General features: G+C 39.9%; 4 protein-coding genes across 4 annotated transcripts in view; all 4 read right to left on the minus strand.

The window, feature by feature from the left end:
* Positions 1–23565: 23565 nt before the first annotated feature.
* lin7b (lin-7 homolog B (C. elegans)) lies at positions 23566–31460 on the minus strand. Its single transcript, XM_083780149.1, has 6 exons — positions 31103–31460; positions 28984–29102; positions 25986–26057; positions 25276–25485; positions 24626–24789; positions 23566–24429 (listed from the first exon to the last, which is right to left on the minus strand). The coding sequence occupies exons 1-6, from the start codon at positions 31176–31178 to the stop codon at positions 24408–24410; spliced, it is 663 nt and encodes a 220-aa protein (XP_083636275.1). The 5' UTR covers positions 31179–31460; the 3' UTR covers positions 23566–24407.
* Positions 31461–31747: 287 nt separating this feature from the next.
* snrnp70 (small nuclear ribonucleoprotein 70 (U1)) lies at positions 31748–42568 on the minus strand. Its single transcript, XM_083780002.1, has 10 exons — positions 42384–42568; positions 40783–40936; positions 40562–40624; positions 39704–39758; positions 39554–39618; positions 39353–39415; positions 39182–39263; positions 34323–34424; positions 34126–34225; positions 31748–33546 (listed from the first exon to the last, which is right to left on the minus strand). The coding sequence occupies exons 2-10, from the start codon at positions 40927–40929 to the stop codon at positions 32559–32561; spliced, it is 1665 nt and encodes a 554-aa protein (XP_083636128.1). The 5' UTR covers positions 40930–40936; positions 42384–42568; the 3' UTR covers positions 31748–32558.
* Positions 42569–58065: 15497 nt separating this feature from the next.
* LOC310868561 (eukaryotic translation initiation factor 3 subunit A-like) lies at positions 58066–63690 on the minus strand (the record flags this gene model as incomplete). The annotated part of the gene is made up of 3 exons (XM_083779019.1): positions 58066–58086; positions 58561–58645; positions 60602–63690. The coding sequence occupies 3 exons, from the start codon at positions 63688–63690 to the stop codon at positions 58066–58068; spliced, it is 3195 nt and encodes a 1064-aa protein (XP_083635145.1).
* A 1043-nt stretch (positions 63691–64733) lies between these two features.
* The window catches only part of ftcd (formimidoyltransferase cyclodeaminase), a 13818-nt gene continuing 6462 nt past the window's right edge, over positions 64734–72089 (minus strand). Inside the window, exons 6-15 of the mRNA XM_083779668.1 lie at positions 71971–72089; positions 70627–70764; positions 69893–70024; positions 69666–69727; positions 69413–69542; positions 68962–69123; positions 67777–67820; positions 67109–67247; positions 66787–66882; positions 64734–65021 (exon numbers count right to left, since the gene is read on the minus strand). The exon at positions 71971–72089 is cut by the window's right edge and continues 61 nt beyond it. Coding sequence (XP_083635794.1) covers positions 64938–65021; positions 66787–66882; positions 67109–67247; positions 67777–67820; positions 68962–69123; positions 69413–69542; positions 69666–69727; positions 69893–70024; positions 70627–70764; positions 71971–72089 — 1106 coding nt within the window. The 3' untranslated portion in view covers positions 64734–64937. The remainder of the gene's footprint in view (positions 65022–66786; positions 66883–67108; positions 67248–67776; positions 67821–68961; positions 69124–69412; positions 69543–69665; positions 69728–69892; positions 70025–70626; positions 70765–71970) is intronic.

The raw sequence follows: 72089 nt of genomic DNA on the forward strand, positions 1-72089 counted from the left end.
ATCCTCAAAAATGATGAAAAACGGCGTGCTATAGTATGCCGAACGGTAGGGGCTATAGCCCATGTTCAAAAATGATGAAAAACGAGGTTAATTTTTTTTTTTTAATTTTCAAAAAACGATGGGCTATAACCCATGTTTTTTGAATTTTTGAATTTTTTTCAAATCCTCAAAAATGATGAAAAACGGCGTGCTATAGTATGCCGAACGGTAGGGGCTATAGCCCATGTTCAAAAATGATGAAAAACGAGGTTAATTTCTTTTTCAAAATTTCAAAAAACGATGGGCTATAACCCATGTTTTTTGAAATTTTGAATTTTTTTCAAATCCTCAAAAATGATGAAAAACGGCGTGCTATAGTATGCCGAACGGTAGGGGCTATAGCCCATGTTCAAAAATGATGAAAAACTAGTTTAAATTTTTTTTTCAAATTTTCAAAAAACGATGGGCTATAACCCATGTTTTTGAAATTTTTATTTTTTTTCAAATCCTCAAAAATGATGGAAAAACGGCGTGCTATAGTATGCTGAACGGTAGGGGCTATAGCCCATGTTCAAAAATGATGAAAAACGAGGTTAATCTTTTTTTTCAAATTTTCAAAAAACGATGGGCTATAACCCATGTTTTTTGAATTTTTGAATTTTTTTCAAATCCTCAAAAATGATGAAAAACGGCGTGCTATAGTATGCCGAACGGTAGGGGCTATAGCCCATGTTAAAAAATGATGAAAAACGAGGTTAATTCTTTTTTTCAAATTTTCAAAAAGCGATGGGCTATAACCCATGTTTTTTAAATTTTGGATTTTTTTTCAAATCCTCAAAAATGATGAAAAACGGCGTGCTATAGTATGCCGAACGGTAGGGGCTATAGCCCATGTTCAAAAATGATGAAAAACGAGGTAAATTTTTTTTTTCAAATTTTCAAAAAACGATGGGCTATAACCCATGTTTTTTTCATTTTTGAATTTTTTTCAAATCCTCAAAAATGATGAAAAACGGCGTGCTTTAGTATGCCGAACGGTAGGGGCTATAGCCCATGTTCAAAAATGATGAAAAACGAGGTTAAAAAAAAATCAAATTTTCAAAAAACGATGGGCTATAACCCATGTTTTTTGAAAATTTGAAATTTTTTCAAATCCTCAAAAATGATGAAAAACGGCGTGCTATAGTATGCCGAACGGTAGGGGCTATAGCCCATGTTCAAAAATGATGAAAAACGAGGTTAATTTTTTTTTCCGAAATTTCAAAAAACGATGGGCTATAACCCATGTTTTTTGAAATTTTGAATTTTTTTCAAATCCTCAAAAATGATGAAAAACGGCGTGCTATAGTATGCCGAACGGTAGGGGCTATAGCCCATGTTCAAAAATGATGAAAAACGAGGTTAATTTTTTTTTTCAAAATTTCAAAAAACGATGGGCTATGTTTTTTTAAATTTTGAATTTTTTTCAAATCCTCAAAAATGATGAAAAACGGCGTGCTATGGTATGCCGAACGGTAGGGGCTATAGCCCATGTTCAAAAATGATGAAAAACAAGGTTATTCTTTTTTTTCAAATTTTCAAAAAATGATGGGCTATAACCCATGTTTTTTGAATTTTTGAATTTTTTTCAAATCCTCAAAAATGATGAAAAACGGCGTGCTATAGTATGCCGAACGGTAGGGGCTATAGCCCATGTTCAAAAATGATGAAAAACGAGGTTACATTTTTTTTTCAAAATTTCAAAAAACGATGGGCTATAACCCATGTTTTTTTAAATTTTGAATTTTTTTCAAATCCTCAAAAATGATGAAAAACGGCGTGCTATAGTATGCCGAACGGTAGGGGCTATAGCCCATGTTCAAAAATGATGAAAAACGAGGTTAATTTTTTTTTCAAAATTTCAAAAAACGATGGGCTATAACCCATGTTTTTTGAAATTTTGAATTTTTTTCAAATCCTCAAAAATGATGAAAAACGGCGTGCTATAGTATGCCGAACGGTAGGGGCTATAGCCCATGTTCAAAAATGATGAAAAACGAGGTTATTTTTTTTTTACAAAATTTCAAAAAAAACGATGGGCTATAACCCATGTTTTTGAAATTTTTAATTTTTTTCAAATCCTCAAAAATGATGAAAAACGGCGTGCTATAGTATGCCGAACGGTAGGGGCTATAGCCCATGTTCAAAAATGATGAAAAACGAGGTTAATTTTTTTTTTTTAATTTTCAAAAAACGATGGGCTATAACCCATGTTTTTTGAATTTTTGAATTTTTTTCAAATCCTCAAAAATGATGAAAAACGGCGTGCTATAGTATGCCGAACGGTAGGGGCTATAGCCCATGTTCAAAAATGATGAAAAACGAGGTTAATTTCTTTTTCAAAATTTCAAAAAACGATGGGCTATAACCCATGTTTTTTGAAAATTTGAAATTTTTTCAAATCCTCAAAAATGATGAAAAACGGCGTGCTATAGTATGCCGAACGGTAGGGGCTATAGCCCATGTTCAAAAATGATGAAAAACTAGTTTAATTTTTTTTTTCAAATTTTCAAAAAACGATGGGCTATAACCCATGTTTTTGAAATTTTTAATTTTTTTCAAATCCTCAAAAATGATGAAAAACGGCGTGCTATAGTATGCTGAACGGTAGGGGCTATAGCCCATGTTCAAAAATGATGAAAAACGAGGTTAATCTTTTTTTTCAAATTTTCAAAAAACGATGGGCTATAACCCATGTTTTTTGAATTTTTGAATTTTTTTCAAATCCTCAAAAATGATGAAAAACGGCGTGCTATAGTATGCCGAACGGTAGGGGCTATAGCCCATGTTCAAAAATGATGAAAAACGAGGTTAATTCTTTTTTTCAAATTTTCAAAAAGCGATGGGCTATAACCCATGTTTTTTAAATTTTGGATTTTTTTTCAAATCCTCAAAAATGATGAAAAACGGCGTGCTATAGTATGCCGAACGGTAGGGGCTATAGCCCATGTTCAAAAATGATGAAAAACGAGGTAATTTTTTTTTTTCAAATTTTCAAAAAACGATGGGCTATAACCCATGTTTTTTTCATTTTTGAATTTTTTTCAAATCCTCAAAAATGATGAAAAACGGCGTGCTTTAGTATGCCGAACGGTAGGGGCTATAGCCCATGTTCAAAAATGATGAAAAACGAGGTTAAAAAAAAAATCAAATTTTCAAAAAACGATGGGCTATAACCCATGTTTTTTGAAAATTTGAAATTTTTTCAAATCCTCAAAAATGATGAAAAACGGCGTGCTATAGTATGCCGAACGGTAGGGGCTATAGCCCATGTTCAAAAATGATGAAAAACGAGGTTAATTTTTTTTTCCGAAATTTCAAAAAACGATGGGCTATAACCCATGTTTTTTGAAATTTTGAATTTTTTTCAAATCCTCAAAAATGATGAAAAACGGCGTGCTATAGTATGCCGAACGGTAGGGGCTATAGCCCATGTTCAAAAATGATGAAAAACGAGGTTAATTTTTTTTTTCAAAATTTCAAAAAACGATGGGCTATGTTTTTTTAAATTTTGAATTTTTTTCAAATCCTCAAAAATGATGAAAAACGGCGTGCTATGGTATGCCGAACGGTAGGGGCTATAGCCCATGTTCAAAAATGATGAAAAACGAGGTTATTTTTTTTTTTCAAATTTCAAAAAACGATGGGCTATAACCCATGTTTTTTTTAATTTTGATTTTTTTTCAAATCCTCAAAAATGATGAAAAACGGCGTGCTATAGTATGCCGAACGGTATGGGCTATAGCCCATGTTCAAAAATGATGAAAAACGAGGTTACATCTTTTTTTTCAAAATTTCAAAAAACGATGGGCTATAACCCATGTTTTTGAAATTTTGAATTTCTTTCAAATCCTCAAAAATGATGAAAAACGGCGTGCTATAGTATGCCGAACGGTAGGGGCTATAGCCCATGTTCAAAAATGATGAAAAACGAGGTTAATTTTTTTTTTTCAAAATTTCAAAAGACGATGGGCTATAACCCATGTTTTTGAAATTTTGAATTTTTTTCAAATCCTCAAAAATGATGAAAAACGGCGTGCTATAGTATGCCGAACGGTAGGGGCTATAGCCCATGTTCAAAAATGATGAAAAACGAGGTTAATTTTTTTTTTCAAAATTTCAAAAAACGATGGGCTATGTTTTTTTAAATTTTGAATTTTTTTCAAATCCTCAAAAATGATGAAAAACGGCGTGCTATAGTATGCCGAACGGTAGGGGCTATAGCCCATGTTCAAAAATGATGAAAAACGAGGTTAATTGTTTTTTTCAAATTTTCAAAAAATGATGGGCTATAACCCATGTTTTTTGAATTTTTGAATTTTTTTCAAATCCTCAAAAATGATGAAAAACGGCGTGCTATAGTATGCCGAACGGTAGGGGCTATAGCCCATGTTCAAAAATGATGAAAAACGAGGTTACATTTTTTTTTCAAAATTTCAAAAAACGATGGGCTATAACCCATGTTTTTTTAAATTTTGAATTTTTTTCAAATCCTCAAAAATGATGAAAAACGGCGTGCTATAGTATGCCGAACGGTAGGGGCTATAGCCCATGTTCAAAAATGATGAAAAACGAGGTTAATTTTTTTTTCAAAATTTCAAAAAACGATGGGCTATAACCCATGTTTTTTGAAATTTTGAATTTTTTTCAAATCCTCAAAAATGATGAAAAACGGCGTGCTATAGTATGCCGAACGGTAGGGGCTATAGCCCATGTTCAAAAATGATGAAAAACGAGGTTAATTTTTTTTTTCAAAATTTCAAAAAAACGATGGGCTATAACCCATGTTTTTGAAATTTTTAATTATTTTCAAATCCTCAAAAATGATGAAAAACGGCGTGCTATAGTATGCCGAACGGTAGGGGCTATAGCCCATGTTCAAAAATGATGAAAAACGAGGTTAATTTTTTTTTTTTAATTTTCAAAAAACGATGGGCTATAACCCATGTTTTTTGAATTTTTGAATTTTTTTCAAATCCTCAAAAATGATGAAAAACGGCGTGCTATAGTATGCCGAACGGTAGGGGCTATAGCCCATGTTCAAAAATGATGAAAAACGAGGTTAATTTCTTTTTCAAAATTTCAAAAAACGATGGGCTATAACCCATGTTTTTTGAAATTTTGAATTTTTTTCAAATCCTCAAAAATGATGAAAAACGGCGTGCTATAGTATGCCGAACGGTAGGGGCTATAGCCCATGTTCAAAAATGATGAAAAACTAGTTTAAATTTTTTTTTCAAATTTTCAAAAAACGATGGGCTATAACCCATGTTTTTGAAATTTTTAATTTTTTTCAAATCCTCAAAAATGATGAAAAACGGCGTGCTATAGTATGCTGAACGGTAGGGGCTATAGCCCATGTTCAAAAATGATGAAAAACGAGGTTAATCTTTTTTTTCAAATTTTCAAAAAACGATGGGCTATAACCCATGTTTTTTGAATTTTTGAATTTTTTTCAAATCCTCAAAAATGATGAAAAACGGCGTGCTATAGTATGCCGAACGGTAGGGGCTATAGCCCATGTTCAAAAATGATGAAAAACGAGGTTAATTCTTTTTTTCAAATTTTCAAAAAGCGATGGGCTATAACCCATGTTTTTTAAATTTTGGATTTTTTTTCAAATCCTCAAAAATGATGAAAAACGGCGTGCTATAGTATGCCGAACGGTAGGGGCTATAGCCCATGTTCAAAAATGATGAAAAACGAGGTAAATTTTTTTTTTCAAATTTTCAAAAAACGATGGGCTATAACCCATGTTTTTTTCATTTTGAATTTTTTTCAAATCCTCAAAAATGATGAAAAACGGCGTGCTTTAGTATGCCGAACGGTAGGGGCTATAGCCCATGTTCAAAAATGATGAAAAACGAGGTTAAAAAAAAAATCAAATTTTCAAAAAACGATGGGCTATAACCCATGTTTTTTGAAAATTTGAAATTTTTTCAAATCCTCAAAAATGATGAAAAACGGCGTGCTATAGTATGCCGAACGGTAGGGGCTATAGCCCATGTTCAAAAATGATGAAAAACGAGGTTAATTTTTTTTTCCGAAATTTCAAAAAACGATGGGCTATAACCCATGTTTTTTGAAATTTTGAATTTTTTTCAAATCCTCAAAAATGATGAAAAACGGCGTGCTATAGTATGCCGAACGGTAGGGGCTATAGCCCATGTTCAAAAATGATGAAAAACGAGGTTAAATTTTTTTTTCAAAATTTCAAAAAACGATGGGCTATGTTTTTTTAAATTTTGAATTTTTTTCAAATCCTCAAAAATGATGAAAAACGGCGTGCTATGGTATGCCGAACGGTAGGGGCTATAGCCCATGTTCAAAAATGATGAAAAACGAGGTTAATTTTTTTTTTCAAATTTTCAAAAAATGATGGGCTATAACCCATGTTTTTTGAATTTTTGAATTTTTTTCAAATCCTCAAAAATGATGAAAAACGGCGTGCTATAGTATGCCGAACGGTAGGGGCTATAGCCCATGTTCAAAAATGATGAAAAACGAGGTTACATTTTTTTTTCAAAATTTCAAAAAACGATGGGCTATAACCCATGTTTTTTTAAATTTTGAATTTTTTTCAAATCCTCAAAAATGATGAAAAACGGCGTGCTATAGTATGCCGAACGGTAGGGGCTATAGCCCATGTTCAAAAATGATGAAAAACGAGGTTAATTTTTTTTTCAAAATTTCAAAAAACGATGGGCTATAACCCATGTTTTTTTTAATTTTGATTTTTTTTCAAATCCTCAAAAATGATGAAAAACGGCGTGCTATAGTATGCCGAACGGTATGGGCTATAGCCCATGTTCAAAAATGATGAAAAACGAGGTTACATCTTTTTTTTCAAAATTTCAAAAAACGATGGGCTATAACCCATGTTTTTTGAAATTTTGAATTTTTTTCAAATCCTCAAAAATGATGAAAAACGGCGTGCTTTAGTATGCCGAACGGTAGGGGCTATAGCCCATGTTCAAAAATGATGAAAAACGAGGTTAAAAAAAAAATCAAATTTTCAAAAAACGATGGGCTATAACCCATGTTTTTTGAAATTTAGAATTTTTTTCAAATCCTCAAAAATGATGAAAAACGGCGTGCTATAGTATGCCGAACGGTAGGGGCTATAGCCCATGTTCAAAAATGATGAAAAACGAGGTTAATTTTTTTTTTCGAAATTTCAAAAAACGATGGGCTATAACCCATGTTTTTTGAAAATTTGAAATTTTTTCAAATCCTCAAAAATGATGAAAAACGGCGTGCTATAGTATGCCGAACGGTAGGGGCTATAGCCCATGTTCAAAAATGATGAAAAACGAGGTTACATTTTTTTTTCAAAATTTCAAAAAACGATGGGCTATGTTTTTTAAAATTTTGAATTTTTTTCAAATCCTCAAAAATGATGAAAAACGGCGTGCTATAGTATGCCGAACGGTAGGGGCTATAGCCCATGTTCAAAAATGATGAAAAACGAGGTTAATTTTTTTTTTCAAATTTTCAAAAAACGATGGGCTATAACCCATGTTTTTTGAAATTTTAAATTTTTTTCAAATCCTCAAAAATGATGAAAAACGGCGTGCTATAGTATGCCGAACGGTAGGGGCTATAGCCCATGTTCAAAAATGATGAAAAACGAGGTTACATTTTTTTTTCAAAATTTCAAAAAACAATGGGCTATAACCCATGTTTTTTTAAATTTTGAATTTTTTTCAAATCCTCAAAAATGATGAAAAACGGCGTGCTTTAGTATGCCGAACGGTAGGGGCTATAGCCCATGTTCAAAAATGATGAAAAACGAGGTTAAAAAAAAAATTCAAATTTTCAAAAAACGATGGGCTATAACCCCAGTTTTTAGAAATTTTGAATTTATTTCAAATCCTCAAAAATGATGAAAAACGGCGTGCTATAGTATGCCGAACGGTAGGGGCTATAGCCCATGTTCAAAAATGATGAAAAACGAGGTTAATTCTTTTTTTCAAAATTTCAAAAAACGATGGGCTATAACCCATGTTTTTTTAAATTTTGATTTTTTTTCAAATCCTCAAAAATGATGAAAAACGGCGTGCTATAGTATGCCGAACGGTAGGGGCTATAGCCCATGTTCAAAAATGATGAAAAACGAGGTTAATTTTTTTTTTCAAATTTTCAAAAAACGATGGGCTATAACCCATGTTTTTTTCATTTTGAATTTTTTTCAAATCCTCAAAAATGATGAAAAACGGCGTGCTATAGTATGCCGAACGGTAGGGGCTATAGCCCATGTTAAAAAATGATGAAAAACTAGGTTAATTTTTTTTTCCAAAATTTCAAAAAACGATGGGCTATAACCCATGTTTTTTGAAATTTTAAATTTTTTTCAAATCCTCAAAAATGATGAAAAACGGCGTGCTATAGTATGCCGAACGGTAGGGGCTATAGCCCATGTTCAAAAATGATGAAAAACGAGGTTACATTTTTTTTTCAAAATTTCAAAAAACGATGGGCTATAACCCATGTTTTTTTAAATTTTGAATTTTTTTCAAATCCTCAAAAATGATGAAAAACGGCGTGCTTTAGTATGCCGAACGGTAGGGGCTATAGCCCATGTTCAAAAATGATGAAAAACGAGGTTAAAAAAAAAATTCAAATTTTCAAAAAACGATGGGCTATAACCCCAGTTTTTAGAAATTTTGAATTTATTTCAAATCCTCAAAAATGATGAAAAACGGCGTGCTATAGTATGCCGAACGGTAGGGGCTATAGCCCATGTTCAAAAATGATGAAAAACGAGGTTACATTTTTTTTTCAAAATTTCAAAAAACGATGGGCTATAACCCATGTTTTTTTAAATTTTGAATTTTTTTCAAATCCTCAAAAATGATGAAAAACGGCGTGCTTTAGTATGCCGAACGGTAGGGGCTATAGCCCATGTTCAAAAATGATGAAAAACGAGGTTAAAAAAAAAATTCAAATTTTCAAAAAACGATGGGCTATAACCCCAGTTTTTAGAAATTTTGAATTTATTTCAAATCCTCAAAAATGATGAAAAACGGCGTGCTATAGTATGCCGAACGGTAGGGGCTATAGCCCATGTTAAAAAATGATGAAAAACGAGGTTACATTTTTTTTTCAAAATTTCAAAAAACGATGGGCTATAACCCATGTTTTTTTAAATTTTGATTTTTTTTCAAATCCTCAAAAATGATGAAAAACGGCGTGCTTTAGTATGCCGAACGGTAGGGGCTATAGCCCATGTTCAAAAATGATGAAAAACGAGGTTAAAAAAAAAATTCAAATTTTCAAAAAACGATGGGCTATAACCCCAGTTTTTAGAAATTTTGAATTTATTTCAAATCCTCAAAAATGATGAAAAACGGCGTGCTATAGTATGCCGAACGGTAGGGGCTATAGCCCATGTTCAAAAATGATGAAAAACGAGGTTAATTTTTTTTTCCGAAATTTCAAAAAACGATGGGCTATAACCCATGTTTTTTGAAATTTTGAATTTTTTTCAAATCCTCAAAAATGATGAAAAACGGCGTGCTATAGTATGCCGAACGGTAGGGGCTATAGCCCATGTTCAAAAATGATGAAAAACGAGGTTAAATTTTTTTTTCAAAATTTCAAAAAACGATGGGCTATGTTTTTTTAAATTTTGAATTTTTTTCAAATCCTCAAAAATGATGAAAAACGGCGTGCTATGGTATGCCGAACGGTAGGGGCTATAGCCCATGTTCAAAAATGATGAAAAACGAGGTTATTTTTTTTTTTCAAATTTTCAAAAAATGATGGGCTATAACCCATGTTTTTTGAATTTTTTAATTTTTTTCAAATCCTCAAAAATGATGAAAAACGGCGTGCTATAGTATGCCGAACGGTAGGGGCTATAGCCCATGTTCAAAAATGATGAAAAACGAGGTTACATTTTTTTTTCAAAATTTCAAAAAACGATGGGCTATAACCCATGTTTTTTTAATTTTGAATTTTTTTCAAATCCTCAAAAATGATGAAAAACGGCGTGCTATAGTATGCCGAACGGTAGGGGCTATAGCCCATGTTCAAAAATGATGAAAAACGAGGTTAATTTTTTTTTCAAAATTTCAAAAAACGATGGGCTATAACCCATGTTTTTTTTAATTTTGATTTTTTTTCAAATCCTCAAAAATGATGAAAAACGGCGTGCTATAGTATGCCGAACGGTATGGGCTATAGCCCATGTTCAAAAATGATGAAAAACGAGGTTACATCTTTTTTTTCAAAATTTCAAAAAACGATGGGCTATAACCCATGTTTTTGAAATTTTGAATTTCTTTCAAATCCTCAAAAATGATGAAAAACGGCGTGCTATAGTATGCCGAACGGTAGGGGCTATAGCCCATGTTCAAAAATGATGAAAAACGAGGTTAATTTTTTTTTTTCAAAATTTCAAAAGACGATGGGCTATAACCCATGTTTTTGAAATTTTGAAATTTTTTCAAATCCTCAAAAATGATGAAAAACGGCGTGCTATAGTATGCCGAACGGTAGGGGCTATAGCCCATGTTCAAAAATGATGAAAAACGAGGTTAATTTTCTTTTTCAAAATTTCAAAAAACGATGGGCTATGTTTTTTTAAATTTTGAATTTTTTTCAAATCCTCAAAAATGATGAAAAACGGCGTGCTATAGTATGCCGAACGGTAGGGGCTATAGCCCATGTTCAAAAATGATGAAAAACGAGGTTAATTGTTTTTTTCAAATTTTCAAAAAATGATGGGCTATAACCCATGTTTTTTGAATTTTTGAATTTTTTTCAAATCCTCAAAAATGATGAAAAACGGCGTGCTATAGTATGCCGAACGGTAGGGGCTATAGCCCATGTTCAAAAATGATGAAAAACGAGGTTACATTTTTTTTTCAAAATTTCAAAAAACGATGGGCTATAACCCATGTTTTTTTAAATTTTGAATTTTTTTCAAATCCTCAAAAATGATGAAAAACGGCGTGCTATAGTATGCCGAACGGTAGGGGCTATAGCCCATGTTCAAAAATGATGAAAAACGAGGTTAATTTTTTTTTCAAAATTTCAAAAAACGATGGGCTATAACCCATGTTTTTTGAAATTTTGAATTTTTTTCAAATCCTCAAAAATGATGAAAAACGGCGTGCTATAGTATGCCGAACGGTAGGGGCTATAGCCCATGTTCAAAAATGATGAAAAACGAGGTTAATTTTTTTTTTCAAAATTTCAAAAAAACGATGGGCTATAACCCATGTTTTTGAAATTTTTAATTATTTTCAAATCCTCAAAAATGATGAAAAACGGCGTGCTATAGTATGCCGAACGGTAGGGGCTATAGCCCATGTTCAAAAATGATGAAAAACGAGGTTAATTTTTTTTTTTTAATTTTCAAAAAACGATGGGCTATAACCCATGTTTTTTGAATTTTTGAATTTTTTTCAAATCCTCAAAAATGATGAAAAACGGCGTGCTATAGTATGCCGAACGGTAGGGGCTATAGCCCATGTTCAAAAATGATGAAAAACGAGGTTAATTTCTTTTTCAAAATTTCAAAAAACGATGGGCTATAACCCATGTTTTTTGAAATTTTGAATTTTTTTCAAATCCTCAAAAATGATGAAAAACGGCGTGCTATAGTATGCCGAACGGTAGGGGCTATAGCCCATGTTCAAAAATGATGAAAAACTAGTTTAAATTTTTTTTTCAAATTTTCAAAAAACGATGGGCTATAACCCATGTTTTTGAAATTTTTAATTTTTTTCAAATCCTCAAAAATGATGAAAAACGGCGTGCTATAGTATGCTGAACGGTAGGGGCTATAGCCCATGTTCAAAAATGATGAAAAACGAGGTTAATCTTTTTTTTCAAATTTTCAAAAAACGATGGGCTATAACCCATGTTTTTTGAATTTTTGAATTTTTTTCAAATCCTCAAAAATGATGAAAAACGGCGTGCTATAGTATGCCGAACGGTAGGGGCTATAGCCCATGTTCAAAAATGATGAAAAACGAGGTTAATTCTTTTTTTCAAATTTTCAAAAAGCGATGGGCTATAACCCATGTTTTTTTAATTTTGGATTTTTTTTCAAATCCTCAAAAATGATGAAAAACGGCGTGCTATAGTATGCCGAACGGTAGGGGCTATAGCCCATGTTCAAAAATGATGAAAAACGAGGTAAATTTTTTTTTTCAAATTTTCAAAAAACGATGGGCTATAACCCATGTTTTTTTCATTTTTGAATTTTTTTCAAATCCTCAAAAATGATGAAAAACGGCGTGCTTTAGTATGCCGAACGGTAGGGGCTATAGCCCATGTTCAAAAATGATGAAAAACGAGGTTAAAAAAAAAATCAAATTTTCAAAAAACGATGGGCTATAACCCATGTTTTTTGAAAATTTGAAATTTTTTCAAATCCTCAAAAATGATGAAAAACGGCGTGCTATAGTATGCCGAACGGTAGGGGCTATAGCCCATGTTCAAAAATGATGAAAAACGAGGTTAATTTTTTTTTCCGAAATTTCAAAAAACGATGGGCTATAACCCATGTTTTTTGAAATTTTGAATTTTTTTCAAATCCTCAAAAATGATGAAAAACGGCGTGCTATAGTATGCCGAACGGTAGGGGCTATAGCCCATGTTCAAAAATGATGAAAAACGAGGTTAAATTTTTTTTTCAAAATTTCAAAAAACGATGGGCTATGTTTTTTTAAATTTTGAATTTTTTTCAAATCCTCAAAAATGATGAAAAACGGCGTGCTATGGTATGCCGAACGGTAGGGGCTATAGCCCATGTTCAAAAATGATGAAAAACGAGGTTAATTTTTTTTTTCAAATTTTCAAAAAATGATGGGCTATAACCCATGTTTTTTGAATTTTTGAATTTTTTTCAAATCCTCAAAAATGATGAAAAACGGCGTGCTATAGTATGCCGAACGGTAGGGGCTATAGCCCATGTTCAAAAATGATGAAAAACGAGGTTACATTTTTTTTTCAAAATTTCAAAAAACGATGGGCTATAACCCATGTTTTTTTAAATTTTGAATTTTTTTCAAATCCTCAAAAATGATGAAAAACGGCGTGCTATAGTATGCCGAACGGTAGGGGCTATAGCCCATGTTCAAAAATGATGAAAAACGAGGTTAATTTTTTTTTCAAAATTTCAAAAAACGATGGGCTATAACCCATGTTTTTTTTAATTTTGATTTTTTTTCAAATCCTCAAAAATGATGAAAAACGGCGTGCTATAGTATGCCGAACGGTATGGGCTATAGCCCATGTTCAAAAATGATGAAAAACGAGGTTACATCTTTTTTTTCAAAATTTCAAAAAACGATGGGCTATAACCCATGTTTTTTGAAATTTTGAATTTTTTTCAAATCCTCAAAAATGATGAAAAACGGCGTGCTTTAGTATGCCGAACGGTAGGGGCTATAGCCCATGTTCAAAAATGATGAAAAACGAGGTTAAAAAAAAAATCAAATTTTCAAAAAACGATGGGCTATAACCCATGTTTTTTGAAATTTAGAATTTTTTTCAAATCCTCAAAAATGATGAAAAACGGCGTGCTATAGTATGCCGAACGGTAGGGGCTATAGCCCATGTTCAAAAATGATGAAAAACGAGGTTAATTTTTTTTTTCGAAATTTCAAAAAACGATGGGCTATAACCCATGTTTTTTGAAAATTTGAAATTTTTTCAAATCCTCAAAAATGATGAAAAACGGCGTGCTATAGTATGCCGAACGGTAGGGGCTATAGCCCATGTTCAAAAATGATGAAAAACGAGGTTACATTTTTTTTTCAAAATTTCAAAAAACGATGGGCTATGTTTTTTTAAATTTTGAATTTTTTTCAAATCCTCAAAAATGATGAAAAACGGCGTGCTATAGTATGCCGAACGGTAGGGGCTATAGCCCATGTTCAAAAATGATGAAAAACGAGGTTAATTTTTTTTTTCAAATTTTCAAAAAACGATGGGCTATAACCCATGTTTTTTGAAATTTTAAATTTTTTTCAAATCCTCAAAAATGATGAAAAACGGCGTGCTATAGTATGCCGAACGGTAGGGGCTATAGCCCATGTTCAAAAATGATGAAAAACGAGGTTACATTTTTTTTTCAAAATTTCAAAAAACGATGGGCTATAACCCATGTTTTTTTAAATTTTGAATTTTTTTCAAATCCTCAAAAATGATGAAAAACGGCGTGCTTTAGTATGCCGAACGGTAGGGGCTATAGCCCATGTTCAAAAATGATGAAAAACGAGGTTAAAAAAAAAATTCAAATTTTCAAAAAACGATGGGCTATAACCCCAGTTTTTAGAAATTTTGAATTTATTTCAAATCCTCAAAAATGATGAAAAACGGCGTGCTATAGTATGCCGAACGGTAGGGGCTATAGCCCATGTTCAAAAATGATGAAAAACGAGGTTAATTCTTTTTTTCAAAATTTCAAAAAACGATGGGCTATAACCCATGTTTTTTTAAATTTTGATTTTTTTTCAAATCCTCAAAAATGATGAAAAACGGCGTGGTATAGTATGCCGAACGGTAGGGGCTATAGCCCATGTTCAAAAATGATGAAAAACGAGGTTAATTTTTTTTTTCAAATTTTCAAAAAACGATGGGCTATAACCCATGTTTTTTTCATTTTGAATTTTTTTCAAATCCTCAAAAATGATGAAAAACGGCGTGCTATAGTATGCCGAACGGTAGGGGCTATAGCCCATGTTAAAAAATGATGAAAAACTAGGTTAATTTTTTTTTCCAAAATTTCAAAAAACGATGGGCTATAACCCATGTTTTTTGAAATTTTAAATTTTTTTCAAATCCTCAAAAATGATGAAAAACGGCGTGCTATAGTATGCCGAACGGTAGGGGCTATAGCCCATGTTCAAAAATGATGAAAAACGAGGTTACATTTTTTTTTCAAAATTTCAAAAAACGATGGGCTATAACCCATGTTTTTTTAAATTTTGAATTTTTTTCAAATCCTCAAAAATGATGAAAAACGGCGTGCTTTAGTATGCCGAACGGTAGGGGCTATAGCCCATGTTCAAAAATGATGAAAAACGAGGTTAAAAAAAAAATTCAAATTTTCAAAAAACGATGGGCTATAACCCCAGTTTTTAGAAATTTTGAATTTATTTCAAATCCTCAAAAATGATGAAAAACGGCGTGCTATAGTATGCCGAACGGTAGGGGCTATAGCCCATGTTCAAAAATGATGAAAAACGAGGTTACATTTTTTTTTCAAAATTTCAAAAAACGATGGGCTATAACCCATGTTTTTTTAAATTTTGAATTTTTTTCAAATCCTCAAAAATGATGAAAAACGGCGTGCTTTAGTATGCCGAACGGTAGGGGCTATAGCCCATGTTCAAAAATGATGAAAAACGAGGTTAAAAAAAAAATTCAAATTTTCAAAAAACGATGGGCTATAACCCCAGTTTTTAGAAATTTTGAATTTATTTCAAATCCTCAAAAATGATGAAAAACGGCGTGCTATAGTATGCCGAACGGTAGGGGCTATAGCCCATGTTCAAAAATGATGAAAAACGAGGTTACATTTTTTTTTCAAAATTTCAAAAAACGATGGGCTATAACCCATGTTTTTTTAAATTTTGATTTTTTTTCAAATCCTCAAAAATGATGAAAAACGGCGTGCTTTAGTATGCCGAACGGTAGGGGCTATAGCCCATGTTCAAAAATGATGAAAAACGAGGTTAAAAAAAAAATTCAAATTTTCAAAAAACGATGGGCTATAACCCCAGTTTTTAGAAATTTTGAATTTATTTCAAATCCTCAAAAATGATGAAAAACGGCGTGCTATAGTATGCCGAACGGTAGGGGCTATAGCCCATGTTCAAAAATGATGAAAAACGAGGTTAATTCTTTTTTTCAAAATTTCAAAAAACGATGGGCTATAACCCATGTTTTTTTAAATTTTGATTTTTTTTCAAATCCTCAAAAATGATGAAAAACGGCGTGCTATAGTATGCCGAACGGTAGGGGCTATAGCCCATGTTCAAAAATGATGAAAAACGAGGTTAATTTTTTTTTTCAAATTTTCAAAAAACGATGGGCTATAACCCATGTTTTTTTCATTTTGAATTTTTTTCAAATCCTCAAAAATGATGAAAAACGGCGTGCTATAGTATGCCGAACGGTAGGGGCTATAGCCCATGTTAAAAAATGATGAAAAACTAGGTTAATTTTTTTTTCCAAAATTTCAAAAACGATGGGCTATAACCCATGTTTTTTTTTATTTTGATTTTTTTTCAAATCCTCAAAAATGATGAAAAACAGCGTGCTATAGTATGCCGAACGGTAGGGGCTATAGCCCATGTTCAAAAATGATGAAAAACGAGGTTAAAAAAAAATCAAAATTTCAAAAAACGATGGGCTATGTTTTTTGAAATTTTGATTTTTTTTTAAATCCTCAAAAATGATGAAAAACGGCGTGCTATAGTATGCCGAACGGTAGGGGCTATAGCCCATGTTCAAAAATGATGAAAAACGAGGTTAATTTTTTTTTTCAAATTTTCAAAAAACGATGGGCTATAACCCATGTTTTTTGAATTTTTAATTTTTTTTCAAATCCTCAAAAATGATGAAAAACGGCGTGCTATAGTATGCCGAACGGTAGGGGCTATAGCCCATGTTCAAAAATGATGAAAAACGAGGTTACATTTTTTTTTCAAAATTTCAAAAAACGATGGGCTATAACCCATGTTTTTTAAAATTTTGAATTTTTTTCAAATCCTCAAAAATGATGAAAAACGGCGTGCTTTAGTATGCCGAACGGTAGGGGCTATAGCCCATGTTCAAAAATGATGAAAAACGAGGTTAAAAAAAAAATTCAAATTTTCAAAAAACGATGGGCTATAACCCCAGTTTTTAGAAAATTTGAATTTATTTCAAATCCTCAAAAATTATGAAAAACGGCGTGCTATAGTATGCCGAACGGTAGGGGCTATAGCCCATGTTCAAAAATGATGAAAAACGAGGTTAATTCTTTTTTTCAAAATTTCAAAAAACGATGGGCTATAACCCATGTTTTTTTAAATTTTGATTTTTTTTCAAATCCTCAAAAATGATGAAAAACGGCGTGCTATAGTATGCCGAACGGTAGGGGCTATAGCCCATGTTCAAAAATGATGAAAAACGAGGTTAATTTTTTTTTTCAAATTTTCAAAAAACGATGGGCTATAACCCATGTTTTTTTCATTTTGAATTTTTTTCAAATCCTCAAAAATGATGAAAAACGGCGTGCTATAGTATGCCGAACGGTAGGGGCTATAGCCCATGTTCAAAAATGATGAAAAACTAGGTTAATTTTTTTTTTCAAAATTTCAAAAAACGATGGGCTATAACCCATGTTTTTTTTTTTTTTTTTTTTTTTTTCAAATCCTCAAAAATGATGAAAAACAGCGTGCTATAGTATGCCGAACGGTAGGGGCTATAGCCCATGTTCAAAAATGATGAAAAACGAGGTTAAAAAAAAATCAAAATTTCAAAAAACGATGGGCTATGTTTTTTGAAATTTTGATTTTTTTTTAAATCCTCAAAAATGATGAAAAACGGCGTGCTATAGTATGCCGAACGGTAGGGGCTATAGCCCATGTTCAAAAATGATGAAAAACGAGGTTAATTTTTTTTTTCAAAATTTCTAAAAACGATGGGCTATAACCCATGTTTTTTGAAATTTTGAATTTTTTTCAAATCCTCAAAAATGATGAAAAACGGCGTGCTATAGTATGCCGAACGGTAGGGGCTATAGCCCATGTTCAAAAATGATGAAAAACGAGGTTACATCTTTTTTTTCAAAATTTCAAAAAACGATGGGCTATAACCCATGTTTTTTTTAATTTTGATTTTTTTTCAAATCCTCAAAAATGATGAAAAACGGCGTGCTATAGTATGCCGAACGGTAGGGGCTATAGCCCATGTTCAAAAATGATGAAAAACGAGGTTAAAAAAAAAATCAAATTTTTAAAAAACGATGGGCTATAACCCATGTTTTTTTTAATTTTGAATTTTTTTCAAATCCTCAAAAATGATGAAAAACGGCGTGCTATAGTATGCCGAACGGTAGGGGCTATAGCCCATGTTCAAAAATGATGAAAAACTAGGTTAATTTTTTTTTTCGAAATTTCAAAAAACGATGGGCTATAACCCATGTTTTTTGAAATTTTTAAATTTTTTCAAATCCTCAAAAATGATGAAAAACGGCGTGCTATAGTATGCCGAACGGTAGGGGCTATAGCCCATGTTCAAAAATGATGAAAAACGAGGTTACATTTTTTTTTCAAAATTTCAAAAAACGATGGGCTATAACCCATGTTTTTTGAAATTTTGAATTGTTTTCAAATCCTCAAAAATGATGAAAAACGGCGTGCTTTAGTATGCCGAACGGTAGGGGCTATAGCCCATGTTCAAAAATGATGAAAAACTAGGTTAAAAAAAAATCAAATTTTCAAAAAACGATGGGCTATAACCCGAGTTTTTTGAAATTTAGAATTTTTTTCAAATCCTCAAAAATGATGAAAAACGGCGTGCTATAGTATGCCGAACGGTAGGGGCTATAGCCCATGTTCAAAAATGATGAAAAACGAGGTTACATCTTTTTTTTCAAAATTTCAAAAAACGATGGGCTATAACCCATGTTTTTTTAAATTTTGATTTTTTTTCAAATCCTCAAAAATGATGAAAAACGGCGTGCTATAGTATGCCGAACGGTAGGGGCTATAGCCCATGTTCAAAAATGATGAAAAACGAGGTTAATTTTTTTTTTCAAAATTTCTAAAAACGATGGGCTATAACCCAAGTTTTTTGAAATTTTGAATTTTTTTCAAATCCTCAAAAATGATGAAAAACGGCGTGCTATAGTATGCCGAACGGTAGGGGCTATAGCCCATGTTCAAAAATGATGAAAAACGAGGTTATTTTTTTTTTTCGAAATTTCAAAAAACGATGGGCTATAACCCATGTTTTTTGAAATTTTTAAATTTTTTCAAATCCTCAAAAATGATGAAAAACGGCGTGCTATAGTATGCCGAACGGTAGGGGCTATAGCCCATGTTCAAAAATGATGAAAAACGAGGTTACATTTTTTTTTCAAAATTTCAAAAAACGATGGGCTATAACCCATGTTTTTTGAAATTTTGAATTGTTTTCAAATCCTCAAAAATGATGAAAAACGGCGTGCTTTAGTATGCCGAACGGTAGGGGCTATAGCCCATGTTCAAAAATGATGAAAAACTAGGTTAAAAAAAAAATCAAATTTTCAAAAAACGATGGGCTATAACCCGAGTTTTTTGAAATTTAGAATTTTTTTCAAATCCTCAAAAATGATGAAAAACGGCGTGCTATAGTATGCCGAACGGTAGGGGCTATAGCCCATGTTCAAAAATGATGAAAAACGAGGTTAAAAAAAGAATTCAAAATTTCAAAAAACGATGGGCTATAACCCATGTTTTTTGAAATTTTGATTTTTTTTTCAAATCCTCAAAACTGATGAAAAACGGCGTGCTATAGTATGCTGTACGGTAGGGGCTATAGCCCATGTTCAAAAATGATGAAAAACGAGGTTAAAAAAATAATTCAAATTTTCAAAAAATGATGGGCTATAACCCATGTTTTTTTAAATTTTGATTTTTTTTCAAATCCTCAAAAATGATGAAAAACGGCGTGCTATAGTATGCCGAACGGTAGGGGCTATAGCCCATGTTCAAAAATGATGAAAAACGAGGTTAATTTTTTTTTTCAAAATTTCTAAAAACGATGGGCTATAACCCAAGTTTTTTGAAATTTTGAATTTTTTTCAAATCCTCAAAAATGATGAAAAACGGCGTGCTATAGTATGCCGAACGGTAGGGGCTATAGCCCATGTTCAAAAATGATGAAAAACGAGGTTAATTTTTTTTTCCGAAATTTCAAAAAACGATGGGCTATAACCCATGTTTTTTGAAATTTTGAATTGTTTTCAAATCCTCAAAAATGATGAAAAACGGCGTGCTTTAGTATGCCGAACGGTAGGGGCTATAGCCCATGTTCAAAAATGATGAAAAACTAGGTTAAAAAAAAAATCAAATTTTCAAAAAACGATGGGCTATAACCCGAGTTTTTTGAAATTTAGAATTTTTTTCAAATCCTCAAAAATGATGAAAAACGGCGTGCTATAGTATGCCGAACGGTAGGGGCTATAGCCCATGTTCAAAAATGATGAAAAACGAGGTTAAAAAAAGAATTCAAAATTTCAAAAAACGATGGGCTATAACCCATGTTTTTTGAAATTTTGATTTTTTTTTCAAATCCTCAAAACTGATGAAAAACGGCGTGCTATAGTATGCTGTACGGTAGGGGCTATAGCCCATGTTCAAAAATGATGAAAAACGAGGTTAAAAAAATAATTCAAATTTTCAAAAAATGATGGGCTATAACCCATGTTTTTTGAAATTTAGATTTTTTTCAAATCCTCAAAAATGATGAAAAACGGCGTGCTATAGTATGCCGAACGGTAGGGGCTATAGCCCATGTTCAAAAATGATGAAAAACGAGGTTAATTTTTTTTTTCAAAATTTCAAAAAACGATGGGCTATAACCCATGTTTTTAGAAATTTAGAAATTTTTTCAAATCCTCAAAAATGATGAAAAACGGCGTGCTATAGTATGCCGAACGGTAGGGGCTATAGCCCATGTTCAAAAATGATGAAAAACTAGGTTAATTGCAATTCCTCCGCAACACTCCGCAATTTGCTAACGGCCGGTAGTCACAGAATACAAAACTCTGATGCTGGCATTAAAAGCAGTGTTGCGGAGGAATTGCGGAGTGTTGCGGAGGATGCGGAGGAATTGCGGAGTGTTGCAGAGGAATTTTTTCAAATCCTCAAAAATGATGAAAAACGGCGTGCTATATTATGCTGTACGGTATGGGCTATAGCCCATGGTCAAAAATGATGAAAAACGAGGTTAAAAAAAAATTCAAAAATAAAAAAAATGATGGGCTATAACCCATGTTTTTTTTATGTTAGATTCAAATCCTTTTTGAACATGGGCTATAGCCCCTACCGTACAGCATACTATAGCACGCCGTTTTTCATCATTTTTGAGGATTTAAAAAAAAATCAAAAAAATCAAAAAACATGGGTTATAGCCCATCTTTTTTATTTTTTTGAAATAATTTTGAATCCTCGTTTTTCATCATTTTTGACCATCCCGCTGAGCAATAGCCGGCTATTAGACGTGCGTCTAAAAATGGGATAAAAAACTTCTAAAAATAGATGTCTAAAAATCTATTTTATCTATTTTTTGACGTTTTTTATCCCATTTTTAGACGCTCGTCTAATAGCCCATATCGTACGGCATACTGTAGCACGCTGTTTTTTTTTATTTTTATTAATCCTCGTTTTTCATCATTTTGGACCATGGGCTATAGCCCCTACCGTACGGCATACTATAGCACGCAGTTTTTCATCATTTTTGAGGAAAAAAAAAAAAAAAAAAAAACATGGGTTATAGCCCATCGTTTTTTGAATTTTTGAAAAAAAGACAAACCTCGTTTTTCATCATTTTTGACCATGGGCTATAGCCCATACTGTACGGCATACTATAGCACGCCGTTTTTCATCATTTTTGAGGATTTGAAAAAAAAAAAAAAAAAAATTTAAAACATGGGTTATAGCCCATCGTTTTTTGATTTTTTGAAAACATTTTGAATCCTCGTTTTTCATCATTTTTGACCATCCCACTGAGCAATAGCCGGCTATTAGAAGTGCGTCTAAAATGGGATAAAAAACTTCTAAAAATAGATGTCTAAAAATAGACGTCTAAAACACGTCTATTTTTAGACGTGTTTTAGACGTCTATTTTTATACGTTTTTTATCCCATTTTTAGACGCTCGTCTAATAGCCCATATCGTACGGCATACTGTAGCACGCTGTTTTTCATCATTTTTGAGGATTTGAAAAAATAGCCCATATCGTACGGCATACTATAGCACGCCGTTTTTCATAATTTCTGAGGATTTGAAAAAAATGAAAAAATTAAGAAAAAAAACAATGGGCTAAAGCCCATGGTCAATAAGGATGAAAAACAAGGATTAAAAAAAAATGGAAAAATGGAAAAAACTACTAGTCCTACATACTTAAACCTACCAACCCCATTCTAGCCTACTTAGGTTCATCTTACGGTGGACATGTTTGCCTGAAAAGGAATCTTTGAAATGTTTCATAGTTTTAGAAATACAGTGCATTCAAATTTACAATGGGGCTCAATGGAAGACATTGGCACGTCAAAAATCACTTTCACCTAGAAACTCCATTCACACGTTTTATTATTCAGCTTACTGTGGAGACACATGCTGGAAAGTTTTACTTTGAAATGTTTTATAGTTTCTGAGTTATTTAACTTAAACGCCCAATGCATTCTCTATGGCAATAGCACAAACTTTGGCATGCTACTAGTCCTACATACTTAAACCTACCAACCCCATTCTAGCCTACTTAGGTTCATCTTACGGTGGACATGTTTGCCTGAAAAGGAATCTTTGAAAGGTGTCATAGTTTTAGAAATATAGTGCTTTCAAATTTGAGACTTTTAACATGGGGCTCAATGGCAGATTTTGGCACGTCAAAAAATCACTTTCACCTAGAAACTCCATTCACACTTTTTATTATTCAGCTTACTGTGGAGACACATGCTGGAACGTTTTACTTTGAAATGTTTTGTAGTTTCTGAGTTATTTAACTTAAACGCCCAATGCATTCTCTATGCTATGGCAATAGCACAAACTTTAAAAAGGTTATCTTTATCTTCTAAGTCCCGCACACTGCCAGAAATGTGTTGCTCTTTATTGGTCAACGTTTCGGTCTATTCGACCTTCATCAGGACAGACAATATTGTCTGTCCTGATGAAGGTCAGATTAACCCCCAGGGCTCCCATAGCGTGCGTGTTTTTTATCATCTTTTTAACCTAAATTTAACAAGATCAACAGCCAATGAAGAGTCGCCCTTTTCAGTGCGTAAAACCTAGTACCGCAGATCCAATTTCCCCAAAGCGTCTCTGAGAGCCAAGGGCCCCTGGGCCCCTGGGCCACGGCCCCACTGGCCCGTTGGCTAATTTGTCCCTGCCAATCGGGCTCAGCCCTATTGGCACGGTAGGTTGGTTATATGAAATTGGGGCACGCGCTGTCCTAGTGGTCCAGACACACGCCACATATAGGCTTTATCTATGTATGCTGTTTGTGTAATTGTATGTCGGGGGGGCAGCACAAACATATGCATGCGTAGGGCAACGAAATAGTCAGCGACATCCCTGCAAAGCCAGAAAGTTTTTTTTTCTCCACTCAGTCCTCAAATAACTTCCGGGTATAAGATGACATGCATATCTGCCACATACCCTCTATGCATACGTATCTTCCACCTCGGAGGAAACTCTGGTAAGGCCGGCAGTGTCTGTAGGCCAGTCAGAGGCAGGCGGGGCGTTACCATGTCTATGCTCGGACGTAGAATAGATATACGCTATCACCATCTCTGCATCAGGAACGTCAACAGTGTTTCAACCACTTGAGGCTTTTATTTCATGAATAAAGTACATAAACAAATCAACACATGAATAAATTAAATGCAAATTAACATCTTGGAATGCTCACTGCAGACTTAAGTTGCCCATTGCTTGCCACTGATTTCAGATCAGGTGTTGTGCTCACCCCGTATTAATGCTTGTGGTTAATAGCCCTCTGGGTGGCGGCAAGCTGATGAGAGAACAGTGGCTGGCTGTAGGGACAAAAACAACTCTGCCGTAGCTACTGCTATGTGTTCACCGTCTACCAAAGTCTAGCACTGCACGCTACGCATGTGTTCAGTACACACTAGCAATGTCATATAAGAATACAAAATAAACACACTTTTAAAATGCTATATATGCTAATTCAGCTACTATGGTACTGCAGTCTGCCCTTATAGGCGAGGATGCAGACTTCACACCGATGGGACCAAGATTAAGCTCGAGTTATATTTTGCTTGCGCACAGGTGTCGTGCACCGAAAATCTCCAATCTCCAATCGCAATCCAATGCACTCACTCACAACGTGCCAAGTTGCGAGCTTGTAGATTGGATATTTTGTGTGCTACCAAATATAACTCGGCACAGCAGCCATTAGGGTTTCAAGGCTAAACAATGATATAGATATAGGCATTTCCCTGCTAAAAGGTTAAATAGGGGGAGAGGTGGAGTGGCATTTCAATGGCTAATGTGTAACATCTTCACAAACATACAGATATATAACAGGTACGTCTCATTTGGCTAACTTTGGTTTCTTCCGTCTTCTTGTCTATAAGGTTCAAGAGCCTCCTGTTGGAGAAGAGTACTAAGGTGGGCGGGTCAATAAGGTCAGTGAAGGCGGGGGATTGGCTAGCCTCGGGACTCCAGAGATCTGTGTTGGAGAGAGAGAGAGAGAGAGAGAGAGAGAGAGAGAATAGTTGTGCACAGTTTAGGGGAAGTTCTCGTTAAAGCCTATATAGGCTTCTAACTTATATGTGTGTAATTTTGATCCCTTCTGTTTTTTACTTTTTTAATGTGCTAACAAATAAATAAATCAGTTGTAATTAAAAAGAGGTGTTCTCTCTCACGAGTAGCTGGTGTGCTGCTGGCGTCTCCGGGCGCTCCTCATCTTCTCGAAGCGGGCCTCCATCTCCTCCAGAACCTTGGGCGTGTACCTGACCACCAGCTTCACAGAGCCCTGGGCAGCCTTCAACAGCTCCACAGCCTTCTCGTGGTGCTCGCCCTCCACACTCTGCATGCAAAGGCCAGGGCACACATCATACCGTACAGATGAGCAAGCGTGCACATGTCCGGCTTTATCGTAAAGGGTGCGGTATGATTAACATTTGTACAGCTCTGGGAAATAAATTAACCCTTCTGATGTCTTCAAAACCCTGACAGATTTCTGAAAAACCTATGTTTTTATGTCAGTGGTGTTCAAAGGAACCCCAAAATGATATGTATTTGGCCGTCGGCCCCCATCTTAAAATGTTAAAAATTTCGCCACATTTCCGGCAGCCGACAGTGTGTAATAACAGATTCCATTCATTCCTCTAAAAGTGTGATTTTGAGAGCTGTTTTGCAGATGGGCAATATTTGGGATCATATCACCACTCTTACAAGTTACAACCTACGCCCGCACACACACACACACACACACACACACACACACACACACACACACACACACACACACACACACACACACACACACACACACACACACAAACACTCTTACCACTCCATTGACAGAAAGCAGCTGGTCTCCTCTCTTCAGACCGCCCTGCCGGTCAGCGACCCCTCCTGGGATGACCCTGGAGATGTAGATGGGGGAGTTCTGCTCTTTGCCGCCCATGATGTTGAAGCCCAGCCCCTCGTCCGTCTTGGGCAGCTCAACTACCCGTGGGTGGGCATGGCCCTCACTGGCTGCGAAGGCTGCCACTGTGGCCTGACAGGGATCATGAGACCAGAGAAAGAAACAAATAAGAGAAAATACATTGATTGATTTAAATTAACAAAAATCTCAAGCAAGCATGTTCACAGTATGTTAAATGTTAAAAGTATGACAGTGAGGTGCCAACGTTTTCAGATGCAAGCTTTAAAAACTACAAAACATTTCAAAGTAAAAAGCATGTGTGATCCACAGTAAGCTGATTTCAAGGTTGTTTCTAGGTGAACGTATGTTTGTGAGGTACCAAAAGAAGAAGGAAGCGTGTTCATATTGACTTTCTATTTTAGGCTTGAAAACTGTACTATTATACAGTATTGAACTATACCAGGACTTAGAAAATGGAACTTCTGTGCTGAAAGTCAAATCATTATACATTAGACCACTAGACTAGCTCTCAGTCACAGTACATCTCTCAGTTATTAAAGTTCCACAAATTGCATAGCCAAATAATTCGTTAACATGCTTCAGCCCAAGCATTCTATTTGATGACTTCTTACCTTGGCAGTTGCCTGGGCGCGTACCTCGGGTCCTCCTACGATGTCTAGTGTGTCGTAGAGCTGCTCGTACACCTGGTGAGCAACAGGTTCGGGATGAGAGCAATTCTCTCTGACAATATGAAACTCCTACACTCAGGGCCAGGTTAAGGGTTCGTTCAGATGTTTGGAGTTAAAAGCTGTAGGGTCAAAGTTGAACCAAAGTTGCGCTATATGGTAAAAATAGGTCAACAATACAAATTACACTAGTTTTGTGGATTCATTCATTCTTAATGAATGGCCCCCAGACCCCACCAACTGACCAGAACTAATTCAAATTCACCAAAACAAGACTAGAACTCCCACCACGGGACTCAGGCAATCAATACCAATACTTTTGCCACCACTATATTAATGCCAAGTATTTCCTACAGCTTTAAGTCCAAAATTCTGAACTAACCCTTTAAATAATATATATATATATATATATATATATATATATATATATATATATATATATATATATAAAGAATATAAAATAAATACACTTTGAGACGCCGACGTTGATGCAGCAGTTGTGTCAATACATTCCATGTGCGTGTGGCAATAGTGTGTAATAGGTTTAGTTCACACTTAACTCAAAGCACAAGTCAAGTGGCAGGGCATGCTAACACCGACATGCAGCAAACAGGCCTGTGTTAAGGCCTTTGTAGGCCGTAGTGTTGATTTTGACAGCAATATTTTGATTTAGTTTTATAGTCAAAGTATTTTGAATATATTTTCATTTAGTTTTTAGTCCCATTTTAGTCAACTGAAATGTTAGTCTAGTTTTAGTTGACTAAATATCATGAGATTTTAGTAGACTAAAGTGAGCTTGTAGATCGGCTATTTTCAGCATGCAACTACTACTAAGCATACAATGAATTGTCTTTTTGTTGTACTGGATCTCTGCTCCACTAGTCTTCTCCCTAGCATTTTAGTCTAGTTTTTATTTGTTGACGAAATTGTCAATATAATTAGTCTTAGTTTTAATCATCGTAGTTTCGTTTTTTTTTCGTCAGAGAAAAAAGGTAGTCGACGAACATTTTTCGCCATAGTTTTAGTTGACATAAGGTTGAGTGTTTCGAAATTGTGTTTATCATTAAAGGTAAATTCAAGTGTGCTTCAAGGACCAACAAAGGTAGTACTGATTTGAAGTTGAACAAAGTCATTACATTTTTGATAAAGGAATTCTTGGAGCATTCCAAAGGCTTTAAGTTAGTGACAGAACGTAATTAGTCTAGTAATACACAAGTATGCCTGTTAAAATGTTACTTTTAGTCCAGAGTAGGGTTGGCTTATATCTCCATTGTGTTGGTTTTATGAGATTCATTCAAATTAAACTCAAAAAGATGCTCAAATCAAACATGAAAACACCAATTTGTATACCCTCCATGGTGTTGGACTCCAATCCCTATTCTGGACGAGAGGACAGACAGGTGACAGTGCTGCTACACAAGAGTTATCAAGGTGATCTAATCGTAGGTAACCTACCGACACATGGGGCCAACTGGTTGTAGTAAACACTGGAAACAGTTGATATATATATGGTTTACAATTACATTGCTAGAGCAGCATAATACAACCTTGAACCACACGCAACATGACTTACACACTGCAGCAGGCCAGAAGACCAAAAGACCGGGCGCAGCAGCCTTGTGGCATTTGGCTGTCCATTGTATGTGTCCAGCAAACATTTAGGTGTGCAAGAAGCCACACAGCTATAAAAATATTGAACACGCCTCACATTCAAATTCTGCATAGAGTAAAATAGAAAATAAAAATAATAACATAAGCCAACACCACAGAGGTGCAGACATTCTAAAGTAATAGAAGTAAAGCCATATGAATCGGTATCAAGATGTGTGAACGAAAACCGACTCCCAGATGCATTGCAATTTGATGCAGAAATCCATAGAAATATTTGTGTTCTGACAAAACAAAATGCTACTGGAATCCAAAATCACCCCCAATATGTAAGTACATAATATCACAGATTTTATATCGTAGTACTAGTGTAACAAGTAGCCTGCATTTACCTATTTTAGAGCCGAATAAAAGTCGGTTTGGCTCTGTAGAGCCTACAATGTGAGGTCATTTGAGGTTCGGGGGGGGGCGGGTACCGTCCTAAAGTCGGCTCTTCGGTGCTGACCCGAAATCATTTAGGCACTACTGCACCGAAACAACGTAAAATAGGAGTATGAATCGGCCCATAGCCTGGTAGACGAGTCCCCCTGCTGGACGTGTCACGGCATGGAAAGTAGCCTATCATCAGGACGCAACTCGAACGGCGCTGAGTCGGCTCTGGTTGCCGTCGCAACACTCGGCACGGCGCCACCATAGTCGGCGCAACTCTAACGTGTCAGTAGATTCACTTCCACCATTTTCCAGTATGTGTGATTATCACATACTGGCTGTATTCTAAGCTTCTGATCACGCACATATTCTTGATTAAGGGGTGATAAACATTCGAAGCGGGTGCGATATTAGAATTTTAGGCCATCAGGCTGAGGCTGAGAGCCACTCTGCTATGCTCATCCCCCTTTTGACAACGCAATCTAGCCTTGCGTAGCTATACTAATATCACTGCGTGAATTTTAGTCTCGTCCCTCTCAGTGTTCAGATGTGTGTGTTTTTCTCGCAATGTCCCGCCCCATATTTCAATACTGGAACGCCTGGTTATCCAGACTAATATGGTTGGCCGCCACCATTTCGGCCGTGAACTCCTCCCACAATTGCCTGGGGCAATATGCATTGCAAAGGCAGATGAAGGCCGGCTACGTGAGGCTAAACCCGAATCTAACCTGGGTCTCCCGCATTGGAAAGCCAAAGGCAATTGCCGATAGCTCGGGGATAAATAGACTTTTGAGGCAATCAGGCTGAGACTGTGAGCTGCTCTGCTACACTATAGCTGTAAACGGGGTGCAAGATTGAATTGGCATCATGCTATTAGTAGCAGTCTGGCAGATGAGGGCTCACGTACCTCTCTGATGGCAGCGCAGAACTTGCTCTGCAGGACCCTCTGCAGGGCCTGGAGCTTAGGAGGGGGCAGCTCCCCGCTGCGCTGAAGCCGGTCCAGCAGCTCAATCACCCTGCACACATCTGTAACACACACAGAACCAGAAACATTTCAGCACTTTCTACAGCAGTGGTTTTCAAGGTGCGTCTGTGGGTCCCTAGGGGTCCCTGAGGGGGTTACTAAAGTACAATTCCATTACTGCATTGAGTCCACTGTGGCAAAAACGAGAAAACTACTTGAATTCTCTCCTCTTATTGTCATAGAGTCTAAACGAAAATAGTGCAAGAAAATTACTTTTTTCTTTCTCTCAGATGTTGTTTCCCGACATGAGTTTTTCTGCTTCGCAGAGTAATGGAATTATACTTTAGTACCCTGACCACCTTCCAGGGGGTCCCCAGCTTAAAGCTTTGAGAAGCTACAAATAGGGTCCATTTTTATATTGAGGGGATAGTTTTTATATTAGTTGATGAAATTGTCAACCATTTACTATATTTACCGGTAGTCTTAGTTTTATGAATGAGAATCAACACCGCCCCCACCTGGCGGAGTCAGTTTGACCACCTAGGGTTGCTTGAAATTAAAAACAGAACCACTCTTCTATAGAAAAAGAATGCACACCTTTTTTTAAACTGTCTGAGAGATCATAGGTTTGTCTGTATATTATGTAGCCTTGGATCAAGACTATCATTTTATCTGACTTGAGCTTTCATAGATAGGCCTATATGCAAAAGTAAAAATCTATAAAATACATCCATGAGTCTTAATTGATCCAAGTCTACTTGCAGTTGCACATAAATTAAAGGCAAAGGGGTGATGGGTAAGAGCCTTACCCATAGCAATTATATAAGGCAATTTGTGAAGGCCAAATATAGCCTACTGTGAAGCAAATGCTGAAATAAACTATAAGGTTTAGGTTAGGTGTATGAGTATGCTCCAACTCCAAGGCATGGCTAGGTTGGTTGACACCATAGACTGTAGGTTGACACATAGCCCTGGTCCAAGGCTTACAGCGAGCCTCTAACCGCCAGTAATGTGATCCTGGCGGTTCGCGAGTGTAGGATAGCGTTAACCTCATTAAATTCAGGGTACATTGCGTTATTAAAATGGCACAAAGTGCATTTTAGAGAGAAACTGGGGACCTGAGACGCTTCCCAGGTTCGAGAATAGACTTTTACCAAGGTCTAGCAGGCTTTGTTTCGGTGAGTGGTTACGTCGTTTTGTTTATTTGCTGGTATTAGAAAAACAGCGCACGGGAGTGGAAATATAACCAGAGGGCTGTGGAAGGTACTTCCACAAGGCGTCAGAGAGAGGCTCGCTGTAAGCCTTGGGCCAGGGCTAGTTGACACACAGTACAGGAATAGAAGACTAGTTCGTAATTGCCTGTGTGCTAAATGAGATTTCAAAGTGATGGCTTGAATACGTATAAACTGACTCAATGTAGCAAAATTCACTTCCAAAGACAGTTACAAAATGTAATAAAATGTAATGTGTACAGTACACTACACATGAGACTAGTCTACTGCTGCGACTGTCGTTGTCACTACCGTTTCAGCTGTGTGTGACAGTGTGACCACCAGTAATAAGCATCAGCTCATGTTTATGTTGGGACTGGAGGAGGCAGCAGACAAATTGCTTCAACCTGATGTTTATATCACTGTACAGTCAGTGTACTCAATAGTACGACGGAGTCACTAACCGAAAAGAACCGACGACGTCGTGACAGACGCATAATCTCATTCGGCAAGCGACACCGCCGCACGGAGTACAGTAGTACACATTTAGCCCCAGTATGTTCCCTCAGCACTACGCTCATTCTGTAGCTCATCTCGGAGCTACAGAATGAGCGTAGTGCTGAGGGAACATACTGGGGCTAGTATACATTAAGCTCATACAGTACTACACATCCTAATCCGCTGGCCAAGTATGTATGGAAAGAAAACACCCAAATACACTAGTTATAATTTCCCTCCAGGCGACACAGACGGTTGTTTTAAAAACGAAGCAACGCTTCGACCATTCGATTGCGTTTATTTAATCATTAAAACCAAAATGGATGATGCACCGACCCGACACAGGGCTTTACCTCTTTCCAAGCAGAGCGGCTCTGCCATGGTCGCCATGTCCGATTCCTTCCCAGAGTGATAATAGGATGACATCATGGTCGTCTGTCTGTATCGCTGTTGCGGTGGAGAGGGGGTGGAGAGGAGAAGCGCTCCAGCTGGCCGGAACAACGACCGGATTACCTACCTAGTATCTTTAATGCCTTTTTCAGTCACTCAGTCTCTCAGTAGACCGTCACCAACCAGACAATGATATAGTATAATATACCACGGATGCGAGGCGCAAGGTTGCAGCAATAGCAATAGTAAATACAAAGGTTATAATGGTCACAGAATTAGCTGCTGGATCATAAGCTCGGTTGCTGCTGCTGGGCACCTACTCTCTCCCTCTCTGGTTGAGAAGAATACCAGCGTTAATGGTTTGGTTTACGCAATCCAAAACGTAACATGGTGCGATTCCATTCGTCCATAAATCAAGTCACACACACACACACGTCAAAGCACGGCCGTGTGGGTTAAACCAAATAGCCTACATACATAGGTTTTACTACATCGATACAAGTACAATACTAATTGTATCAAAGTCATGTCCTAAATTAAACCACAAGATATGTTAGGCAAGAAAATATATACCGGTATATATTAAAAGAAAATGCAAACCACCATGCTTTAATAAAAAAAAGAAATCATTTTTATTCCAAGAGTAAAGATGCTTAACATGAGGGTTCATTTTACAGTGGAAAATTTGCAATTAGTCCACTCCGTGCTCATGCAGTATTGTGTTCAATTTTTCTTCAATTGGGTCCAACTCAAGAGATTCCAATGGGTCCCCTCTGATTTAGAGGCAAATAAAGAGCAAAAAAAACAAACTATATGATCAAACATAGCTACTGTTTCACAACATCGACTTCTACAATCTGAAGATGCCCAACAATTGCTTTTTTCCACAAAAAAAAAAGTCCCTCCCAAAACTATGAAAATACAATTAAAGCAACCCAGCTTTAAATTCTAAAATACATTATTAACATTTGGTGGCACGGATTAGTTGGGCAAAGTGGTAAACCATTAGCCTTTCATTAGCCAGACTGATAACATATCAAGTCTGGCTAAGTCCAGGCTAGTAAACCATCAATGTCCTGATGGTTAAGCAAGTCCTGTGTAAAAAACAAAACAAAAAAAATACCAAGGGGAGTAATTTAACATTTATATGCCTTTCAATTAGTCTGAAAGTGTGAAGGAATGATGCTGAGCTGTGGTACAGACGTTGAGAAAGCCGATCAATTAATCATGTTCCTCCTTATGCAAGACCTGTTCTGTAGGCAGCCAGAGTCAGGAGGACAGTCAATTATACAGTATCATTGTCAAACAGGGATGGGTGGGGTGCTGCTGCAGGTTCAAGCTAGCAACATGTGTACAAGTGAAGTGAGTTTGACTCTGTTGATGAATAGAAGGGGGGGAAAAAAGAACGAACATGTAATCTCAGTACTCTTCTGCCGGCAGCTCACTCTTAAAGCCATTTTCGTTGGATCCAAATCCTTCACCACCAGACTGCACGGACTCCTGGTCCATCGGCATTCCATCCTGGCTGAGCTCTTCGATTGGTCGAGGAGGTGCGACTTCTCCCTCTCCTCCGTTGCCCATGTCATCTTGGGGGCCGCCCATGTCGTCCCGAACGGAGCTGTGCCTGTCATCTCTGCGGTCCCCGCTTCCTCTCTCCCTGTCGCCGCGGTCTCTCTTGTGCTCCCTGTCTCCTCTATCCCTGTCTCCCCTGCGCCTCTCTCTGTCACGGTCACGGTCCTTATCCCTGTGGCTGCGCCTGCGGTCGCGGTCTCTGTCGCGCTCTCTATCTCTCTCCCTGCTGCGCTCCTCCACGCCACCCTCGACTCCCTCCACCCCCTCCACGCCCTCCGCACCTTCCGCACCCTCCGCTGGCCCCTCCTCACCTTCCTGACCTTCCTCTGGCATCCTGTCACCACCTTCCCCCATCATGCCATCTGCTACGCCCATGGCGCCCTCCTCGCCGTCCATGCCCTTGCCCCTCTCTCCCCTCTCTCTCTTACGATCGCGGCTACGGCTGCGCCGTTTCCTGTCTCCTCGGTCACGACTCCTCTCCCTGCTTTGGCTTTCAGGCCCTCCGCCCTCCCGCCCTCCCCTGTCCCCTCTGTCCCTATCCCTGCGTCTACCGCCGCCCCCGGTGCTCTCCTCACCGGGCGTGCCCATGGGCATGCCGGGGACGCCCCCCCTTTCCCTATCCCGTGAAGCGGTGTCGCGACCACGACGGCGGTCACGAGAGCGGGACCTGCGTCGCTCAGGGCGGTCTTTTTCACGGCTCCGCTCCCTTCGTTCTCCACGTTCTCCACCTCCACGTTCTGCACGGTCTGGGCGGTCTGCACGGTCTGGGCGTTCTCCACGGTCTCCGCGCTCTGGACGCTCAGGACGCTCTGGGCGGTCTCCACGATCGCGGTCCCTGGGAGGGGAAACAAAACACTCAGTACAGTATTCTGGTTGCAAGATAAATTACCTCACTGGTAGGGATGTGATTATACCAAAAACCTAATACGATATAACACGTCCGCGATAGAATATTTAAAAGAACTGAAATCTGTAGGAACCCACCCATCACTTAATCTACAAGGTCTAAACTCAGTCACCTACTTTTTGACCTCTACACCAAATCTCTGCAGAAAATAGCCGATCTACAACATTTTGCAATGCATTGTGGGCTTATAGATCTGTAATTACTTGTTTTAGGCTCCGTCACTTTGGTACAGAGATGGTAGCGTTTATCAGCCATGTAAGTTAGCAGCCCAATAGCCAAAGATGGTTAGTCAGATGGTAAATCAGAGTAAAAATAAAGTCAGCTGAGTAGCAACTCAGCGACAGTGTCAGAGTGAACTCAAACGACTCAACACGATTACCGTAACATCCATAAGTCAGCATGTCCTCAGGTTGTGTTCACAATCACATCCTCACCTACTGCTATCGTAACATGGAAATAACAGCCCAAGCATTCTGTTGAACCTCAATTCCGGAGGACACCACTCACCCTCCTATGGCGCGATCATCATAGCGTGACGCATCATCTCTGCCAGAATGTTTGATGTTAACGTCGGCTCCACCTCTCCTGGTGCCACCAAGACCACCACCTAGTTGAATGAAGATGATCAACATGAATGGGATATCAAACTCTGAAGTCCTACAACTAACGCATTACAATACTCAAGACAAACTTGTGTAACTCACCTAGCCTGCGAGGGTGCCAACCTTTGACCGTACGGCCTCGCTCTACGTCCACCAACACTCGCCTACCGTCAATCTTCTTCCCGTCAGCATGCTTATAGGCGGCTGGAGGGAGGGGTGGGGTGCGAGGGCAGGGAAAACAAAGGGTACGTCACTGGGGTGCATGGTTGCATCATTGTGGTTAAGGAAACAAAGAGTGCATGTTATACTGACCAGGAGCAGGTGAAGCCGAGAGGGCTGCTCTCTGGGTTAAAGCTGAAGGGGATTGGAGCTGAACTCCTTCCACCACAGGAGTGTCCCGACACATTACAGCTTTACCTGATTACCCAGCCTTAACCTTGACTTCTGAGCTTTGCAACTCTGCATACCGGTACATCTACTACAGTAATATAGTGGACAGAACTTGGCTTTTACTCCGCTGCGTTATCGCCTTCGCGTTTGAGTTGATGGTCACACCTCCCTCGCAACATTCACTACTTACGGGTCACTGAGGGACGAGGATTTACTATTCTGTCTATATCGGATTGCAACTGGAACGGGTCGAACTTTGCAACGTTTGACACAGCAACTTGCCTGTCTCTCTCGTGGCTCAAGTTGTTTTAAAGGGTGCCGCTCCAGTGCTGTAAACTGTACTTTATCCATTATTAGTGGGAGGCCCCCCTCGTGAACATTTACTCAAACATGATGGCGATTCCGCACTCACTACTCGACTTACCGATCTCTGCACAACAAACTGTACATGTGGAAAGAAACCTCCAGTATAAAGTTTAAGCGTGGATAATAATTTTTATATTGCACATTTAGGTCAACAGATGTGATCGTCATAGACATCAAATGTTGTACTTATTCATTCTGCGGTTGTCTGAAGACTTATGGAGAAAAAAGCCATGGTGTGGTTCAGCTTCCTGTGGAGTGGTACGGTTGGCCTCAAGTTGACATGAGATCCAAGACAATAAAAGTCCATTTACTTTTTAGAACTATGAGACCACCAGAGAGAGGGTTTACTTGGTAAGCTAATTAATGTCTAGTAGCCATATGATCTTGACATCAAATGCACACAAAGTACAAGTTGAAACTACACAATTTTGACTTATATTCTCTTTAATCCTGAAATGGCATATTGCAATAATTACATTTACAAAGTACAGTAGTTCTGAGGCAGATGTTTAACATTCTAATCCACTTAAAACATTGAGGTTAAACATGTTGTGGTTAGCCAAAGCATTGCTGTCTAACAGTATGCAACTAAAGGTTATGGAATATCTAGACTATCCAATTTACTCACAGGCAGTGTGAGCCAACTGGATGTCTCTTTGCCATAAAACAAAATGCATTGCTAGTGTCCATCACATGATCCTACACTGTCCAAAATAGTTTTTTGAATGCATTTTTTAGTCGAGTTCTGGCAGTAATACATTTCAAATATTAAGTCCCACTGGGACAAAAATTGACAAAAAAAAAGCCACCGCTCATCTGCTAAAGGTGCTGGAGTCACAAAAGTATAGAAATTAAAAAATTAAATAAAGGGAGGCTCCGCACAATCAATAGATTTATTGCAAGCTTTCGGTCTATTTACCTTCGTCAGGCAGCCTTGCAATAAATATATTGATTGTGTAAAGATTTTAGTGTGCAGAGCCTCCCTTCATTTTTTCACTGGGACAAAAACTTCTTACCAGAAGGAATCACAAGCCAGATAATATGAGACTGGATCTGCCCATTTAAATGCTTTCACACAAAGTAGTGACCTCCCACCCCCAGGAACACCCAAAATAAAAAATAATGGATATACAGCCTCAAGATATCCTGCAAGTCACCGAAATACTGGCATTGGTGTTGAAGTGCAATGTATATTGCAGCATGTTTTGTTAGTTAAGGAGGCTGTATAGGTTTATGTTTTGCAGTGTCACAGTAGTAGTTGTAATGGTTTAGCCTTGTGAGCTGTTGTTACCTGTCCTGCACAAACTAAACTATAGTCATTCCATTTGCCAGTCAACACAAATGTCCCACCATTGGGACATCATGGCTTAGTTGCTTACATCGTCCCAAAGTTATGCAAATGCCATTATCACACATGATCCATCTTTTACGAGTGAAGAATTGGGTGAGATCCAGATGACCCATCATGGCTGCTACACTGGTCTGTTGTGGTGACGATTCCCTTGGCAAGGCCTAGTGAGCTCATCTTTTATGTCCACGGTGAGGCCATATTTATCCCAAACCCCCATTACACACAGGGCCTTACCAAAGCCCTTCACCCAACTTGAGGGCCTTACCAAGATCCCTCATTGTACACTCAGAGGGCCTTACCGGAACCCCCTCAAAAGCACAGCAAAGACACTATGTGCATACTATCAAACCCCCAAAGGATAGTACCAGGGGCCTTACCACAACCCCTCCATGTCCTGGACATACGAAACATGACTACCCTTTTCAATAGAGCCTTACCAAATTATCCATAGTCCTACACAATCAGCCAATCTGAGAAAATATATCTAATCTAAAAGGAAACAAATCTCTTGAGGGGTTGTCTTACCACAACCCCCTCACAGATGAGGCCAGAACATACAATGTGCTTGCTTACCTGAACTTTCTTGAACGTAAAAAAGAAATAAACACACAAAAAAACACCGTATTTCAACAAAACAAAAAAGGGAGCTCATTAAGTGTTCACATGCTGAAATAAATGTGATCGTGGATCGATTTCTAAAAACTCAGGGGGATTTCCAATATCTACACTGTCATACGACTATGTGTGTGATTCACTTTATGACTATCTCACTTCTCACTATATCTACATTAATGTAATCTAATTACCCTGACTAAAATCTTCCGGTTATATAGTGGATGTGAAATTGAATGAGAAGCCTATATTTTAACTTTTAATCAAATAGTACCCTCTTCAGCCTATTCTATTAAAGCCAGCTCAATTCACATTAAGTACAAGTCAATCTGATTTGCTAATATCGCACTTACCAGATGGGTCCAAGTTACATTGTACTATGGGCGATAACTACCTTGAGAACCCCCCCCCCCCCCCCCATTACTCTCTTCACAGTCCCTGCTCACATCCTGATTACCGGTTCCGATTTGGTCCAAGCTGTTGGCCTCTTAAGATAAGCTAGTGTGGACTTTCCCTCTTAACCCATTCTGACCGGGCACCCATTTTGGTGTTAGCATCATGTTATGCTTTAGCTATTTAAAAATAGCAGATCTACAAGCTCATATCGCGCCACCGAGTGGCACGATACGAGCTTGTAGGTCTGCTACTTTTGAAAAATCGAAGAGCGACTGACATTTTTTTAATCTGATCTCAGGTCAGAATGGGTTCGTCAGACCAGCGTGTGTCCGGCGGAAACCTCGTATGAATCTGATCTCAGGTCAGAATGGGTTAAGATAAGCTAGTGTGGACTTGGTTTTCCCAACAGTCTTCCTTACTGCATGAAGTACACTCACTGACAATGTGCATTGCAAAAGGCGACGGAAATAACAAGATCTGTAACACTGTAGCTAGACTACAGTCCTCATCAATATGAGGTGGCTTTAACACAAAGGGCAGATTCATTGGGCACCCATCAATACGCTAATGGCCTGGGGTGCGTTCAATGGTCAAAGCTCAAGCTCAACGTTCCATCAGCTAGCTAAGGCTCCGCGGCCTTGCTTCAAAAGGAGACAAGCTTTTACCATTGAACGTAGCTCCTCTTCCCTATTTTGGAGATGGAGGGTGGAAAGAAATCTTACCCATCATACAAACCCATTATACCAACCATATACTGAGCTGTGGTAGTAGGGTGTAGATGTATCATAACCATCATCATCATCTGCAAGCCAGTTCTGGCCAATAGCCATCACAGATTGGCGGCTGCAGTGGCAATGAGAACAGCACACAGTTAATACACTGCAGGAGCCCCCCACATACCCCCTCCATATCAGTCCCTTACTGTGACAATAAACCAGGGGTAGGTCAACTCTGGTCCTGAAGAGCCCATCTACTATTAACCGTCTACACTTGGTACAAGAGTGGGCCAAGCCCACTACAACAGTACCTCTGGCTTCGAAAACGTAATAGTCGTACAGAGTGTGAAGTAGAGCTAAGCTCCCCATGACCAGGGTTGAAGACCACTCATAAGAGCCTTGAGAAAGAGAGGCTGAACATCAATATCATCAGCACATAGTTGAGGGGCTTTCCCAAAACTAGTCTTACACATTCCTTGTCACAAATCAATCAATTATTGATGACCAATCCGTGACCTTGTGCTTACCATTGCAGTCCGACCAGGAGACATGCTCTTCCAGAGAGCTACAACGCCTAACAATTAAAAAAATATGCCCTATGACGGGCAAATATGTTCAGATTTAAAGAGGAAAGTCAGACATTTCTACCTCCATTCCCCCACCTGCCCATCCCGAGACACTGAAAGAACCCCTTCACAGCCACACTAGTATTAGTCGACCAACACACGCTCCAGACACAAACAGACACACAATCCAACTCATGTCACACTTTAACCATGCACAAATCTGTTTGCATTTCCAATAAATTATAATTAGTTAGTTCAACTTCCCAGAGGCATAGGAAAGGAGCTACTTGAGAATGCCATTACTGCACTATTAAAGAAAACTCATGGGAGTATGGAAAGGGGCATTCAGCTTTGGACCCCGCCTCAATATAACCTTGCTCCAATAAAACAGGAAATCAGTCCTCAGTAAGAGGTTTGATCGCATGATTGAGAACACTGCTGGATTAATAAATTATCTATATCTATGCCCAATAATGCTTATGAATTGAGACTCCCAACAACTAGTCTCTCCCATGACTCACAGTGAGATGTGAGCTTTAATGATGTGTCTCTGGTGGTACTCACAGTGCATGTCCCTCTCGTGTTCGTATTCAATGAACGCATAGCCTCGCGGCTTCCCGGTCCTCTTGTTGTAGACTATGTAGATCTGGAAGAAATCAATGGTAATCTTAGACACACTTCATCATCGACAGACACGAGAAGGCAAAGACGTCAGATGGGAGTTAAAACACATACCCGTTTGATGGGGCCATAAACCTCAAATTCACGGCGAAGCTTGGACTCTGTGGTGTCATAGTTCTGGAGCAAGAATAATAGAATGATTAGACATCAAATGCAGCCACCTCACTGGAGGACATATTTACTTGTTCCACACACACTTCTCGGTTGCAGCTCTTTTACAAGTTGCTATTCAAAGCACATTTATACTATACTTACCACTCGTGCAACAAACAATGTCTTGAAAGCGTCCCCTTGTGCATTAGGGTCATTATGGGGATCCCCTGAAAAGAGACCACGATAATGTAATAACCTGTAACCTAGAATAATACTTGTCAACAACACATTTCTCATCATGTGCAAACTTACAAAGCTTGAGTTCTGTCTCCACCACCGTCTGTCTCCTCTCGATCTTCTCTCTTCTCTGTAACAAGATTGGCAGCCGATTAATAGAAAATGGTAGTTATGGTTATGTATATGTTATTTTTTGGGTGCATATTATATCCTCATCCAAAACAGGGAAGTTGCCATTCTATACAACTTATTATTTTCTCTGTATACTAGCCAGTATAATCTATCTTTGGGCGACGTAAATAAATACCTCTTTCAATGGAAATAAATAAAACAATAATCTAAATTTGACACAATGTATCATTATGGTCATTGTATAATAACGATGTTGCCTATGCACACTTACGCTTTACACGGTTTCTCATTACTGTACCTTACTTGTATTACAACTTAATATATCTTGTTTAGAGGTGTGCATTGGCACTGCCCTCACTGTCACAATTTGATTATGTTTCACCAGGTAACAATTGAGTCAATACAATCAGGCTACGAAACATATATTTAAAATATTTATTATATACAGTATATTTAGGCTTCGATTATCAATTATGTCACTCTGCACAATTGCGATGCATTGCTGAATCGATTATTTTTTGACACTACTATTATACATGTTGGACATTCATTCTAGCAGTGTCTGCTACATCCGCATTTCACTGCACAAAAGTGCACAAACAGGTATGCGAGCATGTTTTAAATGAAGTCGCTCAAATTTTCAGCTAGCCGGTAAAACCAGAATTGTCAGCCAGAAAACATACATCAGCCAGGTTCTTAGCTCATTAAGACCTGAGGCCGATTCTACAAATGCCTTCAAAATCAGTAGTTCAAAATTCAACATTTTGCCACAGTTTTAATGGGTTTAAATCTCCATCTTACCTTTCTCTCCAACCTTTCATCTCGTGTCTCGGCCCTTGTTGGTGGCGGGGCGTCTCTGGGATCCTGAACACAAAAGCAAATGATTATTAATAGACACATAACTGTACACAGTTCTCCGTCATCTTTGCAGATTGCAATCATTGTGATTGTTATGTACATACAGTAAAATAAAAATACACATCTGTTTCCACTTGCATACTCTTGAGTTTAAAAGCACATACCTCAAAGTGCCTAATGAACGGGGCGATGCCACAGTAAGGTTGGTTGTGATGCTTCTCATGGGGGAGCTTCTCTAGCTGTGAGAGGAAGGGGATGGGATCCCGCGGGGCGAACAGGGCCAAGAGGTTTGGGGGTAAAAACTGAGTCATGTTTCACCTTTAAAAAAAGAAAAGAAACAAGATTAATTGATATTTGATAGGCCTACTACACAGATTCAAGTTCTCAGTCACCAGGACCATTTACATTCATTTGGATTCCAATACAAGCCAGCATTGTATTCTAATGGAAGCTTGTTGTGCAGCCCTGTTTTCGGTTATTATTTAATTTGTAGTTGTCAAACGAGCAATATCATGGTCAGTCGGTCAGAAGCATTTTCCATCAAATCTTAATAGTCTTGAATATTCCATACTTTTGTATAAAAGCAAAAGGTTGGACGCCTTAGTCTGTTATTTCTTCACCTGGTTGACTATCTAGAACAGCAGGAACAATGTTACTAAAACATCATAGCGTTACATATTGTGTAAATTGCTTAGGAATCAGCTCTAGGGTATGGGACCACTTTTATAATCACAATCACACATTAAGACCTGGTCAATCATAAACATGTTCAGTCGTGAATCGTGATTATAATTTCCATGGGCCTAATTCCAATGGGACGTACCCATGTTCTCCAGGTTCTATGTCCCCCACACCACAAAAAAAGGTTCTTTGTTCTCCACTTAGAATAAACCTAAACCAGAAATCTAACCTAGTAATTCTAGTAAGACTAAAAGTATTTTAGCAACTTAGTCTTACTTTTAGAAGCAAATTCTGATTGTCTTTGAACAATCCATTGAACTTTAGGCCTGCATAGGCTACTTAAAATATCTAGTCTTAGCCAACAAAATATTAACACTGGCATAAAATAAAACAAAATTGCTCAGACTCTTCTTCAACAAAGATGGCAAAAGCAAACAGTCTTTGTTCTGTACTTGTTCTGTAAAGTGAGGTCCGTGTGCCATCGGTGTTCATCGAGGGGGTTGTAAACAATGGACCCTTTACAGGGCTGTAACTATATGGGAGATCTGGCGTTATGGGGGTTCTTGAAATACAAAAATAGATAAAAGCATTGCCACTGGCCTAATATGCCATCGCATGAAGACGGGTGTCGCTTGCTAAACAGAGCAGACATACAAGCCATTATCAGTATGTGTGCTTGCTTGTAGATCGCACGAATTCACCTCAATAATACACGAAGCGTTTCAAAACAACCTACGTGTACCGTTTTGTTACACGCGCACCATGATACAGTTCCTACTACTAGCGTAGCAGCTAGCTCTCGGGTGTGTTCTTGACTTGTGACGCTAGCTACACAGTACACAACCGCAAGTCAACACAACAGACAAAACGGCTTGAAAAGTAAACAGCGCTGACTCATGGTATAGACAGACGGTTGTATTAAATAGATCCTAATGTAATGGTAAACCGGCAGAGTTTTCACAACACAACACTAAATGTTGAACTTGATAATGCATTGTGTCCGGCCGCCGGCGCCACATATAGCTAAGCATGCTAACGCTAGGCCTCGTGCTGCTCCCCTCGCAAGTTCTTCTTATTTACTTACCTCAGATCAGTTTGTTTAAGCGGCTCTGCAGCCTCAAACAGACGAATGTAATCCCTCCTTGTTGTATCACAGGGAACAGTCCTTTACAGCTAAATTAAAAAGAAAATGACCAGAACAAATAAAGAACCGGGACAAGCAGCAGCAGACAACAACAACGCCGTCGCAAAACCAGTGTGCTGAGTTGTCTGTCGTTTCCTTATAATTAAAATGGCGGGACTGCCGCAAAGCGTTCACGACGGACGTAAACCGGCGTCATTTTTCAGTCGTACCGAAAAGGAAATCTTTGATTTTTCTGAATGGAAACGGATTATACAACAAGTCTTGCCTAAAATAACCAATTTGGGGTTTGGCGAGTACGCTCCGGTGCGGTATTTCCGAACTCCGAAGTCTCTATATATGGATCTATGTTAAATACTGTGAATTGAATAAGTCATATTTACTTATTTTGTTTTTAGGAATCCTAATATTTGATTGATATGTTTAGTAATCCTAATATTTGATTGATTGATTGATTACTTTATTGTTATGCTAACTTGCTAAGAGGATATACATTATACAACCAAAGAAAGCCTATGGCTTGGTTTTATATTTAATAAAAACGAAAAGGTTATTTATTGTCAGAAGTGGGATTCGAACCCACGCCTCCAGGGGAGACTGCGACCTGAACGCAGCGCCTTAGACCGCTCGGCCATCCTGACATAGAAAATCAAATAAAGTTATTTTTAATTTTAACCATATATTACTCATTTATGTAATTCATTAAATGCAATGTTTTAGACAGAGAAGACACGTGTATTATATCATATACATTTAATTAGACTTACTAAAGTAAAGCCTGATAGGCAATGTAGGCTTGTAGCCAGAGCCGTAGAGTAAGACAGAGTGGGACCGTACCTATGTTCCCTCAGCTCTATGTTCCCTCAGCCTACGACAACCTACCTCCTCCCTCACCCACCCTAACCCTAACCTCCCCCGGGGCAGACACCTAAACGGCTAAACCTAACCGCAACCCTCTCCCGACCCGCAGCGCACCCCCGGGGCAGACACCTAAACCTAACCGCAACCCTCTCCCGACCCGCAGCGCACCTCGGGGCTGAGGGAACATAGGGCCGAGGGAACATAGGTATGACCCCCACTTCCTCATATCACGCAAGAGACGCCACACACCAGTATAGAAGAGAGATAGTCACAGGTCACTTTGACACTTATTACGCGGCGGAGCCGCGGAGAAAATTGTTATTTATAATGCGTGTGAAATGGCATGTGTGGCGTGGTGCGTGGTAAAGGGTTAAATTGCGTGACTGTCACACTCAAAGGGTGAGACATGGCAGCCCTGTTTATGGTGACGGAGACGCGACGCAACGCGGGCAGTGGAGCCACCCTCCATTGATTAAAAGGGCACATTCCCGACGTTGACGGAGACGCGACGCAGACGCGCCCAGTGGAGCCCTGGCGTTACTCTATGGCTCTGACTGTAGCTAGCTCCTAGCTGCAGAAAACAAGCTGCAGAAAGAAAGAACATGCTGGCCATTTCGATACACCACCACCATCTAGTGGTAGATAAAGGCAATAACTTTGTTAAATTCCTTTGTGTTATTATACAGCCGATATTGTGTACTTTTCTTAATGATATCTCTATACATGTGTGTGTTGTGGGGGGTATCAAAAGGGGGTCCATCCTTTCCCCCCTCTACACCGAATGTCTTTGCTGAAAATAGCCTATATCTACAAGCTCACATCGTGTCAGTCAGAAGATGAGTCAGAGTCAGACACAATGTGAGCTGCATATGGTTGATCCAAAAATGTGTGCAGATTTTTCACAGGTTCATGTGATACTGTGATAGACAGTGATCGGGGATATGCAGAGAATTAGCTGTGATGGGTATGACATCGTTGTTGTTGCTGATATGAAACATTTTTGTTTCAGAAACGTTTACAATGAACATATCCAATTAACTATCCATGCATGGTTTGCACTGACACATACATGTATACAATGCCAACGTTTATAATCTAGCAACCTAAGGCTACAACGGTTCAAGGCGAAATGCATCTTCATAAATCAACAAGCACATACAATACAAAGTAATCTCTGTTTGAAGTGAGGTCTCCTGTAGGTTTAAGGGATTATTGGATTATGGCAGAGATTGGGTTATGACTATGAGACAATTAATGGATGCAAAAAAAAGCCTGAAGGGAGTCTTGAGAGATTCAGTCCACAACACGTTTTCAAAAAAGCTTGAAAAGATTTAGATTTCAGATGGGGTTCCTTTCTATGATGATGTTTAAAAACTATACTAATGCTTTTGTTTTGCACTTACTCCCCAAGGAGTTGAAGGGACACAGGCCAGAGAGACTCGATAGGACAGATTCAACGGTAACAACTATGACAGTAACACAGACAGCAGAGAAGGCTCCCTTGACTCAAGTACGTACACCAGAGTAAGGCCATTAGGCCAAGTGTGGACAAGGACGGACACATGCACACCGCACAGACGAACAGTCTGGTGAGACGTAGGAGGACACTAGGCAGGAGGCAAACCATAGTCCTAGAACTCTCAGTGCCTGATATCCCCCAAGAACACACAAGGCAGAGAGAGCTTCCTGCTAGTTCTGACAGGGGAGAAAGGACAGTGGGCGGGTCCGTGGGGGGGGGGGGGGGGGTGGATGCCCTGGGCGCGGTGGTTGCTGGGGTGTGGTCAGCAGCTGGTTTGCTGCACCTGGCCGGCAGGTTTTTCGCACTTCCCTGGACCCTGTTGGACGGGTGTGGCTCTCTCTCCCGGTGATGGTTTCGCCTCGGTGATGGCTGCGCGCGGGGTGCCCCTCCGTGTACTTGTCTAAAGCTGGAAGCCTGGAGGAGAGGGGCAGTGACTTGGCCAATCACTGCTAACCCGCCAACTGGAGAGTGTAGTGGTTGAGGGTTGAAACACTCTAATAAGGTTGGAGACCACCTGATGACCTCTCTTCCAGGCCAAGGCATCCATTAGAAATGGATTATATCCGCATCTTTGATGTATTTACAAACTCAGCATATTGATGGGATAAACAAACACCCACTGGAGGGTGATTCCTTCAGTTTTTCAGTTATTGACATAAATGGCTAGCTGAGCCCTTTAGCTATATGTCAGGCTATGTCTTTATGTCTTGCCTCTTGGGCGCCTGCGGGAGGTACTGGTGTGGTGTCCATTCTCCATTGGCATAATAAAACATAAAATGTGTAGAATGGAACCCAATTCTTCTGCAAGACTTTATGACTTTAAAGTCTTAAATCAAGGTCACAATTGAGTCAGCTGCACATAATGCAAAGATATTTACCCTGCTCAGTGGCCTTGTGATTTGAGTGCTTGGGGTTCAATCCCTGGCCGGGTCATACCAAAGACTCTAAAAATGGGGTGCTTGGTGCTCAGCATCAAGGGTTGGATTGGGATAAGTCCTTGTGACATACTAGCGTCCAGGGGTGGACTGGCCACAGGACGTACCAGGCATATGCCCGGTGGGCCAACCCTCTGGTGGGCCGGTCTGGGCCAAATGTTAAATTAGTTGGTTGTGTATTTTATGTTGTACTGTGGTGCTGTTAAGGGCTTGTATTTCAAATATTTGTATGTGCCTCGAGTCTCGACACGAAAAGTCAGTCGAGTATCTGCGCGCTGGTTGTGGTGGGCCAGTCTGGGCCAAAATCCGCAAAAATGTACTGGCCGAATTTTTGTCTCAGTCCAGCCGTGCTAGCGTCATGTCCAGGGGGTGTACTTGTACATCATGTCCAGGGGGTGTACATGTACATGTACATCAAGTTGCCTCTCGCTAAGGAAACAGGTGATAGGCCCTATATGGGCCTCATGGCTCAGAAAGGCTTAATTAATACCCTGCATGGTGGTCAGTCCGTAAATAGTTCGACAGGACCTCATTTTTATTTAGACCTCAGGGCCAGTTTTCACCTCTACGGTTTGAGGTGAACTTAAGAAATGCCTATGATCTTACATATATACTGTTGACAATAACTTGTCAACAACTTTAGTTTTTTTCAACCAAGGTTCATGTTTTAGGTTGTTATTAGAGAAAGTAAAAGGTGAGAGTGAATTTTCTTTCATTTGCTGCTTTCTTTCGTTTTGGGGATTTTAGCAGTTTCTGACCCCCCCTGTCAAAAAGAGCTAAAATCCCTAAAACGAAAGAATGCAGCAAATGAAAAAAAATTACACTCATCTTTTACTTTCTCTAATAACAACCTAAAACATGAACCTTGGTTGAAAAAAACTAAAGTTGTCCTTTAAAGATAGTTTCAGTTAGGAAAACTAGGAGGAAAACTAGTTTTTACTGTGGCCCCACTAGAGCTTCAAGCACTTAGTTCTGTTTACTAAACTGCCGACAACTATTTGAGGAGGCGGGTGGAAGGAGGTGTTAGGTTATGTATTTAGCATCCTTACAACATTTCTGGAGGGCTATTCCAATATTCAAATGGTTGCCTGAGATAACATGAAACTCAACAGTGCTCCTGCATTTACGTTAACACTTAGTTAACAAGAAACAGACATCACATGGATAAGAGCGCATGCTGAAGCTGTAGGAACATCCAGAATTATGTCTAGTAAGATTTTAAACATCGCATTTTCATTTTTGAACCATTGATATTTATCATTGATCTCTCAGGAACACAAGCTATACTACAACATCTATACGTCAACTATTTGAGTCTACTCTGGATAGATGTAAACGGCAACTGGTTAGTGGAGCCATATGCCTACACTAGAAATACTTTTTTTCACCAATTAAAAGTAATTCGTTTATAACTTCTGCTTTTATGTTCTGATTTATTTTCTCGTGTTTTATGCCTTTATTGATAGGGTACAGTAACTAGACTGCAGGAAAGAGGGAGAGCGCCACGCGGCAAAGGCCGTCGGGCTCGGGTGTCGAACCCGCGGCACGCCGTCTCATGCCTGGCTTGGCAGCCTAGGTGCCCAGACGGTTGAGCTAACCGTCCAGGCCATGTTCTGCTTTTTAAAGTATTCTGGCTTGTGTTTGATTGGATTGCATTTTGATGTATGAAAATGAGGGTTGAATAATTAATGGAATTAACACTTGATTAACACTTCTGTCTTGTTACGACTCTTTTTCTTATAGCAAATAATCAACAGAATGTTTTGCAGCTTGAACCACCACAACCCACACAAGCAGTGGCTGAGGACATATCACAGCCTGCAGGTGGTTGCATAAAAATAAAAATAAATCTCCCTTAATGTCTTATAGGCCTATATCATAATCAATTAATAACACTTCCCATACTGAATACCGAATACTGCATTTGTTACCAACTACTGCTATTATTATTATTATTGAATGATGACTGATAATGGTCCATATAGTAGGTTTAAGTTTATTGAAATGACTGCTGAATTTTTATCACCAATTAAAATAAATTTGTCTAACTTCTGCTTTTATGTTCTGCTTTTTACAGTATTCTGGCTTGTGTTGGATTGGATTTTAATGTATGAAAATGAGGGTTGAATATGTAATAGTACATTGATTAACACTTTCTTTGTTTTCTTATAGCAAATAATCAACAGAATGTGTTGCAGCTTGAACAACCACAACCCACACAAGCAGTGAAGGAAATATCCCAGCCTTCAGGTGGTTGCATTAAAAAAAAGTTTCGTTAATGCCATAGGGCTGTATTTTGCGTGTCTTAAGTACCAGGTCTTATTACCTAACTTGAGTAAACTAAAGACCTGGAGGCGTGATCAATGCCATTTGGCTATTCTGAGTGGCCAAAGATGCATTGATCACGCCTCCAGGTCTTATAGTTTACTCAAGTTAGGTAATAAGACCTGGTACTTAAGACATGCAAAATACAGCCCTTAATGTCACATAATTTTATTAGATGTTTGAATATTGCATTTGTTACCACCTACTGCTATTATTATTATTACTTTCCTACTACTGCTATTATTATTATTAATAATAATAATAATAATACTTTCCTACTACTGCTATTATTATTATTATTATGCATACAAGGGTGTAAAGAGACCATGATTATGGCCATTATTTACAGCCAAGAAGTTGTCGAGCTAAAGTTCTTTACACAGTTTTTATTTTATTTTAATTAGCGATGACTTCAGTCAACACAAAATGTCAACATTATTTTGTGTTTCACAGTGGCTGCTCCGACTCATCGAAAAACGGTGTCAGGGACTATTATTGGGCCAGCACGACATCGAATCCCTCCAGGTGACGATCTGTTTCTATACACATAGGCTACTGTACATCAGTGGTTCTCAAAATCATTTGGCTCAGGGTCACCAATATGTAAAGAACTTTTCCATCAAAGGCATTGTTATTCTTTAGTCATATTATGATATACTTTCCCCTGGCCTAAAATACAGTATTTCATGAGGAAAATATGAATCACGAGTTTCCATTGTACAGATAGCCATGGACGGGCCACTCCTGAAAACTTTGGAAGGCAATCTTAGCCAATCAGTGTACAATCTGAGAAATCCAACAGACTCGTCACATGACTACAGAGATAATTTGCGTGCGATTTGGATGAAATCTGTGAGACTAATATAAAAAAAATGTGTTTTTTGCATAATTGCGTGATGTATCATGGATAAAATGTGTAGGAGTAATGTACAGAAATGTGTTTTGCCAAAATCGGCCTCATGGTGGTGCTATAACAGGCCGGAATATTTGGGGCAGAGGTGGCATTCAGGGAGTGTGCACAGTTTGGCATGGATGGGGCCAACGGTGCCGGAGATTAGCTGGTGAAGGACGGACGGACACGCGGACGGACGGAGTGCAAAATTTCGGCCTGGTGGAGACAATTAAAATGGATGCAACATAGAAAATCAACAACTTCCAACAAAATAAAACAGTAAAAAAAAATCATAGTTAAGATGATGCATCATAAAAACAGGATATAGAAGACAAATCAACAGACAAAATTTATGCAAATGCTTTTCTGAACAGATGTGTTTATAGATTTCTTTCTTTCTTTCTTCCATACATAAGCTGCTTTCTGGCCATAAGCCAAAGCATATTGATATTGTGGAAATATTGTAATTTACTGTATTCCTTTGTGCAGTAGGAATCAATCTATGAATCACCCCTCTGACTGTGGTATACAGTCAGAGTATAGATATAAGCATTGTTGTATTGCTACTGCATCTGCTGCATTTTATTAACTTATTAATGTGACAATGTAGACAGTTTTTTTTAATTGTTTTGGTTGAAAGGTGTATACCCACCCATCCCTTTCCCCCTCACTGTTTCTTTTCCCTTTTTACCTCCTTTATGATGAATTCCTGTTCTGTTCTTTGCAATTTACAATTTACAATTTAGGCATTTAGCAGACGCTCTTAATCCAGAGCGACTTACATTTAAGCAAGAACAAAATCATGGGAATACATCACATAAAAGCATTTATCATGAAACATGCGTAAGCTAAGAAAGTAACAGTGGAATATCTATATAATGAAACTATACATATAAACTATACATATTTACTACTATGCTATACATATGTACTATGGCGTGCTATGACTATATACAATACAATTATAGTGCTGTCTACATAACATGCTATAAGTCTGTGTCAAATGCTATCTAAGCCAACAGAAATGCTATCTAGGGGGGTTCTTTGGCTATATAGAAGTGTATATTTGTACATCTCTAAATGTTTTGATGAATTGAACAAGTGTAGTGCTTGTAACTGTGAGTGTCCACTCAGTTAACAGTCTTTGTATTGAGTTATGCTTGAAATGTACTGTAATTCTGCAAACTGTTAATACATATTTCAATCAATCAATCAATCAAAAAGACAGTTTCAGCCTCAACTCAGTGTGTACACTGATGATGGCCACATTCCCTCATAAAAATTAATTACATTTTTTTAATTAGCCTTTGGGCTCAGGCAATCTCAAACAAAGGCACTAGGTAAAAGATAAGTCAAGTAGTCAACGTTTACATAGTATTAGATGCAAGTGTGCCTGAAGTAAGCCAGAGGGCCTTTCCGTATTTCTGAGAAATCTTCGTTCATACTCTCACCTATGGTCATGACTCATGACGTGTGTGTGGGTCATGAATATGGATAAGGACTGATTAAAAAACACTGAACAACCAAAGAATTGTCTTGTAGCCTATGTTCCTAAATTCCATCTGAATGCTATAACCTATACTTTTAAAGAAATACTGCAAAAGGACTGACAGACAGTTAAACAAGACAATGTTTGATGTTTGTCTGCCCTAGATATTGCCTTGACTTTCTGTGGGTGGCTGTCAGTATAGGGCCCTAAATGACTGGGTTTTCATGCCTCCGCCAGCGACAGCTGTGGCTGCAGTATGTTTCTGGTTTGTCCGTCGTCCATCCTTAATGTTAGTTAATTAATTTCACTTCATTGCTTTCATATTTTAGATTTTTTACAGGACTCTGTCTCGTGTTTTATTGATGTATGAAATGTTCTATACAAATTAGGTTTGAATAATCAATTCATTCACATCTGTCTTGTTTTCCTACAGCATATAATCAACATGTGTTGCAGCATGGCCCCCCGAAACCCACACAAGCAGAGGTGGAGGAAATATCAAAGCCCTCGGGTGATTGCATTATCTATTTTGTGTTCAATATAGTGCTATGGCCGAATTTAGCCCAAGGAGCGTTTTTACTGTAAAACGAATGCTTGGAATGGATTCAGAATAATGAAAAAATCCCTCACATGCTGCTTAAAGCATAATGACATTTTGAAAATGTTGCCTTATATAGGTTGTTAATGGTACCCCAACTTTCAGCAGCTGTCACAAACTTGGGTTGGAACAAATTGAGAGATACCTTTATGAACACATTTGTGAAGAAATAACCTAGTCGTAAGCATTTATTTTGCAATTTCGCTAACCTTCCCTACTGGTAACAGCCCTACAGGCAGTGCTGCTCTTTACACCCAACCAAACAAATGTAGGCTATTTATACTAGAGCCCCGTACTCTCACAATGGGAAACAAACAGGCCAATGTAACATGATTTCTGTAGCACATCAGGGGGAGGAGGCATTAGAGGACACCACCAAAACAAGTAGGGTTCATTCTGGCATTAGATGATGAGATACAAATGGGGCCCTATTTTTCAGTCAGTGCTAAATCCCTTATCCCTAAACTTCTTTGCCTTTGTCTTTTATTTATTTATTTATTTTACTATTTTGAAAAACATAAACAAACTGTTCAACAAGCCGATCTACATGAACACGTTGTGAGTCTTGCTCAAGAACACGTCGACACTAAGGAGCCCGGGATCGAACGGGTTCACCATCCGGCCGCTCTACCCCGGAGCCATTTTCGTACAATGACAATGGCAGAGATAGCAAACAGTGACATTGTCATGCTTGATGAGCTTGTAAATCAGCAATTTTCACTATTTTATAACGTTTTCGAGAATTCTCACCTCTGGGTAACATGCCCAAAAGGGGGAAACACCAAGTTGAAAGTGGTTGACAGTCACCCCTTGTATGGAGCAAATCCAATTATAATGTTGTTTTAGGCGCAGTAGAATAAAAATGTTTCACACTTGGTTGTTGTTCTCCTACAGAGCCACAGTCCTCCACACAAGCCCCACCCAAGGAACCACATCGTAGGTTATCTAATTTATAAGCACAACTGGACTTTAATACTGCACTTTAATGTGTTTAAATTGTATGCATTTTGTCTTAACAGCTGACTCGAGCAGAAAAGCAAGGAAGGAGGAGAGAAAAGGCAAGTGATCATCACATGTGAAAATGTATCGAATATGATGTTACTATACTGTTGTGGCTGAGATAGGTCTGTATAGACATTCAGATATTGAGATATCTTCACGATACACATATGAATACATACATTTTAGTCAATACTGTAGTTTTGAATTACATTTAACAGCAGTGTGGGGACAATAATGATATACATGTTTTATTTTCATGTTTCTATAGCATCGAGAGACCGTAGGATCCTTCTCCTGGGTCACCCTGCATCAGGGAAAAGCACTGTTGGGAATGCTGTATTGGGAAAGAAGCTTTTCCCTGTGCGACCACCTCCTTCTTCAACCACTGTTGAGGAGGCAGAGGATACACTTTTGAAGAAGACACAGAAGGTGCATGGTAGGAGAGTCACTGTGGTGGACACACAGGGGTTGCGAGACCCTGGACAGACTGCTCAAGAGCGGTACAACAGTGAGTTGTTGAGGTGGCTGGCAGAGAGCTACCCTGGCCCCCATGCCTTTGTGTTTGTGATGGACCTGCATGCTTACCAACAGACATTATCACAAGATGCAGACAAGGTGAACTGGGTTACAGAGGGAGCGGCAGAGGAGAGCAGGGCTACACAAGAGACAAAGGAAAACGCACAGACGCAGACAAACGAGCAGCTCAACAAAGGCACTGAACACGAGACTGACGTGGAAAGGGGAGTAAAGGAAAATGGCGAAGAAGGAACAGAGCAGAAGGTGAGGACACCACCAGTGGGACAGCATCATGAGGAACAAAACCTTAAGACCAGCACGGCTGTGAGTTTGCTGAGCATCCAACAGTATTTCGGGACAGAGGCTTTAAAGTACACCATCTTGGTGTTTACATGCGGAGACAAGTTGAGTCGCAAGCGCCGCAGGGATCTGCTAAAAGATGACCAGCATTTGAAGCAGCTCATTGAGTTGCTTGGAGACGACCAGCATCTAATCAGCAGTAAGAGCTGGGAAAAGAAGGGACAGGGAAAGACACTGATGAAACTTGTAGATGCCATGGTAGTCAAAAATAGTGGGAAACACTTCACTGATAAAAGCCTCATGGCAATGGCCATAACGGGACAGAAGGAACAAAGGGTCACATTAGCTAGGAAATTGCCAATACCCTTCTTTATACCAATTCCCACTGCCCTTGCAACCCTAGATTTGTCACCAACGGGAATAGAGAGGTTGAAAAAAATACTACAGAAAATGGCTCTCGGGGCAGCTGCCGGGGCCGTAGTAGGGGGAGCACTTGGATGTTCCTTGAAGATGGTTACATTCATCCTGGAGCGAATGGGTCCAAGTATGATGGGTTATGCTGCATTGCTGCTCATGCCTCTAATATTAGGGGGTTCCTCTGGTTCCAGCTCTAGTCCCATAGATCTCAGTTCTCTTTCTGGTGGAGTCATTGGTGGCTTCTTTTTAATCATGAGCATAGTGGGTGCTGTGTTAGGTAGCGTTATCGGTAGCCAAGCAGCACTCCCAACACAAACATGGAAAGAAGCAGTAAAGACAGGGGGGATGGCTGTCTACAATAAGGAGAAGGCTTCTTTTTTGCGGGCAGTGAAATCAGTTTCCCGCAAAATAAGTGGTGCAACTGCGAACCAGGAATCTCAACAGACCGGAGAAGAAGGAGTGGGAGGGGACGACACAGAGGAAACGGGGCAGATTGAAGATACTCCCACAGAAGAAGCGGATGCTGATGCAGACAGCAAGGACCAGGAAGCAGGCAAGAATGATCAGGAAAATACTGAATCACAATCCAGCGCCAGAAAACCTGATCAGCGAAAAGCTACCCCTGAATCGGGATCAAACACCAACAAATCCGATCAGGGAAAAACTACCCCCGAACAGGCATCAGGTACTAGCAAGTCCGATCAAGAAAGGACTACCCCCGAATCTGCATCACGCACTGGCAAAACTGATCAAAGTGAAACTATTGTCAAATCTGATTCAGAGACAAAAGCCCAAGACAAAAATGGTCAGATAAACAAAAACACCAGCTCTGTAACAGTTGCGGAAATAACGGCGCAGTCTAGTGTGACCAAAACCCATCCCAGTGAAGACGCGGCCAAATCTAGGCTCATATCTGGTTCAGAAAAACACGTCCGTTTCAAACACGGTCACCTAAAGTCTGACGGCGACAGACCTGAGCAGAATCCAGTGGGCAAATCCGATCACAGGACTACACGCACGCCTTCAAAGGAACACGCCAGTAAGGACATAGATGCAGAGGTCAGTGTTAGAGACCCCGGCTCAGTGAAAAGGCCCAGAGCATTGACACAGGTTTAAATGGGCCAGGCCCATTTCCCTTGTAATAATTTCCCACTCAAGTTCATATGGACAATAGGCCTATTTATAATATTAAACAAGTCCACGCCTACAGCCATAGGACTTTTTCTTTTTCAATATGTTGACAGAATCCACTTTGTGTGCTTATGTGATTAAAGGTATATTGAGTGATTTCACTTAATTCAATTTTTTTTTGTGATAATCTTCCCTACTATAGAGTGTGCTGACCATATAAGGAGTTCCTCCCTGTCCCCAGTTAACCCCTGGGGGTAAAAAAAAACATAGGTTTAGTTTTTGGCTAGGTGGCCCAGCCTTCATCCAATCAGGATAGAGGGGCCTTCCGCCAATCATGATCGAGCGGGGGCGGGCCTTGGTGTATGTGCTGTTGGCCTGTCGCATGTTGTTACTGGGTCGGACCGTGGGGTTTTCCAAATCACCCAAACCACTGAATGCTCCTTTAAAGTGTGATTTTCGGACATAATTGCCATCATGGCCAGCAGGTAGTAGCTATACCTGCATGTTGAACTTTGTTTGAACTCTTTGTAGCAATGAGTTCAAACAAAGTTCAACATCACATTAAGCATAAACTAAAGTACACAAATACATTACATTAATGGTGTGTACACACGTTTTGAGCTTGTTGAGCTGCTATATGTGACACGCAGCAAAGGTTGTCGGGATCGGGACTCGAACCCGCGACACGCTGTCAGGCTGCATCGGCAGCCCAGGTGCCCAGATCCCGCTGCCATAGCCGTCTGCATGTGTACAATGTATGTCTATATGGGAGTGTTTCAACTCTCCAACACAAGTCGAGTCTTAATTAACTATTAGTTAACTAATTAGCGAATTAGTTATTAATTCTTTTTTGGGCCGAACAAATAATTAGAAAGAAGAAAAAAACAGCAGGTTACAACACTTCTTTTTGTTGTTGTTTTTCTTCTTTGTAATTATTTGTTTTGTCCAAAATATTGTGTTTGTTGAATTGTCACAACTCGAGTTGGCTTTGTCCGCGGCGTAACTGTCTTTAAATAAATACTTTTTGAAATGTCTATGGGAAAAATGCATTGGGAATCAATTCCTGGGCATGGCGTCGTCATGAAAGGGGGCGGGACTGCGACGCTCTATAGCCCTGCAGCCATAACAATGAGCAGTTTGCTGTACGAGAAAAATATGGATCAGGTAATGGCAAACATTTCGTTTTTCCTTTTCTCTCTTTTCTTTTTAATTCAATGTTTGTTTTAAAAACACCATTGACAATGAAGGGACATTTTTGTCCCTAACACAAACATTAAATCCCCATTAACAATAAAGATAATTTAATCAGTTTGTTTTGACACCGTTTGTTTCACATCATCATTACATCACCTAATCATAGCAACATGAGTTAGACTTTAATATATTAGAGTTAGATTAATAGAGGTTGCACGTATCATGTTGTAAGATGATAAGAGTGCCCCTCACTTGATACGGGTGTGATTTCTTAGGGCCAATTCATAATCCTATTTTACCTCTGACTTTAGGACGGTACCCGCCCCCCCGAACATCAAATGACGTCACATTGTAGGCTCTACAGAGCCGAACCGACTTTTATTCGGCTCTAAAATAGGAGTATGAATCGGCCCTTAAGATAATGATAACCAACAATCAACTGAATTGCACATAAACAGCAGTGGTGGGAAATGTAGAAAAATAATACTAAATTTATTTTAAGTATCAATACTGCAATGTAGAAATAGTAAAATACCGTTCCAAGTAAAAGTCCGGAATTCTAAATTGACTTGAGTAAGTACAAAAGTATTGGAATTAAAATGTACTTAAAAAGTAGAGAGTACAAATGTATACAAATCTTTTGGAACTAGCAGAACTACTAGCTCACTATGTGTCACATTCATTCAAATGTAGCAAAGAGAACCCTGTGTTGTACGTCTAGTTTGTAGGTCATTGTGGTATTTCGTAGCCATGGGTTCCAGTCTGATTTGCTGCATTGTCACTCACTTCGTGACATTTCAGATCAGTGGAATGCAGCAAATCAGGCTGAGATTTCGTACATATCTATCTACATCACATCTAAAAGAAAACTGCCACATTTATTACATGTATTTACATCGCCAATTGAACAAAATTCTATTGTTTATTATTTTACTTTGTACAAAAAATATACAAACAAAATGTCAGGCCACATCTCTGCTGCCTTAGTGGAGGCCTGTGCTCTACTACAGTGGTTCCCAAACGGTTTACCTTGTAGATCTGCTATTTTCACTACTTTTGACAAATGTTTGAAAAACCTTTTGGGGACTTTGTTTTTAATCTTCTGAAATATGAATAATAAAAAAACTAAATATAGGCAACAAAAATAAAGAAAAGGGAAATCATGCAACCCATAAATGTTGGACCCACACATGGGTCCCCGGGCCACTGTTTGGGAAACTACTGTGTAGTGTGTACTTTCTTGTTGTAAAGACACACTTAGGCCCTGGGGGGGCGTGTGTGTGTGTGTGTGTGTGTGTGTGTGTGTGTGTGTGTGTGTGTGTGTGTGTGTGTGTGTTTGTGCACCAAGCAAGAAATTGCTTGGTGTGGAAAGGAACAAAACGCTTGAGTTCTCTAATGTATTAAGAACACACACATTTGCATTTGTTTCAAGGTTTGTAAATATGGATGTTAGGCCTCATGATACATACACGTATACAGGTGACATTCTTTCAAAACCAACAATGAACAGAAAACAGTGCAATCATGGTCCAGCTGAGACTCTGAGAAACGGGACGTCACTCAGACAACCATGTGAGTTGCACAAAAAGACCCAGAGGGACTACATTTTCCTCCATGCTAAACCCCTTATCCCTAAACTACTACTCCCCCCCTTTTTTTTTACTATTGAATAGTAGTATAATAGCCAATCGACACATTGTGAGCTTGTACGTAGATTGGCTATTTGAACTATTCAAAGATGTTTTTCAAAATAGTAACAAAAGGAAAAGTAGTTCATGACTAAGGGGCTCCATTTTCATCACCGCTAAACTCCTTTGTAAAACATTTTTGAATAGTTAAAATGGCCAGTCTACAAGCTCACAACGTGTCAATGTAGATTGGCTAGTTGAACTATTCAAAAATGTTTTTCAAAATAGTAAAAAAAAGCAAAGAAGTTTAGGGATAAGGGGTTTAACGGTGACGAAAATGGAGCCCAAGGGGTTTAGCATAGGCGATAATAAATAGAGCCCCAGATGTCCGTTGCCTCAAGTACAAGCTTTATATGCCCATGTTTGTTTGTTTTTATGTTTGACGATTTGACGATGATGATGAGTTATTTTAGAACGGTATTAGAATTTTTAAAACACTCTCACTTTTAATTATTTGTCATTACACAATGAACTCTTGTTGTTTTATAAAAAGAACAGTATTTGTCCTTTACATATTTATTTGAGAGGCGCCTATACCGCTCAACGAGTGGCTTTGTGTGTTTGTGTGTCTATGCATTATAACTCTGCCCCCCATTCAAGTCACGGGCAAAATAAATGACTATGACATCATGGGTGCCACCACATCATCAAATACTTTTAGTGGGTGCAGCAGATCAACTCAAGGCACCGCTCACTGCAGATAGGGGTGTCATTTTGTATATAAGATTACACTTGATGTCTATTTGTTTGTCTTTTGTCTACACCCGCACACTGTAGATCTGTTCGTTACAGAAGAACACATTTATATAGAGGCGACGTTTTGGTCACTAGTATACAGACTTTCTTCAGGACCTGTTTGTAAGCCTCTACGTGTGCAAGCTTCTTATTTGTTCATGACAAAAGCATGTGAAGTGAGGGTCAGCTACCAACGGATTTGTCCGTTATCACTGTATTAACAACAACCGTTATCAGGACGTTGGAATGTGGCTAATATGGCAATACTGGCATACTAGACATTGTGGTGTTTGGCTGTATTCCCCCGGACTGCAGGCATGCAGGGTGTGCAGACATAGCCTGGTCAAGGACTCCCCCTGCTGAACGTGTCATTTACAACTCTATTGTCGGGGCATGGAAACTACTAATAGTAGTACTACTACTACTACTACTAATATTTACTATTCTCTGCCTATCGGGACGTAACTCGGACAGCGCTGAGTCGGGTCTGGTGGCCTTTGCAACGCTCGGCGACTCACTCGGCGGTGCCTCACGTGGCTCAAGGCCATCAGACACTGCGCACCTCCGTCATTGACACAAAAAGCAAACGCTCCCATTAGAGACCTGCGGATGGCGGATTTAGCCGTGGTTAACCGCAGTTTAGGGTGGATTTGGGTCATTCAAATATATTATAAATTAATATTGGATAAACTGCGGGTGAAATAATGCGGGAAATAAAGTAATGGCATCTATCTATACAGGCTAATTATAGCTTTTAAAACGCGCAAAATCTCAGCAAAATCTCGGAATTCGCAACCACCCGCAATCCACGGGTGATTGCGGATTTATAAATTGGAATAGTTAATTATTGCGGTCGGATAACGGGTGGATTAATAATATGCACACGCGGAGGCGGTTGACAAAAAAGCTCATCCGCAGGTCTCTAGCTACCGATAGTTTCTCTTCCGGATTTCCCAGTATGTTGATTATCACATACTGGGGGTATTTCTAATGTGCTGATTACGAACATGTTCTTGATTATCGGGTGATAACATCCGAAACGGGTGGACCTACTGGATGAGCGTCACTGCCCTAAGTAAACATTAAAAGTCCAGACTTGGCTGACACATGATGTCCTGTTCTTTCTGAAAGCTAGACGTTGAAGGGGCAGCAGTAAAAATAATAATAAAGTGGTTTGGAACGAGTCATCCCAAAGCCTATCGCTTGTGCAAGGACGTGCTGTGATTGGCCAGTAGACAGTTGGGGGGAAACTCTCTCACCCAAACATGATTTACAATTATGTGCCTATCGGTACATAACTCGGACGGCGTGACATGTCAAACTAGGGGGGTTTCATGATTATGAATCCATTCCAAGCATTAGTTTTGCACGAAAAACTAGTGTTCTTTGTGCAAAACTAATGCTTGGAATGGATGTAGAATCATGAAAACCCTCTAGTTTGACATGTCACATGCTACTTAAAACATAATGAAATGTTGCCTTATATACTGTAGGTTGTTAAGGTTGGCATATGGATTTGGCCGTTGTGGCAACCCCGAAGGTCACCCGGCTCAGGCGCCTAGCTAAATCATTAGAACACGCCTTGGGCTACATCTGTGCAAAATTTGGCGCTTTTAGACAAATTAGCACAAAATAACACTTATCTCTCCCTAAGTTCCTCCAATAGGCCACAAAAATAGGCACGTCCAAATAAGAAGCCGACAGAGGAACCACTTCCTCAGGCAGGGGGAACCTGCAGAACTCTCCAGCAAGAGATCATCACCCTCACACATTGTTCATGAAAAATAATCCATGAAGTGAACGGCGCTCATGTTCATCATCATACATCACATTCCGCGCCCAGCCAATCAGATCATTTCCGTGGAACAAACACACAAAGCTGGGCATAGGCGGGGCTAGCGCCCCTCAAAAATGAATACAATAAAAATGGGAGGAAACAATGAATAAATAATTGGTATTATGACTAATTGAGCAGAAAAAGAAAAAAGAAAAAAAATTGAGGCAATGGACAAAAAAAAAGTACATACCACAACACCCCAAAAAAAGGCCAGGGGCATCACACTATGCAGAAAAACCCCAGCCGCCAATCTGCACTCGCGTGGGGCATGTTACTATACTATTCATGCTGCTTATTTGTTGTAAACACAGCAGCAGAGGGATGGATGTATTGTGCTATGCAAGTTACAGGAGTTATTTTACTGAAATGTGCGATTTATAATGTTCAAGTTCAAATGTAACGTTCAGCCAAGCAGTGCAGCTGCAACAATTCTGCGGAGGGAGATTTGCTAGAAGTCATGGTGAGTGATGACCTTTTGTGCCACGTACGAGGCAGTAAAGAGGTAACAGGAACCGGGTCTTTGAAGTGAAAACACTGTAATTGCTCCTTACTGTGCTGTCGTTTTCCGCTGATGAAGGCTGAAAATAGCTTTAGTGGTACAAAGAGATCCAAAGCACAATGACCCAGTCTCAGTGGAACAGTGTTGCTGTGTACAATATCCACAAAGACTAAATGGACAACTTACTACTCAACCAATTACTCAGCAATTCATTGCAGCTAACTGTCGGTAGTCTTTCTCACGGTGGTCCTCGTGGTCTGTGTCACGGCGCCAGCTGGCTGGCTCGTTGGCGTCGTCTGTGCCACCTCTCCTCCAGAAAGTGCCGTCTTCTCTCTGCGGGCGACGCTCTCTGGCGTTGTCTCCGGGTCTGTCCTCTCCCTCGCCCTCACCACCTTCCTCTTTGGCCTTGTCTCTGTCCCGCCAACCACCATCAGCACCGCGTTTAAGGCCCCTGGAGATGTCCATGCCTCTGCGGGGCCCTCTGTCTTTGTCAAACCTGCGTCGGGAGCCTTGGTTATCATCGAAGGCGCGCCTGGGGTGCTCCTCCTCACCTCCACGCCACAGGGCTCGCTCCTCTTCAGAGTCCCGATGGGGACCCCTGTCATCTCTGCCTCTGCGGGTCACGTCCTCTCGTCTCTCTTCTTTGTCATCTTTACGGCCCTCCTGTCTCCATGTCTGAGCTGCCACTCCTGAGGGAACCCTCCTCTCCTCTTCACGGCGGCGTTCGCGCTCCTCGATCTCCTGCTGACGGGCACGCTGTTTGCCCGCCTGCTCCTCGAGCTTGCGCAGGCGTTCCTGGTACTTCCTGTCCTCCTCTTCGCGCTGCTCCTGCTCAATGCGCTCCTGTTCCTCTTGCACTTTCCGTAGTTTTTCCTCCTTGATATGCCGGGCTTCTTCCTCTTTCTGTTGGTACATGGCTTTTCTCTTATGCTCTTTGCGTTGCATCTTCCTTTCCTCAAGAAGCTTCTTCCTTGCCTCCATCAAGCGTTCATTGAATTTCTTCAGCTTTCCCTCATGGGATGCTGATATTTTGGATACAAAGACTTCTTTATCCTCCATCATCCTGGACATGCACCCCTTTTGCTCCAAGTTTTTCTCATGCTCCACTCTCATGTTGCTTATCCTCTCTTCCTTCTGAAGCTCCCACATCTCCATATCCTTGACACGCTGCTCCTCATAGGCCTTTTTAATGAGTGGAATCTCCTCGATACATTTTGCGCGCTCAAAATAGTCAATCTTCTTCTCTTGTTTCTTTAGACGGTCTTGAAGTTTCTTCTTGTCCTTCTCCAACTGCTCCACCTGTTTGGCCACAATGAAGTTCGTGTCCAGCTCCTCAATGTCCTCAATATCAATATCTTTGAAGGCTTTGGCTCCCAGTTCGGTCTTCTTGATCTGCTCCAGCCTGTCGCGCACTGTCTTTTTCTTTATCTGTTCGTGCTCCTGCATAATGCGCTCCCTCTCGCGATCCTTGGCCTCCTGGCGCAGGTATTCCTCTGCCTTACGGACTTTCTGCATCTTGGCCTCACACTGCTCCTGCTCCTCCTTCCCTTGCTGGATGTTCAGGCTCTCCAGGTGCTCCTTACGCTCCTCTATCGTCCGTCTGCGGGCCAGGATGCGCTGGTGCTCCTTGCGGCCGTTATTCAGGTAGGCAGCGATGGCCTGCTGCTTCTGCAACTCACACTTTTGCAGGATAGAGGCAGGCTTGATGATTTGGATGGCATTAGCCAGGGAAGCGTAGATGGCCGTCAGCTGGTTCCTGATCTGCTCTGAGGGCAAGTTCTGCAAGAACGGACCAACTGGGGAGTCCTCTTTGGTTGAGTGGTTCAGGCACGAACCAAAACTCAAGGTACGAGAGGCATGGTCAATTCGAACCTGCAAATCACAGAGTCGGGCAGCATCCACGATGGAGTGCTCCAGCTCGAAATCATTCATGAATGGAACCATGGAGGCCAGATGGTTGAACTCAATGCTCTGATAGATCTGAGAAACCTGTTGCAACAGCCGAATGACGGTGTTACTCTGTAGGTGAGGGATATACTGCTGGAGGTCGGTCTCCTTTTCTGCTTGGCCTCTCATCCAGTTCAACACCGTGGCCACTCTCTCACTGATGTTAAGTGGGTGGAAGTCTACCTCCAGCCAGCTGTAAAGCTCCTTCACTTCAGGTGCAACGTACTGCTGAATGTTTAAACTCACCATGTCATTGATAAGGCTCTGGCGTGTCGGTGGGGACTGCTCTAAAATGTTGGCCAGCTTGTGGTGTTTCTCCACAACAACGCCATCCATGTCCAGGAAACGAGCAATGTCTGTGCGTTCAGGGGTTATGGGGATAGACAGAGTGGCCAGAAGGACCCTGGTGGACATCCTCTGCATCTCCTCCTGGGTGAGGTTCTTGGTCATCTCCGCAGAGAGACTGTAGAGGCGATGGAGGGTGCAAGCATGGAGGAGAACATTCCCACACTTCCAGAATGCAGTAGACAACTTGTTGTAGTAGTTGGCCATCAGTTTGGGTTTTGGAGGCTTCTTGGACAGGGCAAATACGCTGTTGATGTCCTCAGCAGACTTGAAGGCTTCCTGCCAGAGCTCCATGCTTATGGCAGTGTCTAGCTTCACCAGTCGTGTCTCCAAGAGCATAGATTGGCTATCTGAGTTGTCCAGTTTGATTGCAGTGCTCTGGTTGTGGTTGCGCTGCTGTTTAGAGTTGTAGCGCAAGCTGTCACAGAGCTTTCGGAAGTCACTCGTGCGGGTGTAGTGAAGGCAGAACTTGAACGCCTGCTGGGCAATGTCATGGTAGAGGCGCTCCACTTTGCAGTTGTTAAACAGCAAGTCAAGGCAATGGCGGTAGGACTCCCATAGGAACCTCACCCGGGGGGTGAGCAATTGGTTGTCAATCCGATCATGAGTGTCCTCTCCACTCACAGCACTCAGAAGCACACTCTCTGGTGTCTGGATGTTAATCAGATTGTCTGTGTCCAGGGCCCTCTTCTGAGACTCTTCTTTGGCAGTCTTTGTCTTCTCCTCGGCCATCTTCAGGTAAGCCCTGATCACATCTTCAAGGGATTTGGTGTTCGTCTGTTGGCAAATGGTCTTGTACTGGTAGAGCCCCTCTTTGGCCACAGGGCTTTGGCCCAGATCCACACAGAGCTGCAGGTACTTGATCATAATGTGCTCATGGAGCTTCGTCCATGTCCGATGCGTCTTGTTCTTTATGAACATTTCCAGAGATTGCAAAGTGGACCACTTCTCACTTCGGCCCTCCAGGGGCTTGCATGCTTGCTTGAGAGCATCTTCTGGGTTTTGATAGTACTTCGGCATTTTGTTTTCACGTGTAGATCCGGTGTTTCAGACGTGTACTTCTTCTTTTACAAACGAGCAAGCGCTGCCGTACTTCTGAGTAAAGACTGTGTAAGAGTTGATATATAATGGTTGCCACAGTGGGCCTCATGTGACGTCACTGAGTGTAAGTGCAGCGCCATCAACGCCTCAACGTGTTCTGCGGGTAGACTTGTGATCATTATGATGCTGAAATATTGCCCAAATATGGACTTGTATATGTCATACAGTACATGATGACTGATGTCTTACTGTTGGGTTTCTCAAATGTGGGGTTCCACCCGACCTGTGTGACAAATCTGCGAATCAGTGACGTAGATGCCCTTTCCTTCTTTACATGGCCCTGGTGTCCTGACGGCTGTGCTACATGGGCCCACAGTTTTAGCCGTAGTCTTTTGAATAAAATGTCATTAAGTTTTAGTCGGTCATCTGAATTTTTAGTTTTAGTCACATTTTATTCAACTAAATATATCATTTTATTCGACTAAATCTACAGTTGCTTATGTGTAAGCAATGGCAGTGTAGTTGCGAACGCAGTGAGCCACTTACTATGACAGCAAGGGCTGAATGTCTGTGTGTCCCGCTGTTACACCACCCGCCCGCCACCAGAGGGCGCAGCTGTAGCACACACACACACACACACACACACACACAGGGCGCAGCTGTAGCACACACACACACACACACAACCACACACACACGAGCTGCGTTCGCTTCCCGCGTTTGCGCGTCTTACTTGTTGCATTTAGCGGGACAGGACAGTCCCAGCCCCCATTTGAAAAGGATATACCGTACGTCCGTCATGATACGGTTGCAAAAATGCATTTCATTTAGGCTTTAAAGAAGAATCACTAAACCAACCATTCACAAATTACATTTATTTGGTACCCAGTTTATGACTATGTTTGTCTTAGACTATTGTCTTAGTCTCGCGTAGCCAGACAATTATTCCACAATCTCCAAATGCTATATAGCCTAGAGTCTGGAACTACACCTCCCGAAATCCAAGTAAGGAAGCTGCCATTTACGTTCATGCAGCATGTAGGATAAATTTGCGCGACTTTAAAGACAAAACGGAAGTGGGGAGGAGGCTCCACTTCCGCTTTAAATTTGACTCATGATAGAGCTTCCATTGCTTCAGACTGTATGACGGAAGCATTTTGAAATTGCGAGAGGCTGGGAACGTAAGAATAATTTAGTCTTACATGATACATTTTCAACACATGCTGCTAGTTCCTCTTGTCAGCAGACTCCAGAACAGCGGCAGCACAGTCCTTGGCTTCCTGGAGCAGAGCTTGTATGCGCTCCTGTGTCTGTAGAACATAGAATAGTTACAGGTTGTTAGAATGCTGAACTCTTAAAGATGGAGTGCCGTGATTTTTGTACTGTTTTGTATGTGTCTATGGAGTTAACACACAGGCGTCAGGTGTGGTTAGACAATTTAAATATGTCTTCCCTGTGTATTTTTGGTTTCTTAAAAGGCCCAATCGAGGCCCAGGTCCAAAGGCCTGATCAAAATTACAGTGAAATAGTGACATCACAATATCATACCCTCCCCTAACCCCTCCCTCTTTATCATACAACAACATGCCCTGGGTACGGCTTCAGTTGAGGTGGCCAAATAAAAACAGCATTTTAACACTTTCTGTACACTTTTTTGAAGAAAAAAACAAGAAAAACAAAAGAAAACTAATCATACCTGATGAATGTGATGATCATGTTTTAGGGGGTGAAAAAAATCATGGCACTCCATCTTTAAGTCCCAATAAATGCACTAGCTGTTTTAATATAATTTGTAATATGCTGCTCAGTGTTAATGCACGTACTGCACTTTAAAGGATTCATGCTTATTCTTTTATTTATTGATGGTTATTTTATTGTACACTGTTGGTCCTGAGTGGGTTTAAGTGGATAGTACCCTGTGTTTAGAACACACCCGTGTGAGGGGCGCTCTTATCGTAAAATAGATACTACGTCTACACTATGACGTAACATTTTCCGTTCATTGTCAATGGGAATTTAATGTTTGTGTAGGACAAAGTTTGTGGACAGACACCAAAAGCTGGATATACAGTAGGAGGGGCTGAATTTGCTGGGGCAAATTGGAGTGAAACTTCTTACACGGTGCAAGTGCTACGATCCAGAATTGAACGCACCGTGACGTTTAACAAACGCAGTAGCTCAAGTAGGGGTGGTCAATATGGAAAAATATAATATAACAATATTAACAACTTTTTTCCAAGCAGTATCACGTTAAACGATATCACAATATTCTTTTCCGTCACCAGGATTTTCCAAACGGCGGTGAAAAGTTGACTCTATCCGGTCGAATGAAAATACCAAGGATTCCTCAGCGGACACGTCAGTGACTGTCATTAAAGGTATATTCAGTGATTTCACTCAAAAAACCTTAGGTTTCGTTTTTGGCTGTGGGACCCAAACTTTCGTCCAATCAGGATAGAGAGTCAAAAACGAAACCTAAGGTTTTTTGACCCCCAGGGGTTAACTGGGGACAGGGAGGAACTCCTTATATGGTCAGCACACTCTATAGTAGGGAGGAGTATCACAACAAAACAAAAAAATAAGTGATATTTGAATTAAGTGAAATCACTGAATATACCTTTAATGAACGGCTTCGACGCATAACAGTGACATCACTGTCCAATCCTTGGTATATCATTACCGTTCATGTGTGCTCAGCGAGCAGCAGCAGGGGAAGAATGGCAGGCAGCTGCAGCCTATTTTATCATGCTTGCGCTAATGAAACAAAACACTACATGGTGACGGTAGGCCTACAGCCAGGATTAGTATTATTAAGTATCAGAAGATTATGGTAAAGTAATGCGTCACTCTGCATGTTTAGCTAAAGTTTTCCCACAGTAATGTCTGAAAAAGACATAATCTTTCAAATACTATCATTGTTATTGCCAATACGTTTTTTACACTTGTACTAGAGTAAATTTAGAATTCTGGACTTTTACGTAACAGAGTCTATATCTTGCAGTATTGATACTTTTACTAAAGTAAACATTGTGAGTACTTATTTTTCCACCACTGAGTATTATGTGAGCTACTTACGGCCTTTTTGAATTGTTGGTCTGTGATGTCCTTCAGGTTGATGACAACGTTGTAATAAGCTCCAAACACCGCGGTCTCCAACGCTTTGGCTGCAACCTTCATGTTAATACGACACACACACACACACACACACACACACACACACACACACACACACACACACACACACACACAACTTTACATTACACACACTATGCATGCAGTAGACACTGTATACATGCAATACCCATATTGCACACACACACACACACACACACACACACACACACACACACACACACACACACACACACACACACAGTCTTTCTCTCTCTCTCTCTACCTGTGCGTCAGACATGCAGGCAGCGTTTCCAAGGAGAACCATTTCTCGGAGAGACGGCCAGAGGACGTTGACGGACTCAGCCAGAGACAGAGGAACTCCTACTGCCTGCTTTAAACCATCCTGCATGGCAGCATCTCTCCTGATGAGAGAGAGAGGGAGAGATAGAGAGAGAGAGAGAGAGAGAGAGAGAGAGAGAGAGAGAGAGAGTATAATCCAGTCTGGTTATTGTTTGACTCTACAAACCACAACCATTCTAATCAATCCGATGAATTGAATATTAAGGACCAAGCCATATTGTAGTGCTTTCATGGGTTTTAAATCCTCTTAGTTGTATTGAACTGTACTTTCCTGTACACCAGTTCTGCTAATAAAGTATTCAATCAATCAATATCACTGACTGTACAGGAATAACAAAACTTATACACACCAATAAACAAATGCTTTAATGTTTCAGAGCTCTCGTTAAGTGGTGTGTGCCACTTGCCAATTAAAACAAAAGGTGGGGATGTGAGTATACTCTGTCCTTCATTGATTTGACATTTGAGATTGATTGGGAGTGGATTTATAATAGCTAAGACAAAACACAAAGAAACACGCATAGTCTCACACACACGCACGCGCGCGTGCGCACGCCACGCACCACTCACGTCAAGTGTCAGTTGAGTTACCTTTTGATTTCCTCTGCCGTGGTTTTGGGCATTTTAAGTGCAGCCTGAAACATAAACATTATCAACTTTAAATAAATCATTAAATATATGACTGGAAATACATCCATCCTTGTCCCGATCCTTTAACACCTTAATGGTCGATTGTACAGTAGCTGATCTAGGATCAGATCCTTGGTCAATTACAGAGGTGGAAAGTAATGTACTCAAGTACTGTTCACTTTTTAGGCTTTTTTATTTTTTGAACCTCTGTCAGTGGTGCTCAACCTTTTTCATATCAAGGACCCCCAGAATTATCTGAATTTGGCCGCGGACCCCCATCTGAAAATATGTTGTTCCAGGGACTCCCAACAGAAGCAAAGATTTTAGTTAAAAATGTTCACTGTGACAGAATAGATTTGCACACATTTTCAAGTAAAAAAAAAAACAGATCTACAAGCTCATAGCGCGGCACTCGGTGCCGTGCTATGAGCTTGTAGACCTGCTATTTTTCAATAGCTAAACTAAAGTATAACATCATGCTTAAAACACCAAACGGGGTTCCCTTCCCGTCCTGAATGGGCGTAAACCTTTTCCACCACTGCTGCTCACTCTTGGTCGATTGTATATTTGTATTGTTGCTCATCCTTGTACGCTGAGTCCTTCCTTACTATTTGTCGATTGTAATACACTTTTGCTATACTCTTTATTTTAACCCAATAAGACCTGAGACCAGATTCTACCAAAGGTCTTCTAAATCATGACAGTTTTCTGAAAAACCTATGTTTCTATGTCAGCTGGTTCTCAAAGTTTTTCATGTCAAGGACCCCAGAATGACATGAATTTGGCCGCAGACCCCCCCCCCAACCCCCCCATCTCAAGATATTTTGTTCCAGGGACCCCCCAGAAGCAAAGATTTGAGTTAAAAGCATACGCTGTGAACGTATATATTCTACTTCAGTGATGCTTGCAGAACTCGACTACGTCTCCTTCCTGACCGCATCACTGTCGTGGCAATAATCACGTTAAGCCACACCCTCTCGTGTAATATTGCTTAATTCATAGATTTGCGCCACATCTTCAACAGCTGAAGTTTAGAATAATGGATAAAGTGGTTAAAAGCTATGAGGTGACACAGACGCGTCCTCAGGTCTAAACGGATAAATGTTCTCCCCTCCTCTCCCTTTCCCCCTTCTCCACGTCTCTCACCATATAGCCGTTGAAGGCATTAGAGTCGGTATCTATCAGGTCCAGAAATGTCTTCATGTTCTGGTGAAACGGAGGAATGAGTCTCCTCATCACAGGGTCCAGGTTCTCAAACTGCCTCCTGCCATACGTCATCTGGCCCACCATGGCGCCTAGAGCCGCTCCCTGAACGTGCACACACGTGCACACACACACACACACACACACACACACACAGAACGATAGCCTATATGAGCGAGCACACGTCTGCATACCGTCGGCATAGCTGTCAGGCAGAAACCTTATGTCTCCATACTTCAACTTTTTTATGAGAGCGACGACATGTTAACTGCTGTGTAAATATGTGCAGACACCAAGTCCCACCCCAAGTACATTTGCTGTCAAAAACAACATAGCAGACAGACAGGCAGACCTATAGAGACAGACAGACAGGCAGGCAGACAGACAGTGTTACCATGGCAGCGATAGCAGCAGAGACAGAGCCCCCCCCAGGGGCGGCTGTCCTCGCACCGACACCGTGGACGAACCGCGACACCGACTGACTGACCAGCCGGCTGTCCCCCTGTCCCGCCGCCACCATGTACCTTAAGGGACACGCAGACAGACAGACAGCGTCATTATTAAGAGAGGTTTGTATTAGAGACAGAATGGGAGCTCAGTATTTCATTAGAGGGGTTTGTACAATACATATATACAACAGAACTCACTCTATGATCCTCTCCTTGGGGTTGAAAGGACCGAGAGAGTCCAGGCCAAGTTTACTGATGACCTGGAGGTAGGGAGAGAGAGAGACAGACAGACAGACAGACAGACAGACAGACAAAATAATGTGTAAACAATCCACCCATCCACCACCCCACCCATCCATCCATCCACCCACCCATCCACCCACCCATCCACCCATCCATCCATCCACCCATCCATCCTAACTGACCAGTCTAACTTTATGCTCGTCCTCTATGATGAACAGGTTATCAGTGTCCATGTAATACTGTGCTGTGTCCAGGACAGCCTTCAGGGGAATCAAACCCACCACCTGTGATCCAACCACCGGCAGGTTCAGCTCCTGAACAAACATTAAACAACATTATTATACTTAGAAGATAGATAGAAAAGCAGTACATAATTCTATATACTATATATACAATTGTGTTGTGTGTGTAGATATACATGCAGGAGTTGACACTATAGTTGCCTGTCGGGCAAGTACAGGTCATGTTCTACTTGTCCTCAAGGTCATGGCCAACATTTGAATTACCGTTCATTTTAACTTATTTTTTACTTTCTAATTGTATGCTTGAAAGGTTTCCTTTCCCAGTTGAAAATTATGTTTAGTCACAGCAATACAATCAAGTCATGTAAATAAATACTATAAAATGGAAAGGAGAGGTTGCACTTCTTCATACCCTGAAGAAAGCAACTCGTTTGTCGAAACGTTGGTAGGCTAAATGAAAAGTCTTTTGGCATCGGGACTACGAGTTGTGCGTCCTCTCCTTTCCATTTTATAGTTTATCCCTCGTGGTCAGCACCTCCCTACTCTTGGTGTGCGCTCCTACCCTCTTTGTTTGCGATGTAAATAAATACTAGCATTTTATTTTAACAATAAGAACATAATCTACCACTGCTCTATAAGGTCACTGCTGCCTGACCCCATGCATGACCCCTGACCTCGGCCTGTCGGCACACTTCCTGGTAGACAGTGTGCAGCGGGGTGACCTCATAGTCCAGGATGTTGGTCGACACCTGAGCCAGGTTAGACTCCTCCAAGTACCACCCCATTCCCTGGACCTTCTGCAGGAGGCCTGGCTGTAGAGACACACGCACACATGCACACACGCACGCACGCACGCACGCACGCACGCACGCACGCGAAAACAACACTGTAAGGCATAACCAATTTTCAGTACTTAAGCTTCTATACTCCAGAGGCAAATAATGTACTTTTTACTTACTACAATTATTTGAAAACCTTAGTTACTTTTATAAATTTGGAATGGGACATTCTGCATAATGAGTGCTTTTACTTTCAGTACCTAAGTATATTTCAGTACTTCTGTACTTTTACTCAAGTCAATTTTGAATACCGGACATTTACTGCGTATTGGTACTTTTACTTACTAATATTTCCAAATAGTAGACCTGTCACAAATAGTCCCATGGTTTCTTTTAAACGCCCGGGGTCTGACACCATTTAGCGTATTAAACACCCCGTCCAAATAAAATCCTGGCTATTATTTGCAGTTTCTTCAACTGCCTGGTTCCTTTTAACCCATTTTGGGCGGGAACCCCTTTTGGTGTTTTAAGCATTATGCTATACTTTAGCTATTGAACAATAGCAGATCTACAAGCTCATAGTGTGGCACAGAGTCCCGCGCTATGAGCTTGTAGGTCTGCTATTTTTTTATCGTGAAAATGTAGTGCAAATCTTTGAATATATATTCTTTCAGACCCACTTTCAGAACAACATATTTTCAGATGGGGCACCTCCCAACAAATACGGTCACGTATTTGAAAGCATATACGGTGAAACAACTGATAAAATGGCCGGCGATCGGATAAAAATGTTTTTTTTTTTTTTTAGATATTTTTTTGCGGCTTACGCCTTTTATTGATTTTTGAAGGGACAGACAGTAGGCTGACAGGAAACGGGAGAGAGATGGGGGGATGACATGCAGTAAAGGCCGTGTCGGGTCCGGGAGTCGAACCCGCGGCACACTGCGACTGGATTACCAGTCCGGTGCCCAGACCGTTACGCTACGGCCTGGGCCAAAATGGTTGTTTATTGAACAATACAGAAGATACAGGCATAGGCTATACTTAAACCCGCCTGAGCAGAACTGTAACATCTGTGGCCCTGGGGTGCAAGCACTTTATATTTGAAAACAGAACGTCTACGTATAGACGTTGTAACGTTGTAAACAGATAAAGAGCGTAAAACAGGGTGAAGTTGACCGTCACGACCACGACAGTGGTGTTTCAGCCGGGCTATATAGTTGTGAGCATGTACAGTACCTGGTCCTTCCCTCTGCCCTGCTCCCTGATGTCCAGGGCGATGCGGTGCGCCTGCTCCTTGGTGCTGATCACGTTCACGTTGTACGCCACCAGGAACTTACGGCCCCCCGTCACGGTGG

The sequence above is a fragment of the Protomyctophum parallelum genome (genome assembly GCF_964188405.1).
Source record: "Protomyctophum parallelum genome assembly, chromosome: 13".
In the NCBI taxonomy this organism is placed as follows: domain Eukaryota; kingdom Metazoa; phylum Chordata; class Actinopteri; order Myctophiformes; family Myctophidae; genus Protomyctophum; species Protomyctophum parallelum.

Bases quoted from the DNA above. Each gene is read 5' to 3' on its own strand.
- lin7b (XM_083780149.1), bottom strand. From the start codon at position 31,178: ATGATGTCATCCTATTATCACTCTGGGAAGGAATCGGACATGGCGACC. The intron at 26,058-28,983 runs GTACGTGAGCCC...GTTGCTCACCAG, and splicing joins TCTGCGCTGCCATCAGAGAG to GTGTACGAGCAGCTCTACGA. The intron at 24,430-24,625 runs GTGAGAGAGAAC...TCTCCAACACAG, and splicing joins CAGCAGCACACCAGCTACTC to ATCTCTGGAGTCCCGAGGCT.
- snrnp70 (XM_083780002.1), bottom strand. From the start codon at position 40,929: ATGACTCAGTTTTTACCCCCAAACCTCTTGGCCCTGTTCGCCCCGCGG. The intron at 39,759-40,561 runs GTAAGATGGAGA...ATCTTGTTACAG, and splicing joins ATGAAAGGTTGGAGAGAAAG to AGAAGAGAGAAGATCGAGAG. The intron at 34,425-39,181 runs GTGAGTACCACC...CCCTCCCTCCAG, and splicing joins ACACGAGAGGGACATGCACT to CCGCCTATAAGCATGCTGAC.